We start from the raw sequence: 71863 nt of genomic DNA on the forward strand, positions 1-71863 counted from the left end.
CGGAAACCTTTCCAGTCGCGCTGATGTGGGGAGTCTGTTTGCTCTGCTACAGGGTCACAGAGCCACTGCAGTGGAACATTGTGCCTGGTCTGAAATCCCAGAGTTTACCGGCTTCTGCATCAAAACTCCTGAATGGAGTGAACGCGAAGACTGGAAGCTGCTGAGAAGTTCAGAGCTTTACCTCTTGGCACCTTAAGCCCAATTGTCATGCTAAAGGTCCTCAGAGAGGGGCTGACAGGAAGTTTTAAACCATGCACATGAATGAGCATCACCACACTTCGCCGTTATAATAAAAAGGCCTTTCCCACCCTTCCGCACTAATGGGATTAATACAATGTATTCCTGCCCTCCTTGGGCTGCTGGAGCAGACCTGCCATGCCTCAGGCCCAGCTGTGAAGGCTCCGAGACGACCACTGCCGCACTGGGATGCTAATGAAGGGCATACGCCTGCACAACAGGAGGGGAATGTATGTGGGGGCCCTTTTCTGAGGCAGGATGGGTCCCTTTTCTCTGGTGGGGTCTGGCCACAGGGTTCAGTGCGGCTGTGCTAAAGGAATGGAGTCCCTGCCTGCTGGCTCCTGCTGTGTGTCATGCACGCCGGGGGTGGGGTGAAGCCGCTGACAGGCAGAGCTGCGACCGATAATAGCCGTCTGGCTCCTATAGCCACACACGTAGGTGCCTGGGAGCTGTCTCTGCTCTCCTCTAGAGCATAGCCTTTCATGGAGCTTCCTGGGTGACGCCCCCGGGGCCCGGCCTGCGCACCACCGCACACTGCTGCTGCTTGTCCCGCGTATGGGGAGTGTGTGACTTCGGCTGGGAACGCTTTGGGCAAGGCCCAGTGAACGCTGCGTACATGACTAGTGCTCTGTGAATAGTAATCACGGCATTACAATGGCTGGGGATGGTTGGGAGCAGATGGCACCTGGGATGGGCAACAAACCGGCTCCCGAACTCAGACCAAGACTCTTCTGGAATCCGAATAAATCGGTTAGCTCTGTGTTCTCCATTCCAGTCTGTTTTCCTTCAGCTCAGCCTTGGACGTACAGAAATAATATAGGACAGGGCAGTTCTGTTGGACAGGGCCGATGCCCCCACTTCCTAACGTGCTGCAGAGGATTGAGTCAGACCTGAGGGGGCAAGATGCATTAAGCCGTGACTGGAGTGGAGATGGACAGCTGGTGAGATGAAGCAGTTCAGGAAAGCTATTTCCGAGCAGGGAGCTGCAGAGGACAGGGCTTTCGCACTGACACTGGTGAGAACAGGTGAAGGGACTAGGGAGAAGAGGCTGCTGCTGGATGAGCAGGGGAATGGGCAGAAGGATGGAGAGACACAAGGCCAGCTGGGTGCAAGTTTCATGGCGGGTTTTAAAAACAAAGAATTCCAAAATGAACAAGGAGCCATAGTTTGTGTATGGGCTGCACTGCACTTCTACCCTCCTTCTCACAGGCAATTCTGCACCTGGCAGAGGCAGAGGGCTGGGACCGGAGAGGCCATTGCAAGGAAGAGGTCTGGGTGGGCAACACTCCACAAGGGAGAGTCTCCTTTTGGGAATTAATACCATGAACTCTCTGAAGGGAAGGGCTGCGACCCCAGCCCAGGTTGCTCTGACCCCTTCCTGTTCTCAGATCCCCACCTGGATCTGCCTCTGCTAACTCCCTGCCTAAAGATTTATGAGGATCTTGCTCATCATTCCAGGCACATCTCCCCACGCACATCAAAGCAATTCCTGCTTTCCTCTCCATTTACAGCTTCATAATACATTTTAAATCAAAGTTAATTAGGGGATCAAAGGCCCCTTCTTTATATCCTCTTGAGTCTGCCTTTCCCAGCACCGACCATGCATGGCTGCCTATCACAAGAGACAGATGCCAAGCGATGGGAGCTAGTGCTCCAGCATCACTCCTCTCCTGCACTGCCAGCTCCCTGTGCGATTGCCCTAATCACTCAGCAGAGACTGCTGAGTTTGTGAAACACGGCTGTTGATGGGGGAATGTGTTAGTTGACTTTATCTCTTGGTTGCTGCCTTCCTTTGAGTCATCTTAGTTCTGAGTCACTGGTGTTAGTTAATCCCTGGTAGATAACGTCCTCATTCAGTTCCTCTCTCTGTGCAGGTATTTTTACTTTTTTACTTACTTTTCCCAAAGGGAATACATAACCCTTCAAGACCAGCACTTTGTTAGCGGCATTCCAGGCCGCCAGCCAGCGAGGGCACTTCCCACACTCACATTTACCCCTTCACGTTCCAGAAGGGCCTCGGCCTGAATCAGGGATCTCCAGCTGGAGTTTAGATCAGTGGGTGCCTCAGAACACATGCCAGGGCTGAAGAGGCGCTCTGGAAAGGTTTAGTTCAGTCCCTAAGCCCCACGTTGTTAATGCTTCAAATGCCGATGTTTTCCAGATTGCTGACTGGGAGGGCGAACTTTAGTCTCCAGTGAGTTAATCAGCCATTTACTCTGCTAGGCCCTGAGTCAGTGAAGCATGCACCTAAGTCTGAGCACATGAATAGTTCCACTGATGTCAACAGGGCGGCTCAAGTGCTTGAAGTGAGGCATGCGCTTAAGCACCATGAGCTTGCAGTGAAATTCACCCCATTTTTGCAAGTGGTGCATGTTAGAGGGCTTTCCCTTCACTCTCTCCACTGGTTCTTGTCATGCAGACAGAAAGCAGAAGACCAGAAGTCCGAAGTGCAGGCAATACGATGTTTATTGGGGTTAGTTCCAAGCAAATATGTCTAAATCTCTACATGCTGGCAGAGTCTGTTTCCCAGTGTTCCATTCCCAGCTCTGATGCCGCAGAGCCTTTACCCCACGTCCCCCTTCCCAGCTCTGATGCTGCAGAGCCGTGCCTGTGTCCCTGTTCCCTCTTCCCCATTCTCATTTCCCATTTCCTCTATTCCCACCTCCTCCTTCTTAGCAGGCCCAAATATACCTGCAGTGCACGCCCACAGACCCACCCCTTACAACTTAGGGTCATGTTCCATTTTGGGTCTCGGGTCTTCATCCCACCCTGTTTGTACCCCATGGGAGGGATAAGGAGTGAGGTTGTGTTCCTGTCAGGGACAGGCATTTCTTTGGTCTTTTAGTGTTTTATACCTTCCCCACCAAGCCCTTTGCTTCCCCCTCCACCCCCCACTGATTGCTTGACTTTGCCTCAACCTCTGTCTCAAGGCAATCTTAAAAAGTGTGCTCTCAAGTAACACTTTAACTGCTCTTATCTGGTCCCATTGCACTAACAAATCCAGCTGACTAGGCAGAAGCAACATCACAGTGTCTGTCCCTTGTTTACACATTTTAGTATAAAAGTATCAAAAAGTCAAACCCAAAATTCTATCCCAGGCTAACACACAGACCTATATACGAACAGTGCACCAGGCCTACACATTACTTCAGTCCTACTTAAGCCCTTAAAAGTGAACCTGAGTGGGGCCCAAGCGTAGACAGCCCTCGGCCCATGGATGGGTTCCACCCACAGTGGGAACCGAGCATGGAGGTGGCCCATAAACAAGGCGAACAGACGGAGAAGAACCTCAGTTACCTCACAAACATGATCCAAGGGGTGGTTTAACGAAACAGAGAGTCAGGGAAATCAGGCACATCAAAATATCATCCAAAAATCAGGGCCTCATAAAGTAGAAACCTGTTGACACTGGAGGAAAGTGGCTTCTTCAGCGAACTTCCCTGGGCAGAGCCCCATATCCCCATCAGAGCGATTGGGTGTGTCAGGTACCAGAGAGCAGAATCAGTCGTGCTCTGGACCAGACCAACATCATCCTATACAAAGTCTCTGCCCCACGGGGCACGAAGACAGAGGGAAGCGTGCTCCAGCCGGATCCCCACAGCTCTTTTTGACCGCAGATGTGGGTCCATTAACCCAGGTCAAGCCGTGGCCCTTTCAGGAAACCTCTCTCACAAGAGAATACAGAAACCAACTTGTGAGACAGGAGGCGGGACAGGGGATGAGGCAGTGCTCTTCTGGGACCTGAGGGTGGCAAAGAAGCCATTGGTTGCAGCAAAAAGCCAATTGCCCGAGGTCACATTGCACAGACAGTCAGAGAACCACTGCTGCTGGGGACTGCCCAGTGGCAACAAGGGAAGCCATCCATGTTCCCCCTCTCCACGAAGGACGACCATGGATGTGCAGGGATGTGGCAGCATCACCTTCCTCCACCACCTCATGGCCCACTATACCTCAGCGCAGCAGTGGGTCTGCCTCAGTTTCTCTCTTAGTCCCTACCACAGTCCTGTGACCTTCCTTCAGGCAGACGCTGCCAAGCAGCAGGCCGTAGTCCAAAGAAAACATGAACAGAGGATTGTCCACCCCTCCTGGGCTCCCTTCTACCCTACTCTCTCAGAGCGCTGACCCTCCAGATGTTCTCCCCAGAGACACAGATCCTGCCTAGACCACTGACCCTCAGGCTTTTCCCCTGGAGTCCTTCCCCCAGGCTGGATCCTTATCCCAATCTACCTCCAGGCCATCTGCCTGGGGCTTGACCTCTGCCTGGGCCTACTGCCCTGCCTTCAGCCGCAGTCACCAGAGACAGCCTCCCTCCTGCAGCTGTCTTCCCACCTTTTATGGAAGTCACACAGCTCTTCCCCAGCTGGGTCGGATGTTGAACTGAGCCACCCGATCCCTGGTCCGTCAGGCTCAGCTGGGGGGCGGGGGGAGGTCACTGACCCGTCACAGGCGTGGCTGAGCCCAACTGCCCTGAAAAGACCAGCGAGCCTGTGACACTGGCTTAGGTTGGTGATGGCTTAATGGATGAACTTTAATTCCAGTCTGTCAGTCGGGGTACTCACTCCTCACCGTATCACCTGAGAAGAGCTGGGGGATCAGACTCTATCTGGAATAGTCCCAGAGAGGGTGAGTATTGGCTAATGCTCATGTTCACACCCACAGGTCTCAAGCACTGGAACTCCAAAGCTGACTGTAAAGAGTCACAAAGAGAATTCACTAAACTGGACAACAAAATAGCAGATGAAACTCAGTGTTGATAAGTGCGAAGTAATGCACATTGGAAAAAACAATCCCAGCTATAGCTACAAAACGATGGGGTTTAAATTAGCTGTCTTACCACTCAAAAAAGAGATCTTGGAGTCATCATGGATAATTCTCTGAAACCATCCACTGAGTGCTGCAGCATTCAAACAAAAGCTATCAGAATGTTAAAAAACCATGAGAAAAGGGACAGATAATAACAGAAAATATCATAAAAGTCACCACTAAGGATTTTACAAATCTTTACTTTTGTACATGAGTTTATAGCCAGGCAGTTTTACTCTTATCCATGTGGCGAATGCCCTGGGGAAAGACTGGGCTGGATTGACATCTCAGGAGACCGATCTTTTCTCTTTAGCCACACGACCGCTCGGCATCAGCAGGAGCATTTCAAGATTAATAGATTTTAAGGCCACTAGGGCCCATTCCAATCATTGAGTCTGACCTCCTATGTAATACGGACCAGGGAATTTCACCCAGTGATTCTTGCATTAAACTCAATAACTTCTGCTTGAACTAGAGCATAGCGTTTAGAAAGACAGCCGGTCCCAGGTTAGAAACTTCCAATCATGGCGAATCTACCACATCCCTTGGTAAATGGTTCCAGTGGTTAGTTACCCTCCTTGTACATTTTTTAAAACTTTATTTACAGCTTGAATTTGTCTCGTTTAACCTTTCAGTCTTTGGATCTTGCCATGCCTTTGTTGGCTAGATGAAAGAGCACAGTCAGAAGTCTTAGGAAATGTGAAACGCTCTGGGAGATTAGAGAGGCTACAAAAGCAGAAACACACTAATAATGAAGAATTTCAACTATCCTCATATTGACTGGATAAATGTCACCTCAGGATGGGATGCAGAGATAAAATGTAGACATCATAAATGACTGCTTCTTGAAGCAGCTAGTCCTGGAACCCACAAAGGGAGAGGCAATTCTTGATTTAGTCCTAAGTGGAGCACGAGATCTGGTGCAAGAGGTGACTATGGATCAGTCTCTCAGTAATAGAAACCATAATGTAATGAAATTTAACATCCTTATAGGGGCAAAAATGCCAGAGAAACCCACCACAGCACAGGGTTGCCAGGTGTCCAGTTTTTGTCTGGAACGCCCAGTCGAGAAGGGACCCTGGTGGCTCCGGTCATCACCGCCCATCGGGCAGTTAAAAGTCTGGTTGGCGGTGCTGTGGGTCTAAGGCAGGCTAGTCCCTAGTTGTCCTGGTACTGCGCTGTGCTCCGGAAGCGGCCAGCAGGCCCAGTCGGGAGCCTGCCTTAGCTCCGCTGTGCTGCTGACTGGAGCTGCCCAAGGTAAGCCCATGCCCCAACCCCCTGTCTCAGAACTGAGCCCCCCCCAAACCCGGGAGCCCCCCTCCTGCACCCTGAACCCCTCATCCCTGGTCCCACCACAGAGCCCACATGCCCAGCCCAGCCCATACCCCCAACCCCCTCCCACATTCCGAATCCCTCAGCCACACCCCCCAGCCTGGGGCCCCCTCCCGCACCCTGAACCCCTCATTTCTGGCCACACACCCCAGCCTGGAGCCCCCTCCCGCACCCTGAACCCCTCATTTCTGGCCACACACCCCAGCCTGGGGCCCCCTCCCGCACCCTGAACCCCTCATTTCTGGCCCCATCCCGGAGCCCGGACCCGTAGTTAGAGCCCTCACCCCCTCCTGCACCCCAATCCCCTGCCCCAGCCCAGTGAAAGTGAGTGAGGGTGGTGGAGAGCGAGCCACCGAGGGAGAGGGAATGTATTGAGTGGGGGTGGGGCCTCAGGGAAGGGGCAGGGGTAGGGTGTTCGGTTTTGAGCGATTAGAGAGCTGGCAACCCTACCACAGTAGCATTTAATTTAAAAAAAGAGAACTACACAAAAACGAGGAAGTTAGTTAAATGGAAATTAAAAGGAACAGTCAGAAGGGTAAATGCCTATAAACTGTATGCAAATTATTTAAAAACATCATAATAGAGGCTCAAACTAAATGTATACCCCAAATAATAATAATAAAAAAACAGTACGAGGACCAAAAAAATCCCACCAGGGCTGAACAGTAGAGTAAAAGAGGCAGGGGCAAAAAAGGATCCTTCAAAAATTGGAAGTCAAAGTCTAGTGAGGAAAATAGAAAGGAGCATAAACTTTGCCAAGTCAAGTATAAAAGTAAAATATGTCAGATCAAGAAAGAATTTGAACAGCAACTAGCTAAAGATACAAAAATTAAGAGCAATTTTTTAAAAAATACATCAGAAACAGAAAGCCTGCCAAATAATTAGTGGGGCAACTGGATGACTGAGGCGCTAAAAGAGCACTCAAGGAAGACAAGGCCCTCGGAGAGAAACAAAATGAATTCTTTGTATCGGCCTTCACTGCAGAGGATGGGAGGGAGATTCTCACACCTGATATATTCGTTTAGGTGATATAATCTGAGGCATTGTCCCAGATTGAGGTGACTATAGAGTAGGTTTTGGAACAAAATGATAAATTAAACAGTAATAAGTCAACAGGATCAGATGGGATTCACCCAAGAGTTCTGTAGGAACTCAAACATGAAATTGCAGAACTAGTATCACTGAAATCAGCCTCTGTACCACATGACTGGAGGGTAGCTAATGTAAAGCTGATTTTTAAAAAGGCTCCAGAGGCAATCCTGGCAGTTAGAGGCTCGGAAACCTAACCTGAGTACCAGGCAAATTGGTTGAAACTATAGTAAAGAACAGAATTATCAAACACATAGATGAACATGATTTGTTGGGGAGGAGTCAAAAAGGCTTTTGTAAAGGGAAATCATGCTTCCCCAATCTAATCGAATTCTTTGAGGGTGTGAACGCACATGTTGGCAAGGGTGATCCAGTGGATATAGTATATGTGAACTTTCAGGAAGCCTATGAAAAAAGTCCATTGCCAAAAGCTCTTAAGCAAAGTAAGCAGTCATGGGAAGATCCTCTCACGGATCAGTAACTGGTAAAAAGATAGGAAACAAAGGGTAGGAATAAATGGTCAGTTTTCACAATGGAGAGAGGTAAATTCAAGGATCTGTACTGGGACAAGTGCTGTTCAACATATTAAATGATCTGGAAAAGGGGGTGAACAGTGAGGTAGCAAAATTTGGAGGGAGAACAAAATTACTCAGGATAGTTAAGTCCAAAACGGACTATAAAGAGTCACAAAGAGAATTCACTAAACTGGATGACTGGACAACAAAATAGCAGATGAAACTCAGTGTTGATAAGTGTGAAGTAATGCACATTGGAAAAAATAATCCCAGCTATACCTACAAAATGATGGGGTTTAAATTAGCTGTTTTACCACTCAAGAAAGAGATCTTGGCGTCATCATGGATAATTCTCTGAAACCATCCACTCAATGCTGCAGCATTCAAAAAAAATAAAAATAAAAAAGAGCTAACAGAATCTTAAAAAACCATTAGAAAAGGGATAGATAACAACAGAAAATATCATAATGCCACTATATAAATTCATGATACGCCCACACCTTGAATACTGCATGCAGTTCTGGTCACCCCATCTCAAAAAGATATATTAGAATTGGCAAAAGTACAGAGAAGGTCAACAAAATGATTAGCTTCCATGTGAGGAGAGATTTAAAAAACTGGTGCTGTTCATCGTAGAAAAGAGATGACTGAGGGGGATATGACAGAGGTTTATAAAATCATGAATAGTGTGAAGAAAGTGAATAGGGAAGTGTTACTTACCCCTTCAGACAACACAAGAACCAGGGAGTCTGGGACCACCCAATGAAATTAATAGACAGAAGGTTTAAAACAAACATAAGGAAGTATTTCCTCACACAGTGCTGTCAACCTGGGGAACTCCTTGCCATGGGATGTGTGAAGGCCAAAAGTATAAGTGGGTTAAAAAAAGAATGAGCTAAGTTCATGGAAGCTAGGTCCATCAATGGCTATTAGCCAAGATGGCCAAGGATGCAACTCCATACCCTGGGTGTCCCTAAACCTCTAATTGCCAGAAGTCGTGACTATACAACAGGGGATGGATCACTCAAAATCGCCCTGTTTATTCATTCCCTCTGAAGCATCTGCCATTGGCCACTTTCAGAAGACAGGATATTGGGCTACACGGACCATTGGTCTGACCTTCTGTGGCCATTCTTATGTTCCCCCATGTAGGTATATAAAGGCTGTGATCGAGTCAGATTTAACCTTCTCTTTGAGGAGATAAATAGACTAAAGCTGTTCACTCTCTCACTCTAAGGCAGGTTTTCCAGACCTTCAATAAATTCTTGTATTTCTTTTCTGAACCCCTTCCAATTGTTTAACATCTTATTTGAAGTGCAGACCCCAGAATTGGACACACTATTGTACTAATGGCCTTACCAATGCCAAATACAGAAGTAATATCACCTTCCGACACCTACTCAGTATTCCTGTTTATACATTCAAGATCACATTAGCCACAGCATCACACTGAGAGTTCATGTTCAGCTGGTTATCTACCATGACCCTTAAGTCCTTTAGAGATTCACTGCTTTCCAAGATACAGTACCCTTGCCTGTGAGTATGGCCCACATTCCTTTTTCCTAGATATATGATCTTGCATTTGACCATATTGAAATGCATGTTGTTCAAATGGGTCCATCTTATCAAATCCTCCAAATTGCTTGTATAACTGCCCTGTCCAATCATGATTTAAACACTCCACCATTGTTTGTGTCATCTGCAAACTTTATCAGCAATGATTTTATATTTTCTTCCAGATCACGGATAAAGTTATCAGAAGCAATGGGCCAAGAACAGATCCCTACAGGATCCTACTAGAAATCACACCCATTTGGTGATGACTTCCTGTTTATAATTCCTTTTTGAGATCAGTTAGCCAGTTTTTATCCATTTAATATGGGCAACATGATTTTGTATTGTGCTAATTTTTAAAATCAGAATGTCAGGTGGTATTACGTTACATGCCTTACAGACGTCGTACACAGGCCTCACCCTGAGGAATGCTAGAGGAGATCCTTGTGGAGCAAGAGGAGAGTTCAGGCTCCATGGCTCATTCCGTCCTTTCCTCTCTGCTGTGACTAACAACAGTGGCATCCAGTGCCAGCTAGGATAGCGGCTTCTGGGATGTGGATACCTGATCACTAGGAACTGGACGGAGACCCCAGCACCTCATTTCAGAGGCCACCATGCAGTCGTCAGCTGCCACTGACCTGGACAGGATCAGGACCAGCATCCCAGCAGGGACAAACGCTATCCCCTTCCTAATCCTGAGCCAAGTCCCCTCGGAATGAGTGGTGTACGGGTTAGAAATGCTTCTGTGAAGAAGCAGAGAGATTGCAGCTGGGCACAGCTGGGGTTAAAGAACACCTGTGGGTTCAGCTAGCCCCGTCCCGTTACACCTGCAGCCAATGCCAGGCCTGGAGTGGGAGAAAAGAAGGGAGCCCGGCTCAGTCAGGGGCTAACTGGTGAAGAGGGAGGAGCTCTCTGTGTGCCTGCCTGAAGGCACAGACCAGCAACCTGCCTGCCTGCCTGCCCAGCCACTGGAGGCTAGTAAGTCTTCCCCTGCCAAGGGGAACCTGCAGACAAGCCCCAGCTGTGGGAAAACTGGACTAGCGGGGCCATGCCCCAAACTAAAAGGACTTGCTTAGGGAGCAGCCCAGGAAAACAGGTCCTGAAGCCCTCCTCACAGCTAGGAGGAAGATGCATCTCCCCTGCTTAGGGGTGAGCGACACAGGACCCTGAGTGAAAAGGAGAGGTCAGGTCCCCCTTCAGCCCTCCCTAACCAGCAATCTAGCCACGAGGCTGCCTGGCCACTGAAGACCCTATCACACCTTCCATGTGAGAACGGGAGGGTGGGTATGGGGGACACTGAAGGGAATCACGCCCTGCCCTCTGCTACAGCAGAGAAGTGTTACTCAGAGCCACTCAGCCGTGCAGCTTCTCACACTGTTTCCTTATCCAAAGGATAAAACTGAAGCCTGACAGCCTTGCATGAGCCTAGCAACAGTTACTGCGTTCTCAGTTGCATGCAGGCAGGAGGGACGCTGCTTGTTCAGCAGTGGAAACGGGAAGGAAGGGAGAAAAGCTGTGCCCAGGAGAGCTCCTAGATGCTATGGCCATGGGCTCTGTGGAGACTCACCAGCGCCCCTAGGATAGCAGGTAGCAGCAGCCCAGAGGGCAACCCTCCGACATCATGCACATGAGCCCAGCAGGAGAGAGAGCTTCCAGGGGGCCCGTCTGAAAAACAGCCAGGAGGAAACTGAAGCAACAGAAATAGATGTCCTGAGAGAGTGCAGGTCCAGTAGCTGCGTCACCCTCATCACCCATGCTCGCAGCTGAGGCTCCATCTTCGGGGTGGGGGTTGTTTCTCATGCTGCCACCTCATTAGGGCAGCTGATGTCCTGGCAGAGCTCCCATTCCGGTGTGCATGCTGGCGGGGGAAATTGCTGGCCGAAGTGAGACCTGCACAGCTGTCAGGAAGTGTGACCCACGGGTAGGCTGGGAGTGCCTTGGCTGTGTGTGGCTCCCAGCACAATAGGGCCATGCAGTTATTGGTATGCTTTACTGAGGAGAAATAACCACAGAGAAAACAGCACTCCCTGGCACAAAGGGAGGGCAAGGACCGGCCCATCTCCTGCCATTCTTGAGCCCTACAGAGCTCCTGCCTCTCTTCGCTACCTTGGAGCCTGTGGGCTGTTTCTCTTCTGCCATTTGGGGATGGCTGGGAGATCTCTTGCCGTCACGCTATCAGGTGCCCCCTCTTTCCCTCGTGCAGGTCTGGCAGCATTTGCAGGAGGGGCCTGGCTGTCACAAGTAAAGTGCTAACCGCAGCTTGCCAGAGGTACGGCAGGTTGCATCATCCCAACTTCCTTGGGCTGCACCGACGCCCAAAGGGGGGAGCTGACAGGCCACGTCCAGAAGGCCAGCGTGTGGCTGGTGAGAGGCTTGAGAGTGTGTGAAGGCTGCTTGTGTTCCTTTATCCACACAGCTGGCTTTGTGTCTTTGGCCCCAGAGCGTCCAATGCTGGCCTGTACTGAACTGCGTCTGTCAGGGACAGGGAGGGCTGCGGATGGTGGGGCTAGCTTTCCTTGGGGCTAGCTTGCCTTTATTATATTCAGCAGTAACGCAAGGAACTTACAGGTCTGTGTCGTGTAAGACTTTGGCTTAAGCAAGTAGCATGAGGCTTGAGGCCCATGAACTCTGGCATAGATACATGGCCCAATGGTCACCCCTATGTTTTGAGGAACTGGACACAGAGTTCCAGCAGCAGGCACACCAATGCCCAAGACAGAGGTAAAATAACCTACTTGAGCTCCTTTGGCCACAGAGTTGCACTGTTCAGCTGATTATCCACCATGAGCCCCCAGATCTTTCTCAGAGTCACTGCTTCCCAGGAAAGAGTCCCCCATCCTGTAAGTATGGCCTACATTCTTTGTTCCTAGATGTATACATGTTGTTTTCTTACACACAGCTTACCAAGTGATCCAGATCGCTCTGTATTAGTGACCTGGCCACTCTGTTGTTCACCACTGCCCCCCCCCCGACCCCCAACTGGTGTCTCATCTACAAACTTCCTCAGTGATGATTTCATATTTTCTTACAGGGCATTGATAAAAATGTCAAATAGCATAGAGCCAAGAAGAGATTGCTGCAGGACCACACCTACGTGATAATGATTCCCCATTTATAATTACATTTTAAGACTTACCATTTAGTCAGTTTTTAATCCATTTAATGTGTGCCCTGTTAATTTTATATCATTCTAGTTTTTTTACCAAAAATGTCATGCAGTACCAAGTCATACACTTTACAGAAGTCTAAGTGTATTACATCAACACTATTACCTTTATCAACCTAACTTCTAACCTCATCCAAAAAAGATATCAAATTAGTTTGACAGGATCTATTTCCCCAGAAACGTGTTGATTGGTATTAATTATATGATCCTTCTTTAATTCTTTATTAATCAAGTCCCGTATCGCCTACTCCATTATCTTGTCTGAGATTGATGTCAGACTGACAGATCAGTAACTAGCTGGGTCATCCTGTTCCCCTTTCTAAACATTAGCACAACATTAGCTTTCTTTCAGTCTTCTGGAACTTCCCTAGTTTTCCAAGACTTAATGAAAATCAACATTAATGGTCCAGCCAGCTCTTTTACAACTCTTGGATGCAAGTTATCTGGACCCGTTGATTTAAAAAGGCCTAACTTTGGTAGCTGCTATTTAACATCCTTCTGAGATACTAGTGGAACAAAAAGAGTGCTGTCAGCACAGGATGAGATGACATCATCTGTTTTCTTCCCAAAAACAGAACAGAAATACTTATTGACCACTTCTGCCTTTTCTACATTTCTACTACTAACTATACAGTTTCCATCTAGCAATGGGCCAATACCATCATCAGGAGATTTTTTTCTTCCTAGTGTACTTACGAAACCTCCTCCTTCTTGTCCTTAACTCTCCTGGCCACAGATTTCTCCTTGTATCCTTTTGCCTTCCCTATCAATTTTCAACAATTCCTAGCTTTTTTTTATGGCTGCCTTCACTTCCCCTCTAGAGCAGGTCGTTTTTAACCAATACGACTTTCTTCCTCTGCTGTGGGATAGTTAACCATCTCACTGGCAAACAAACATACCATTTCTTCCTAGTGTAGACATCCCCTGAGTCTCCAGTAGCACTGGCAACGTAGCCAGGCTGGCTGAGACCCAGGAATCCTGAGCTACCACGTTCCTTCCCTGCAGCAGAGTGACTGTGTACCACCCCCAGGGTGAGGAGTGGGGCAGCCTAAAGAAGCAGAGCAAAGGCCTTTGCAGAGCTAGGCACAGACACCTCCACTGATTCTGTAGCACAGACTGTGAGCAGTTGCAGGTGAGTTTGTCCCTCGCCTTAACCCTCTACAGACTATGTGTGCGTGCGGGCCCATTTACGTACACACACACGTGCCTTAGCATTTGTCTGCCTGGCAATCAGAGAGTGCCACTGCTCTGCGTGCCCCAGCTCTCCTCCCCCACTGCCACTCCTCCGAACGTGAAATGCTCAGCACAGCACGATTTCACATTGCTCACAGTTGTTCTCTGATTAAATGAGCGGAGATTGATTTAGAGATAAAATCAGCTTCAGTTCATTTAACTCTCATTGTGTGCGCTTCTCTGCCCCTCTTTCCTGCCCCTCTGTTAGCTGGGGCTCTCCACAGCAGGGAGGGGGGAGATGGTTAGCTGAGAGTTGGACCTGCCCCATGCAGTGACACAGGCTGGCTGGAGAGTTGCTACAGTTCATGCCAGTCAGTGCTGCCATGTTTGTTACAGGGGGAAGCAGAGACTAGAAAAGAGCCCCTAGCACCCAGAATGCACCCACCGCCCTGCTTCCACCCGCAGCTTCAGGAAGAGAGACGCTCCAGAGTCTCTCTCCTGCAGACAGACTCAGACCCTGTCTACGCTAGTCACGCTGTCTGAGGATTTCCCACTGTTGCTAGCCCCGATTCAGGCTCCTATTGTCTAACCCAGCTCAGAGTGGCTGGCTTTCACCGGCCCTCATCCCAAAGCGGTTTGTATTTCCACCCAACGAACACCCGATGGTGAGAGGCCTAGTGAAGTTAGATGGACATAGGTCCTGTCTTTGTCACTGGGCTCCCCCCACACCATGTGTGGAAATGGCCCAGGAGGCTGCTTTCTGCAGGAGTATAAGAACTGGCCCTTTGCTATCTGGGGACTTGCTTTCCCTGGTCCCTGTATGGCCACCCAGCAAGTGGGAGCCGGTCCTAGCAGGAGTGGGGGGGGACGGGGGACGGGATGAATAGCTCCCCTCTGGATGACTTTGCGAATAGTGGTTCGAGCAGGCTCCCTGAGCCATACGGATTCTACTGCTCTGCCTCAGGGTGTGACGCTGGCAGACCAGGTGCCAGCTCATGCCAAGGCCCAGGGCCTCACTGAACATTGACGAAGCACAGCTGGAACCCAGGCTGGCTCACCTGGGGCTTAGTAGCGCTAAAACAGAGCAGTGTTATCAGAGTGTTTTTAGTGGTTAGACTTCACGGAAGGCTGGTAGGAGGCCACCTGTATAAACTCACTTATAACCTCTGTAGCCCATGGTATAAAGTTATACTCTTCGTATTGTAAACCTCTGTGATGGTGTAACTCAAACAGGAAAAGCAGCATTATTTAAGGTGAAGTGCTCGTCCGGCACACAGAATGGCCCATGGAAGACAACCGAGGCATTGTACAGCAGCAAAGGACAGAGACCATTCCTCACTCGCTCCAGGCAGAGCAGGCCTGCACATGATCTCACCCCATCAGCTTGGACTGAGGTGTGGGGAGGGAGAGACAGACAAATATCCCTGACAAGGAGAAACCCTGAGGGGCAAAGATTCCTAAATATAGGTAAGAGATCCCCATGCTGCTTGGCCTGGGTCAATCCTAAAGGACTTATACGGCTGCTTTTTATAGACGTTTATATCACCTTTTTAAATCTAAGACTGTAACTTATTGTGTGTGTGTGTGTATTTTCCGGTTTTAACCTTGTAAATAACTCATTTCTTTTCTTAGTCGATAAATCTTTAGTTCATTTGTTACAGGATTGGCTACAGGAGTTGTCTTTGGTTTGAGATCTGAGTACCATTGACCTGGAATATGTTACTGGTCCTTTGAGAGGTAACCTGAATCTTGTTGTGATTTTTGGTGTAAAGTGACCAGCTATCACATCGTCGAGCTTGCCTGGGTGGCAAGATAGACTAGAATGCCGCAAGGGACTGTCTGGGACTCCATGGTACAATATTATAGTGCTGTAGCAGTTCATACTTGTTACTTGGTTGGTGAATCACAGAACCATAAGAACAGCCACACGGGGTCAGACCAAAGGTCCGTCTAGCCCAGTATCCTGTCTTCCGACAGTGGCCAATGCCAGGTGCCCCAATAGGGAATGAACAGAACAAGTAACCCATCCCTTGTCACCCATTCCCAGCTTCTGGCAAACAGAGGCTAGGGACACCATCCCTGCCCATCCTGGCTAATAGCCTTTGATGAGCCTATCGTCCTTGAACTTAGCTAGTTCTTTTTTGCACCCTGTTATGGTCTTGGTCTTCATAACATCCTCTGGCAAAGAGTTCCACAGGTTGACACTGCGTTGTGTGAAGAAGTACTTCCTTTTGTTTGTTTTTAAACTTGCTGCCTATTAATTTCATTTGGGTTAGAAGAGACCGTAAGGGTCATCTGGTCTAACCCCCTGCCAAGATGCAGGATTTGTTGTGTCTAAACCATCCAGGACAGATGCTGTCCAGCCTCCTTTTGAAAACCTCCAGTGAAGGAGCTTCCACGACCTCCCGAGGCGTCTGCTCCGTTGTCCCACTGTTCTTACAGTTAGGGAGTTTTTTCTGAGTTTTGATCTAACTCTGCTGTGTTGTAGTTTAAACCCGTTGTCTCTTGTCCTGCCCGCCATGGCAAGAGAGAACAACTTTTCTCCATCTTTTTTGTGGCAGCCTTTCAAGTATCTGAAGACCGCTCTCATATCCCCCCTTAATCTCCTCTTTTCCAAGCTAAGTTCCTTCCGCCTTTGCTTATATGGCTGCATTCCATCCCTTTGATCATCTTTGTTGCTCGCCTCTGGATCCTTTCCAGTTTCTCTCCATCCTTTCTATACATCGGTGACCCAAACTGGACACAGTCCTCCAGCTGAGGCCTAACCAGTGCCGAGTAGAGCGGTACCATCACCTCCCATGACTTGTATGCTATGCCTCTGTTAATGCAACCTAAAAATGCATTTGCTTTTTTGGCAACAGCATCGCATTGCTGACTCATGTTGAGGCTGTGATCCACCACAGCTCCCAGATCCTTCTCAGCAGTGCTGCTGCCAAGCCAGTTATTGAAGTATAGACCATACCACCAGTTTGGGGTCTCTGCCCTGCTTCTTGACAGTCTGCCCTGAGGTTGGCACTCACAGCTGTGAGCCACTCCAAACAGCGTGACACGGGGAAATGGCCCCAGCTTTACCAATGCAACCAGAACCCACTGCATCCCTGAGCAGGCAGAGAGGGGCTTAGGTCCTTCTCCTGGTCTGGGGATCTGTTCCTCCCCCAGACTGGCAATCCTGCCCGCTGACGGCTGCTGGAGAGACTGCCACAGAAAAAGGGGCCAGTCAGCCAGAGAGCTGCCTGGACGGGCTGCAAGCAGGGCAGCCATGTTTCACGAGCATGGCTGCTGTCCTGTCTCCACCTGCTGGCCAGCGGGTTGACAGAGATGGCCCGGGCTGTCACATGGCAGTTTCCAAACCATTGCACGGTTTATCACAGTGGCAGGGGTCACCGTTACACAGAACCTCCAAGGGCCTTTTGGGACAGCTTGGTCTTGGTGTTTCTCCTCTGAGACCTTGCCAGAGAATAGGACCCCTGTGGCACAGACACCATCCTCCTCAGCTTCTCTACCTTGGCTGTGTATGATATCCCAGGCCATGGTCTGACCACCCCTCACCCCGGCACAGCAAGGTGGGGCTAAGAGGAGTCACACTGCCTCCTTTCAGAGAGTTATTGTCTCACTTCCTGGCAGATGAGTGTTCCAAGGGGAACCTGCCCAGCTTTGATGGAGGCCCCATCCCAGCTCAACCTCCCTGGTGCCTGCTTGGCTGCAGGACAGGATTGTCAGAGCAGCCCACCCGAGAAGCAGCGGGTCAGAGCCTCGCTGTCTTAGCGTTCTGCAAGAATCACACAGAGGTGCTGCCACAATTAGATTCTTTGCAGCTGCTGGCAAGCTTCCTGCTGGCTCACTGACATAGCACAGGGGAAAGCAAGTGCATTTGGAAATGGAGGTAAAGACCCCCAGTGTTGGGGTGGGGGGGGGGGAGAAGGGGAGAGACCCTGTTGCAAAGGGCCCTTCAGAGACAGGGATGGGTAGCTTCCCCAGGCAGGGCTTTAATCTGCCTGCAACGGTTTGTTATTTATGTCACTCTTTCTCTCGGTACGTGCAATTATATTGGAAGCATTTTATCATTGTCTGGGGAAGCATCTCTCTTTCTAATCTCATTCCAGACCTGGGCAAGGGAGATAAGACTGTGTCCGCGAATGCAATAAGCGACCATGTGGCGGAGAAGGATGCCATTCAGCTCTGCCTGCTCATGTCCCGGGAAGGAGGCGGCTCAGGGGCCGTACCAGCTGTGCAGAGGGCTGGATGGATTTGATCGGGCCCCACTGGTTCCAGGGTTCTTTTGTCATCACCCTCCAGCCCCTCATAGTGTCTAGCCCTAGGGAACACTGCTCCTCTGCTAAGCACTTCACAGAGCTGCGGGCGCTCTGGCCCTACACCTGATGATGGGGAGGGGAATCGCCCTAGCGTCAGGATGGTCCTGGAGTGGCGGAGAGCTGGCCTAGGGACTCAGAATGACTGGCTCCTTCCATGTCTTGCACTCAGCCGGTGCCATTAAACTGTGCAAGACCGAGGCGGGCTCCTGCAGAGCATTAAAGACCCGGGCTGAAGTGGCTCAAATAGAACCATGCAACCTCCTGAATTACTCCATCCTCTGGGCCAGGGGCATCATTTCCAAGTGGAATATCGGACACTGACGGGCACACAGTTGTCTTGAGATTAACACATTCCTCAGGTGTTTCCGTAACTTGACCTGAGGTTTACATCCCTTGAATGTATCTGATTACCACAACGTTAGGGTCACCTAAACCTTGTCCAGCACAGGTCTATGCTGGGGACCCGCCTGGAGCTCAAGAGCTGCGGGAACTTACATGAATTGTCACATATTGCAGCTTCCTTCTGCTTGAATACAGACGTGTGTCCTGTGGAACCTAAATTTCCCAGGATGCCATGCAATATGGAATCCCAGCTCCAGAGTTCCCAGCATGCATGACACCAGCATGCACTCCACTCCTATCCACGCTGCTCCAATGGATCACACTGGTGCGCTGCCTGTTGATACTTGTAGTCTCCACAGTCCACACCTGCATATTGCAAGATGAAGGTGACGACAGGCCATATTGTACATTTCAGTGCGCTGCTCACCCACTCCCATTCACATGGCTCTCTCTCAGATTAGTGCATCTCAGCTTATTATATGTTTCTGAACATGGCCAGTGAGTCACAGGTGAGAGGAAGAAGTCAAGCCACGCTAGATAGATTCTACAGCACAGTACAGATGGCTGTCAAAAGCCTTTAAGCCGCAAAGTACCCAGGAAATTATTCTGATTTGAAGAGAAAGCTTCTAATTTGTACCTGCCAGAGACTCGGTCATTTAAGTTCTTTCAGGCCCACGCATGTGGATGCAGAGGCACCGCTGGGGTGGGCGACTCGGCATGAATGTTCCTTACACCTCCAGAGGGGCTCCAGTCCGGCCCCACCTCCTGGGCATTGCTCAGCCAGGGAAGGTTCGGCTCACCTCCTATTAATACGTCACTTTCTATAATCAGTCACAAAGCTTCATTTGTGCACAGCGTTCACGAGCCATTGCATAATTAAACTGAATTCTAATGACAGTACATCTACACTGCGAGAAGGATGCGGAAAATTTGGAGAGAGTTCAGCAGAGGGCAACAAAAATGATTAGGGGTCTGGAACACATGACTTCTGAGGAGAGGCTGAGGGAACTGGGATTGTTTAGTCTACAGAAGAGAAGAATGAGGGGGGATTTGATAGCTGCTTTCAACTACCTGAAAGGGGGTTCCAAAGAGGGTGGATCTAGACTATTCTCAGTGGTAGCGGATGACAGAACGAGGAGTAATGGTCTCAAGTTGCAGTGGGGGAGATTTAGGTTGGATATCAGGAAAAACTTTTTCACTAGGAGGGTGGTGAAACACTGGAATGCGTTACCTAGGGAGGTGGTGGAATCTCCTTCCTTAGAAGTTTTTAAGGTCAGGCTTGACAAAGCCCTGGCTGGGATGATTTAATTGGGGATCGGTCCTGCTTTGAGCAGGGGGTCGGACTAGATGACCTCCTGAGGTCCCTTCCAACCCTGATATTCTATGATATCACATATTAGCAATTTCCACCATGCTAATATTAATTGTTAACAAGCCGATAAGCCTGCCATATCAAACAGTCATGATGTAGCATGCATTCGCTTGTTTGGAAGAGATGGGAAATGGGACGAGTGGACTCTGACTTACAGCGATCGCTGCACAGACAGCCTGTAGCTGGGAGACACCATATAAGCCACGAGCACAGGTTTTATATATAAATGAGCATGTTCAGATCGGACTTTCCTGGAACAGGGATCCAAAACAGATTGAATTTTGCACCTCTCAGTCCCTGGTTCCATTCCTGAATGGGAAGGACCTTGGCCAAGTTTCCACCTTGTCTAACTCCAGTTCAGTTTCTTGGGATGTATATTTGACCCCTCATCTCTCTCTGAAATGAGCTTGGTGGGTCAGAGTCCATTTCCTATTGGAGAAATGTCCACATTTCTAAAGCCACCATCACGTGTCTGGCTCTTTAAGCAGAGAAGTCAAAGGCTGGTTCGGTCATTAAGACTGAGCTACCCTCCTCCTGCTGTCAGCAGCCCCTTCAGATCAGCAGCGAGGTACAATAGAATAGAACAGTGCAGACCTGCGGTAGCCCTCTTTGTCCCAGCTGTGCCTAGCCAGCCTTTGGGACTGGAAATTTAGCACCATTGGCTTGACTAAACTCACATACAAATTAAAAAAGAAAAAAAAACCCATCCCCCTCCCACTCCGGTGTCTGAAAGGCCATTCTCTGTCAGTAGCACAGGAGAGCCGTGACTTCACCTGCAGAGGTTCCTGCTAGAATCCAAATTCCTCCACTCTCTCTTTGGATTCGCATCACCTCTAATATCCAACAAATTAAACAAAGCAAAGCAAAGCCTTCCATCATGTTGCAAAAATCAAACAGATCAAAGCCAAAGCAGCTGGAAAAGGCTCGTGTGGTTAAGAAAATCCCTTTTGAGAGATACTCAGAGACGAAACAAGCTAAAACATCAGCTGTGAAATTAACTAGAACTGAAGTCCTGAAAGGACCCCTGGGATCAGAAGACTGTCAGATATGCCAAGAGATGTTTCCAGAGAAGACAGGCTCAACCCAGCTACTGCCAGCTCAGGTCCTTTTTGCTCACCTGGAAAAGTGGCAACATATGGGCCTGAAGGTCCCAGCTCAAGTCTTCGCTGTGGTAACATACAGAGATCCTGGCCAGCAGATGGCGGATTGCCACTAACGGCTTTAATTCACTCTTGCATCTGGTGACAGGCAGGACAGAATCTGCACCAGAATCCTGTGGTCACCTGAAATGGAATCGGAGTACATCCTTGCTGCAAGCTTGCCAAGTCACTGTGCAAAGGGAGGACGCCCATCTGTAAGCGGGACAACCCTTTGCAAGCAAGCAGCTACGGCCAAGTCATTGTGCAGGAGGCTCCAGGAGATTTCTCCACACTTGCACAGGGTTAGAATAATTCCATATCAGTGTTTTCCTTCAATAAGTAATTTGGTCCTAAGAGTTTTTTTATCCTGCCACTGAAAATCTGTACGAGTCAGAGAATCTGTACTATAACCTGATGATAAATTACATCTGGACAAATGCTAAGTGACATTTACCAATAAATGTATGCAGCTTTTCCTTGTAATCCTTCTCCTCCATCAAAAGTAGCAATACTCTCCCTCATGCAAATGTGCTGCCAGAGTCTTGCTAAACCAAACAGAAGCTGAACTGAATTGTTAAGGACTCTAAATGATAATCCTCTTTGTGCTCATGAATAATCATTTAGTCTGGACATTACTTAACAATGCATTGGAAGAGACTCAGTGCTCCGGGCAAAGCTTCATTCAAGGGGCCGTAGGGCTGCTTTTGGCTGCTGATGTCCATCATCTCTGACGAACCTTGCAATCAGATTTTATGCTTGTTTTCCATCTTAGCGCATGCATCCATTGCATAGCACAAGAGTGAATGGGCTCTGCTAATCACCCCAACTACAGCGAGGCAGAATGTCCCACTCAGACCACAAAGGGATGCAGAGTCAGCCTTGGTTCCAGTCTGATCCAGATTCCTGAGCCACCAGTGGTCTGTTAGAGTGTGTGCGCACGTCCGTGTCCGTGGACTGTCCAAAACTTTTGACTCTTTCTGAAGATCTGCAAAAATTTGGAGGCTGTTGCTTGTTGGTCAATTTCTAATTGAAATTTGTGTTGGTTGAGAGAGTCACATGGTTTTTTCCCAGTACAGTCACTAGTCCCATAGCCATTCCTGACAAAGCAATGAACCCCCTGCCAATGCATGGGGAAAGGCTGGAGCCTGTCAAACCTTCACCTTCCCTCAGGACTCGCAACAAGATTCAACCATAAATAAAAAGCCACAACAACAAAAACACCCCAAATTTATTACAATCCAAAGGTTTGCGCTTCAGGGCCTGCAAAGGCACCTGTGAATAGATTGACTCTGAAATGCTGTCACCTAGTTTCTCTACTTTGAAGGGCTCCCAACCCTGTCAAGAATATTTCTCTGTGTGAGCCACATGGGCACACTGGGATATTGGCCATCGCTCCTGTTATAACATGGATTTTGGACACGCATTGGCCAAACCTCAGTTCTACCTGGATGCTTTTGGGGATGCAGCAGCCTGGAAGAGCCCTGGATTTGACTCCTCAGCTAGGTTGCTCTCTTGTGGTCTTTTCTCTCCAGCTCTCCTGAAGATATGAAGAGATGCATCCTTTCTTCTGAAATGTGTCAGCCATCCTTACTCCCCAACTTCCATTGTGCTCCAAGAGGTCCAAGCAGCCCCTCACTGAATTTCAGTGTGTGTCTATAGGGTGCCCAGAGGTCAGGGACCTGTTGAAAAATTATCAGAGGGGAATACACATGAGAGTGTGTTGTGCGGTATGCCTAAAAGGGGCAAAAGGTAACAGGAATCCAGCTCAGCCTGTTACATACAATTGTTTATGAAACAAGCAAAAGGGGGAGACAGGCAGACAGGCAGGCAGAAACCAGGTGTATTTAAGCTAAAGATAACAAGGAACCAAAGGACTCCAGAAATAGAAGAAAATGTGTTTTGCTTGGGGAATGTTAATGGGATGAGGTTGCCACCCTTTATGGGCATCGCTTTTCTGGGGGACACTTGTGAGAAAGCTAGGCACGCAGGCTGGTGGATTGGACAGCAAAGTCCAAGGATTGATCAGCGCGAGTGGTGGGTTCCCAGGGCTCCAGCCTTATGCACTGTGAAATGTGAGAGGCCATTGGATGCCCAGAGCACTACGAAAGGTGTGGGGGCAAACAAGGGTGCTTGGCAAGCCAGAAGTAGGAAGTCTCTTCTCAGTTGTGCCTTTCAGACTTACAAACTCAGGTTCAGATCTTCTAATACGGTTTCAGAGTAGCAACCGTGTTAGTCTGTATTCACAAAAAGAAAAGGAGGACTTGTGGCACCTTAGAGACTAACCAATTTATTTGAGCATAAGCTTTCGTGAGCTACAGCTCACTTCATTGGATGCATTCAGTGGGTTTTTTTTCCACTGAATGCATCCAATGAAGTGAGCTGTAGCTCATGAAAGCTTATGCTCAAATAAATTGGTTAGTCTCTAAGGTGCCACAAGTCCTCCTTTTCTTTTTTCTTATACGGTTGTTTTAAACAGGTTATTGATTGTTGTACAAAAATTAATCAAAGGGCTAAGCTAATGAGTTGGCTTGTCACTGCCGAAGCTTTGCAGATAATGGCACGTTGCTGGGCTTTTTTTCTAAACCTAAAACGTTGACATTATGGAAATAAGTTATTTTCACATTTGTTTAATAGGATTTGCTCTGTGCTGAGTTTTACTGGAGACTGCAACTCGTTAAAATAACGATCAGGTACAGGAGCAGGGCTCCTGTAGGGACCCCACATGTCATGTAAATCTTACAGAAGGAGGTTTTGCATCTTCCTGGGGTTGGTGCATTTATGCTGGGGGAGCACCTAGGCTTTGCACCTACATACCCTGGCAATTGGAACCCTCAAAACACATCGACGACAGACTCTGTAGCTTCCCAGTCTCTCTCTGCCTTGCGGCAGGATCACAGCTGGCTCCACGTACAGAGATACGATGAAGTGAGCTGTAGCTCACGAAAGCTTATGCTCAAATAAATTGGTTAGTCTCTAAGGTGCCACTAGTCCTCCTTTTCTTTTTTGCGAATACAGACTAACACAGCTGCTACTCTGAAACCTACAGAGATACTGTTACCCCACCCTGGTTTACAACTAACGGCTGAGTTTGTGCTACTGATGGAAGGGCTGCTGGGGATGGACAGGGGCTGTGGGAGGCCAGGGAGCAGCGCTGAACCCTGGCCTCCTGCTGACACTCTCCCCGTCGACATTTCTGTCTCCGCAGTGGAGTGAAAGTGTCTGGCGCACCAAGGAGAAATATTTTACATATTGAAGAGCTGTAAACTCCCAAGGACGTGGAGATGGGGAAATCTGGGTCTTCCTTCTCCAGCATGTCCTGTGGGACAGCCCTTTGCCTCAGAAAGCAGGGAGTTCTGAGACTTTCAGCCACCCCATCCTGCCTCTCCCCACTCCCTTTCACTTGGTCACCATCCCAAGCCTTCTCCATGGGCAGCTGCTGCTCCTGGGGTTGCAGGCTTCCCTCTGCCACAGCACGGCCGATAGCAATGTCACAACGATTCTCAGTCACCGCAGCTTGCCAGGACGGCGAGCGACTGGTCCCGTTATACCATGAGTGAAGAAGCATCTACCCTGCCACCGATCACAGCGCTGCCTCCTGACAGGGCACCCATAGCCACCTGTGCCTTTCCTTGGAACGAGCAAGCTACTCCGGCCAAGGGAAGGAAGCACTCTCACCCGCCTGGACAGAGCCTAACCCAGCAAGAGGTTCTCCTTGCCCTCAGCAGAAATTAACTTCAGGGATGAAGGCAGCATTCTAGCCAGCCTAGCACTGGTCCCTGCCCTGCAGGTCCCAGGGTCTCTCCAACACGACTCCTCCTATACCCAACTCGGGAGACTTGTCCAGCCTTCCCCATGAGAGACATCCCCTTCCAGCAGTTCTGCACTGTGTTGACCTCCTAAGTCACTGACTTAGGCCACAATCCCCTCTCCCCTTTCCCCTAAATGGTGTCTGGGTATCTCTGAGCTGGGGGCCAGTGCGAAAGTCCCATCTCTGATGCTAAGGCTCAAACAGGAGGCCAAGGCCCAGAGGAGACCTGGGGGTGGGGGGGAGAGGGGGGAGATACTGGGAATCTTCTCTCCCTGGCCAGTCCATGGTCCCTACACAATCAGACCTAAAAATACAAAAAAGTGTCACAGCCCACTCTTACGGAAACATTGCTGACTTTCTCATTTTTACCATATAATTATACAATAAATCAACTGGAATATAAACATTGTACTTACATTTCAGTGCATAAGATATAGAGCCGTATAAACAAGTCATTGTCTGTGTGAAATTTTAGTTTGTACTGACTTCACTAGTGTTTTTTATGTAGTCTGTTGTAAAACTAGGCAAATATCTACATAAGGCGATGTACCTCCTGGAAGACCTCTGTGTGCCCCCAGGGGTACACGTATCCTGGTTGAGAACCACTGCACTAGAGTCCCCAGCTAATTTCCCCCTAGTTTTGGTGTGAGTAGGCTGTCGCTGTCTGGCAGATGTGTTTGCTGTGCACCACGCGAGGTTGGGTGGGCTCCCTTGTCAGCCCATGCCCAGGGAAGACTCCTGCTGAAATTCATGTTTGGTCTCAGCTCAGGGGTGCCAGTTTGATACTAAGACGTAGCTACTGACATGAGCCCATGAAAGGAGTGAACCTGCTACACGCAGATGGCAACAGCTGTTGTCTGGAGCCCCAGCTGGGCTGCATGGATGGCGTTTGTCACTGAACCGAGTCCCGAGAGCTCGCACGTCAGAGACCAAGGGGGTCCCAAGGAAAAGCACAGTTACAGAGGGGAAACTTAGCTCACAGTCAGCTCGGGGCCAGTAGGTTTGAGGGGTAGTGGTGATGGACATTTGAAGATGCTCTGTGGATGCCAGCTATTCTCAAGGGGCCTCTTGCTGAGAACATGGATCCTACAGGGTTATTAAACTCTCTCTCTTTGGGTTGGGATCCAGTTAAACGCTAAAAAGGAGGTCAAAGGATCTGACTGGTCTATTAAAATGGGCCTGTTTGAAGGGATGCGCTCCCAGTGGCAGGCCCCAAATCCAAAACTTGCCTGCCTCGAGGGCTTATAGCACTGCCCATCACCAGAGCACCCAAGTGCCGTCCACACCAAATGGATCAACAATAGAAAAGCTTCAGAGTATCTGTCTCTTCTCCCTTTGCTCTGCTTGGGGTAGGCTTATCTTTTTGTTTGATAGTTTCAGGGGCCTTTGAGTGGTTGGTTTAGTGTCCCCCTCCACTTTTTTTTGCGGGGGGGGGGGGGGGGGGGGGAAAGAGAGAAGAAAAAAAATCCCAGCTCCCAAAATGGAGGTTGCAACACAGTGTGATCGTTGCAGCAGGTGAGCTGGGGGACTGGCATGGAGCAAGCCCAGGGGGCGCAGTGCAGTCTGTTCTATACAGGTCCTTCTACCGCATGAGTCACCACAGTGTCGGAGCGCCTGGCTTACCGGGAAGGAGACCGAGCTGAGCTCCTTGTTCCTGAGTGGCAGGAGCAGCAGCATTGTGAATCAGCAGCACTTGTGGCATCTGAATTGGTGCTACCTGGGGAACCAGAGACACCCTCCGGTCAGATCTGGACTCGTGTTTTCAGAGGTAACTCGGCTTACACGCTTGTAAACACAACGCTTCATCCCCGAGGCCTTGTAAGAGGTTTTTAATAAATGAGCAGACAAGTCCCCCAAGACAGCCAGCGATCGGCGCCCGGAAGCTCAGAGAGGCTCCGGAGACGGCTCCCTGGGATAACTCTGCGTGCGCCGCACACTGCGGAGTTGGTGGGTGAGGGCTCCCCTGCCAGGTGCTGGTGCACGTGGCCGAGTTCACTCCGAACACAACTGGGATATTAGCAAGCTGCCATCCGTGTGAAGCTTCTCTCTCATCAATGATTCATCTGGTTTCAGGCACAGCTAGAGGCCAGCCCAGCACACTGCATGGGCTCCAGGTCAGCAAAATGGGGCTGCCAGTGACTTGCATTATTCATGAAAATGGCCGGTTTCCATTAGGTTTCCAGGTCCCACCTTTAATTGATTTCGGGATGGAGGAAGGTGATTTCCAGAGACGATCGTGCACTGGGTTTAGTTGTGCAACCAACTCTGCGCTCTCCAGGGACCATCAGTCCTGCTCAAGGCAGAGGGAATGTAGGTTGCAGGGAAGCCAAGTGCTGAGTGGCGCAGATGCTGGCTGCCAGGTTCTGAAGTGTTGTGGTTGTAAAGGAAAATAGAGTCACGCTGTGCTATAGAGAGTCAGGGGGGCACCGAGCGCGGCTGGGACACGACTGTCTCTGCATTTAGGATTTCAAGGGCCCTTGTGTCCCCAGGGTAACTCAGTAAATATGGCACATGCTGCGGCTCACATCATCTCCCTGTGTGTTTTCCATCTCACGGGTGCAGGGTTTACGGACAAACACACATTTCCTCCAAGTCAGCATTTCAGAGCCAACCAAGCGGCAGGTGCCCCCCTGACTCTCCATCGCATAGCGTGACTCAGTTTCCCTTTACGACCACAATGCTTCAGAACCTGGCAGCCAGCATGTGCGTGGACAAGCAGCGTCCTGCTCTGCCTCAGCAACCAGGGGTTTAGTGTTGGTGAGGAGTCAAGGGGAAAAATACCCCACAGCTTGATTTCCAGATGCCACATTGAACCCACAGGAGCTGGAAGAACCTCAGCCTTTATTCCACAGCCAAAGCTAGAGAGAACCCAAAATACAGGGCAAGGGATCTATTCAAAGGCAGCAATTCAAGCAGAGCATGGCCTGGAACAGGTTTACACTGGTATTAAGTCCATTTTATACTCTCTGCATTCACCAGCTCCCACAGAACTTGTTCCAGGCCTTAGCCAGCACCGCGGTCTGTCTCACACAACAGCCAGAAGTGGTAAGAGCTCAGCATTAGCTAGGAGAAGCTTCTCCCTCCACCTGCCCAAGCTGAGCTCAGGAAAACACACGCGGCTTGGCTGGGCTCCTTCCTCCATTTGTTTTCACAGTCAATCCATCCTACTCTTGCTAAACCTCCCTCTGGAGAACCACAGGCCCTTTTAAGAGCAGACATTTCCCAGACTGCCTTGTCATAGGGGGACTGCACGTCTATTACTGGCAACGCGGTAGCGCCCAGAGCCCACAGCAGGATGGGGCACTGGATAGCCGATTGTTTCATACAGCTCTGTGTTCCATCACGAGCACGTGACATTCCTCATGTCATGGGACCTCCAGCTTGCCTGGAAATCCTTTGGAAAGTTGGCATATTACTCCTGCACTAAGTGCAGCCAGCAGGACGGGGCAAACCAGGGTTCTTTATGCCAGCAAACTCCCCAGCTGCAACAGCGCCACCAGCTTTTCATGCTTCATCCCTCCCCTCCCGCTGCCTGCGGTAAGTTCTTTCAAGCATGGTCAAGTCCATATTGCATCTACTCACCCTTACCGTATTTGATTAGCATTAGCTACAAGGACAGTGCTGCTGCCCAAGCTCTCGCCATGGTGTCATGAGGCGGATGCTGGGGAAGCGGTGACGACTGCATTGGGCACAGCACCTTTCACCTGTCCAGAATCAAAGAATCAAGCAGGGCGACCCTAGTGTCCCAGACAGAGACTCTCACATTCCCTGCTGGCCACTTTCACCAGGCAGGGGCTCAAACACCATGGTGATGGGCGCAGTACGAGAACTTAGATGAGACAGATACCCATGAAGGGACGAGGTGACCACTGCATCAAAATCTGATGTTAAACCACGGATTCACTAGCTGTTTATTTGTATTTTTGGTCTCTCCTGGAGCCAATTGTCATTTTGAGCAAGAAGAGAACAAGGCCCATCATGTTGGTTAGGTCACTTTCGTGCCTGGTGTTCCTGGGAAGATTAAGCCTTGGTGAAAGCTTCAGGGGAGCCAAGTATGAACAGCATCCTGGCCAGGGCTTTTCCAGCCTGTGAGCAAATCCTCGGGCAGAGCAATTAGAATGAAACATTCTGGAGATGTGCAGGCAGTAAAGCAGCAGGCAGAGGGGGCCCATTTGCAGGTAATAATAAATAACTGCTGCTCATAAAAGGTCCAGGTCATTATTATCGGCAAAAGTTTGGGCTCCGACATCTGCTCCCCACGTGGTTTTAATAGCCGTGGCTCAGCCAGTGCTTCTGGGACACAGCCAGCAGGAGCACAGGCAAAGCCAGCACACGCTCCCTGAGCTACTTCAGCCGGGCCCGTTTGTAACTGACTCACGTACATGGCGGCTGCTGGGTCAGGAGGTGTGCAGGGGCGCAGGGAGAGGGGGGCATAGGGATGAACAACACGGGAGCTCCCCAACCAATAACCACAGCTTAACCAGAGACTGGTTCCAGCCGCTAATGCAACCACCTGAACAGCTAATATGCAGACGTAATCTGCAAGCAAAGTGCAGCCCCCTCCCACTCGCCGGTCCTTAACCACACAGGGAGGGCTCACACCGTCTAGGAAGCTCAGCCACACTGCTGGGATGGAGATGGAGCATTGCAAACAGAGATCAATAGTCTGAAGCGAGATGAAGGCATCCATAGGTCTCACTGGAGAACACCGTGGGTCAGATGTGGCCTACAGGCTGTGTTGTGGTCACCCCTGAATCGGTACAAATAGGATTTTAAGGAAGGCTGGATGATTTTACAGCCATTAATGAATGGATGATTTATAAAAAGTGCATCAAACTCTAGGCACCATTTACAGTCATTACAGAAAACACTATCTCTCTGGTAGATCCATATCCCCTCCTAGAACAAAGAACTCCCACTGGAAATCCTCCAAACCATATCAAATGAAAACCATCCCTCTCAATTCATCACCTGTGGCATCCAGCAGCCGGCCCTCTCCCCAGGGAAAACACAGGCCTCAAATGTATGAATTGAAAGTCAAAATCCAGGCTCAGCCATGGGAAGAAGCAACACAGTTGCAAGGAAGATACAGAGGAGTTAAGCAACTGGCACTGCACCTGCTGCCGATCAGACTGTTCACAACAGGCTCCTGGCTTTTCTACAGGTGCTGGAGTCTACAGCCGAGGGGTACACATCTTAGTCTGCACTAGTGTGTCCTGCACAATCTGGCCTGTGTGGATCCTGCTGCCACGCACAGAAGATTCCCGAGCATGTGATTATTGTAGCATTATTTGAAATGTGATTACATTACTGCACGCCAGGGAACTTCTCGTGCATGCCAGCAGGGCCTGCACGGGACAGTGAATGTGCGACATGTTAGTGCAGTCTAAAATTTACACCCCCCCGGTGCAGACAGGCCTTCACTGTTACCTTGTGCTGCCTGCCACTTTGTGGCCACCGGATGTCTCTTGTCTGATATGATGTGTGTGACTGTCGGCCCTAGGAGCATGTGGAGTGGGACTGTCTCTTTGGTAGGTGTTTGTACAGTGGGACCCTGCTCCTTGAATTGGGGTCCCCCGTGTGCTACCCCAGTACAAATAATACACCAAGGCTGGAGACTGATGGGCAAAGGCCATCAGTGGATGACTCTGCCCCAAGGGTAAATCACAGTTCATGCTACAAGGCATCACTTGATCCCCCTCCTGAAGCAGGAAGAAATTCCAACCCCCCATGTCATGGCCACATGTATTATTGGGGAATGGCACGGGGTTCACATACGTCTGCTGAAGGCAAAATAGCAGGCGTGGTTGGTGAATGCTGCGATTCGACAACAGAAAGGCCTATGTTCCTGGGATTGCGCCACATCCTGGAGACCGGCTGGAACAAGTGGCTCAGAGACTGGCAGGCTTGTAGGAGTCACTGCAATTCCATCGCTTCTCCTGGGTTTGGGAGAGTTGTTTGTAGTCTTGTAGTTTCTGCCAATTTGCCTCTACACATTAAAACAAAATTGTTCTAGCTGCAGAGGTTGTAACCATGATCAATATGGGGGCTTTTCCAGCCTGTGATGTAGCTTTTAATTGTTTTGAACCTAAGCATCTCAGCAAAATCCCTCAGTACATTTCCTTTGTGTGCTCAGGAAAGCTGCTGTCACACACTTCAGATGCCTGCACTTTGCTGCCTCAGATGAAGCAGTGATAAGAGTCAAAGAAGAAACACAAGCATGAAAGTTGGATGCACAGCAATTCTGGGGAAATGTTGCCATTTCCAGCAAGCCAATTTTCTCACCAACCCAGCAGAGTTGTGAGTCTTCCTGATTTGTCCTTTGTCACTGGATAAACAGCACAGATGCTCCCTGTCTGTGGAATCTACCTTCTGGCTTTACAAGAATTCAAGACAATATTAAAATGTGATTTGTTTTTTCACAGACACCTAAAAAAAGATTCCCCTCCTTCACTTTCAATGGCAGTGAAATTTTGTTCTGCACAGCTCACCTTACAACACAGCTACAGTGGTGCCCTTTCATGTCCTTAGAAGTTGCTGGCCCAATAGCCATTTAGTATTATTTATTATTTGCATGACAGTAACCCAGAGGCCCCAACTGAGACCAGCACCCCAGTGAGCTAGAAACTGGATAGTCCCTAGCACCAAAGAGAGAGACAAATAATTGGAGAAAGGAAGAAGAATGATTATCCCCATGTTATCGATGGGGAACTGAGACACTGGACCATTAAGGGACTTGCCCAAGGTTACACAGGAAGTCTGTGGCAATGCCTTCTCCCAAGTCCGAGTCCAGTGTCTCAACCTCACGACCATCCATGCTCTCAGCAGTAGAGGATGCTCCCAATCTCTTCCTCCTAGAGTAAATATAATGGGGTTGCAGAACTGATACACAAGCAACCCTGGGCAATCCAGGGAGACGTCATTTTAAGAGAAGGCTGGGAGACAAAGTGCCTCGGGAGGTCGTGGAATCTCTGTCACTGGAGATTTTTAAAAGCAAGTTAGACAAACACCTGTCAGGGACGGTCTAATACTTAGTTCTGCTGTGAGTGCTGGGGACTGGACTAGACGACCTCTCAAGGTCCCTTCCAGCCCTAAGATTCTATAATCTTCGTCAGCACTACCTACAGTCTGTTCGTCGACATCTAAGGAAGTCTGGCTGGAAGGGGTTCGGGAGCTGGGTCTGACGTGTGGCAGTTCCTCTCCATTTGGAGAATAAAGTTGTGTGAGACACACTTATAAGGGTTGCTTCTAGTGTCCTACCAGCACACTAGCCCCAGGAGCTCTTGCACCAACGCACTAACATTTCAGACCTATTTGATTTGTGCAGAGAAAGGTACACCGTCCTCCCCTCCGGAGGGGAGAGCAGCAGCCCTGCGGCCAACTGCTGCATGGTGAAGTCAAAAGAAAGTTTGACTAAGGAGACCAGGCAAAACCTGCATATGCGATAAACGATTTAGGGTTCATATGGAGCAGGGAGGACATGGTTTTTGAAGGACTCATCTGAAAGAACGTCTTCTCCCCCCAGACAGTACTGAACTCATTTTATCTGCCTTGGAAGGGCTGAGGCAACCTGACTGGGTTGGAACCTGCGCTCCCAGGGAGTCCAGGTATTGCAAACCTCAGCTTAAATCCACTACTCCAGGCCCTCGAGCTAACATAAAAGAGAAAGTCTGCTGTCAGATTTACTCTATTAGCTCAGCCAGCAGCACCATGTGCCTGAGATGGCAAAGGACTTGGGTACTGATCCCACCGCTAATTTGCCTCAGTAAATGCATTTGCTAATTGGTGCCCAGATCCAGTGATTCAGCCTGGTGAGTGGCAGGCTCTTCCGGGGCAGTTGGGCATGGAAAGTGTCACAGTCTGTACAATTAGCCACTAGCCCTGTGAGGAGAGAAACTTCACACAACTAAATTTCCTCACTAGCTTAATGAACAGGGAGAGAGAGAGAGAGAGAGAGAGAGTGTGACAGAGGAGAGAGTTCCCTGAGCTCATTTTCTAGCTATCAGCCACTGCAGCCTTGCTGCTAGAGAAGATTAAGGAAGGCAAAAAGAAAGAGAAATGTATAAATTGCCTTTGTAGGCTGGGGAAAGCAGTCACTCTGCTAAACCGCAGGTCAGATTTCCTAAGGAAGCGGGGAGAAACAACACCCAGAATTGCCTTTTTAATGGGATATGCAATTAAAAGAAAGAGGCAGGAGAATTCAAGCCCCATGGTATCGCTCTTGATGACCACCTGAGTAAAGCCCCGAAGCATCCTGACCCAGCGCTGTGTACACGTGATTGGGGGTGGGCAGGGTTAACCTGCCTAGCAGGGAGTATATAAACCCCTCCCCATGCACCAGCATTGCACATGGCCAATGCAGGTCGGACAGGGTTTTGGGAGAGGGCTGGGGGTGTGCTTCCAGAACAACACAGGAGTGGAAAGGAGCTTTTGTAGTGGGGCAGGCTCGGTTGGAATGATTACTTTGATGCTGCTGGGATTTTGTTGAATTATTAATGATGTATTAAACCACCTAGAGGCTTGGAGACATCTTTGTGGTTATTACTGAAATCTAAATAAAACAAAACTTCAGGGTTTTTATGACACCGCATCCGCTTAAGAGCTGTAAGGCCTAAGGGTAAAGTCCCCTGTGCAACAGCTACGCACCCCTAAAATCCGACAAGCCTAGGGCCTTGGGCTAGCCCTGTGCACAGGGTTGATTTTCACTCCAGACACCCCATGTGTCTGCCACAGGACAACCAAAGTGGCGTTAACCTTCACTTGAGACATTCCAGCACATTCTCTGGCTGGTCTCTAAGAGCCGATATAGACCAGTTTCACTTATTCTTGCCGCGGTGCCTACTGTACATTTCTTTCACGCTCCACAACTTGTCTGAGGAGTCCTGCCCCCTGTCTAACTCCCAGAGCGTCTGGAGTAGGTGCCTACTGGCCGGCCAATGGGACAAAAAGGCTGGATCAGGGAGCTGATGCCACATTGAAAGCCATGGTTTTGTGCTAGGCTGGACAGGGCACAGGTCTATGAAGAACTGAAAGCTGGCTGACACGAACCAGCTCCTTCCACACACTCACTTACTGCACTTATTTACGTTGCACAGATGGGATTTGCTTGGGTAGCTCAGGTTTGGTGCCAGAGAGAACGTAAATCTTACCACTGTGCACGGCCTGAAGCCACCTGAAAATATGGACCAGGATGTTCAATGAGGAAATTTCCATCTGAGACCAGGTGCTCAGATACAGTGCGATGAGGCCACGTAAGTTCCTAGACAGACCTTGGGTTGCCAAGCGCAGCCAGAGTCAGGAAGGGAAGAGGTGACCCTGACATTCAGTCAGTTCAACACTAGACTCCACTGCCTGCAAGAAGGGGGTGAATGGGAAGCAGCTCATCCGTCGGTGCTCTGCACTAAGTAGCCATTGCAGGGACCGTCACAGGAGCAGAACAGCACAACGTAGTTTTGCTCACAAGAGAATATTTTGGCTCGTGGTTTTCATGCTTAAGAGCAAATTTGTCTCCTTCATATTCTTTTTCAGGCTATAAATAACTAAATGCATAGAGGCCTCCTTTCCATCTCCAAGAACACAAAAGTGATATCTGTATAAAGCCTGTTCACTGTTTGGAATACTTGTGGCACCCTAGAGACTAACAAATTTATCTGAGCATACGCTTTCGTGAGCTACAGCTCACTTCATCCGATGCATCTGATGAAGTGAGCTGTATCTCACAAAAGCTTATGCTCAAATAAATTGGTTAGTCTCTAAGGTGCCACAAGTCCTCCTTTTCTTTTTGCGAATACAGACTAACACGGCTGCTACTCTGAAACCTATTCACTGTTTGTAATTGAGCTGGGACTCCCGATTTCCTTTAGTGTCTAAAAAGATTACACTGAAAAAATATTCCTCATCTCCTCCATTAGAAACTTTTAACCATTGCTAACGAATTGTCTTTCTTGCATCCCCAGCTGGCTCGGATTTAGGATTTGCAGCTTTTCTTTGGGCTACAAGACTCTTGTTACAAACTCAAGACTTAGAGCTCCTACAGGGAACTCAACAGTCTGATGGGTTAAAAGGCACTTGAACCTCAAGGTAAAAGCGCAGGGGATTGACAGGGATAGTGATTTATTAACTTCTCCACTAGCTCAGAGCCAGCTTGCTGCAGCTGCTCTCAGGCTCTTTTTTACTTAATTCTATGTAATAAGACCATGGACTAAAACTCAGCTTTCCCGTACAGGCGGCATCCCTGTAACGGCTCCTAGCCGCATCCTAGTGCAAATGGCTTGTGATTTGCAGTGTTGTCAATCTCATGATTTTATTGTGGGTCTTGCACTAGTTGGTGTTTTTCTTGAAGTGCCAATTCCTGGAGTCACGTGATTCCATGAGACTCTCCTCTCTTGTTTTTCAAAAATAATGTTTCTAGCCTTGATAGTTGCAGAGAAAAACTTGAAAATGTGGCACAAGTTCACCCTAAAGGCTCAAAAACCAGAAGGGAAACAAAAAGAGCCCAAATTTTATTTCATTTTTAAAATCTCATTGAATGCTGGGAGCTGGCAATAGTGGGTTTGCATCTCAGTTTAGACTGAAGTTCATAGGGCAAGGTGGAGTTTGGAGTTTTTTCTTCTCTCCTTCTGTGATAATTTCTTTGGAGGTGTTGGAACCCATGCAATCCAGCACTCAGGAGCCATCATGAGAAGAAGATGCAGAGTCCTGGACGACAGGAGAAAGGAGACCCAGATTCAGGTGTCCCTTTCTTGAGGTAAATGAGTCATAGCTCAGATACTCTGGAAGGGGTATGCATTGGTCAGCTCAGGCTACTGCTGAAAGTCCTCACAGTACATGAGCTGAGGTTTCAACAACAGCATCCTTGCTCTCCCTGGCCTGCATCTTCTGGACTAATTGTCACAAAGTGCACATGGTCCTTTGATCCTGGAAATTCCATCTGGGCACTGAGCAGAGGGAGACCGTGCTCCTGTGAGACACAAGAAGAGACAGGGAATCTCTACTAGGAAAGTCAGACAGGCTCACTGACTGGAGAGTGAACTGGGCTAGAGAGAGCACAAGGCACCCCCACAGCTACAAGATGGTCAGAGGAGACTCTGATCAGCAAGTGACAACTCCTGATCTCAACACCCAGCCCACTTTCTGGGGAGTTCCATGGAGACCACTGGAGAGGGAGCAACCGGGTGGGGTGCTGGGCCTCCCTGACTAGGAGAAATGGCCGGTGGAGAGAGAGAGAGTTGCAGATCCGCTGGTCACCCCCACTTCCCCTTCTCCACACCATGTATCTCAGTGGATAAGCTGGTATTCAGTAAGTTACTGGTCCCGCTCTGTGTCCGAATCTCAGGGGATATGTGTCTCCTGCAGCTCACAGCTTGACAGCCTGGCTCTTTGGCTCAAGATGTAGAGACTCCTAAGACCATAAGAACGGCCACACTGGGTCAGACCAAAGGTCCATCTAGCCCAGTATCCTGTCTTCTGACAGCAGCCAATGCCAGTGTGACACCCTGGCACCCCAACATTCACCACTGTCAAGTAATTAGGATATGTTTTGTACAAAGTATGCCTTGTGAAGTAGCATTTTAAAAATCTTTATCTGCTAAACATTAATATCTCGTTGGATTGTATGTGCTCGTCGTATGTGAAGTTAAACGCACAGTGAAACTCTGTGTTACTGAAACACGTGGTGAGGTTGAAAACACCCACAAGCAGCCTTTCCGGTACAACAGTAAAAAGGCCAAAACAACGTTCATGGCTTATTGAGGAAATGTACACAGGCACAAGGGTTACCCCAGGAACTGTGTACAATAGAAACCTCTCTGAGATAGCACTACACAATGGAAACTGTTTGACCCAGGTCACAGCAAAAGAGCTTTCCGGAAGAAGATGTAAAAGGGGGAAAATGACATCATGTGGGTACCTCATGCTCCCTACAACGCCACACCTGGAAACACCTGAGGAATAAAGACTGAACTGGGGGAAGTGATGGTCCCAGGCTAAAGGGATTTCTAGCCTGTGTATGAAAACCTGGAAAACCCAAGCTGCGAAGCAAAGGCAGCTTGTGCCTTAAGAATCTGCCAGCCTGTTAATCATTCAGGGTGAGAATTTGCTATTTATATCCTACCTCTCTAGTATGTTAAGCTCAGTTTGCGGTTTTGTTTATTTACTAGGTAATCTACTTTGATCTGTTTGCTATCACTTAAAATCTATCCTTTTATAGTTAATAAAACTTATTTTATGTTTTAATCCACACCAGTTTGCATTTGACTGAGGTGTTTGGGGAAAATCTCAGCTTGGTTACTACAAGCTGGCCCTCTTCACACTGAGGGAGAGGCGGACTGGGTGTTAAACCCATATACTGGCCACATTTGACAAAGGCAGGACGGTACTGCTCTGGGGTCCTAGGTTGGGAAGCTGGTGGTTAGAGAGCCTGCATGTGACTGCAGCTGGGTGTGTCCCTACCTGCGTGAATGCTGGTAAAGTGTAAGCTTGGAGGGCTTTGCAACTTGTCACAGCAGCACAGTGTGAGAGGGAGCCCAGGCTGGTGGGTCAGAGGGCTCAATGGTACCACCCCAGGGGAATCCATCAGAGCCAGGTGCCTGAGAGGGAATGAACAGAACAGGTAATCATCAAGCAATCCATCCCTGGTTGCCCATTCCCAGCTTCGGGCAAACAGAGGCTAGGGACACCCTTCCTGCCAATCCTGGCTAATAGCCATTGATGGACCTATCCTTTATGAACTTATCTAGTTCTTTTTTGAACCCTGTTATAGTCTTGGCTTTCACAGCATCCTCTGGCAAGCAGTTCCACAGATTGACTGTGCATTGTGTGAAACTAACACTTCCTTATTTACTTTTGTCACACCAGTCATGATTTTATAGTCCTCTATCATATCCCCGCCTTAGTCGTCTCTTTTCCAAGCTGAAAAGTCAGTCTTATGAATCTCTCCCCATATGGAAGCCGTTTCATACCCTTAATTTTTGTTACCCTTTTCTGAACCTTTTCCCATTCTAATATATCTTTTTTGAGAAGGGGCAAGCACATCTGCACATAATATTCAAGATGTGGGCGTACCATGGATTTATATAGAGACAATATGATATTTTCTGTCTTATTATCTGTCCCTTTCTTAATGATTCCCAACATTCTGTTCACTTTTTTTGACTGCTGCTGCACATTGAGTGGATGTTTTCAGAGAACTGTCCAAAGTGACTCTAAGATCTCTTTCTTGAGTAGTAACAGCTAATTTAGACCCCATCATTTTATATGTATAGTTGGGATTATGTTTTCCAATGTGCATTACTTGGCAGATGAAATTCAATTTTGATGGATGCAATTTTGTTGCCCAGTCACCAAGAGATCCTTCTGTAGCTCTTCGCAGTCTGCCTGGGACTTAACTATCTTGAGAAGTTTTGTATCATTGGCAAAATTTGTCACTTCACTGTTTACCCCTTTTTCCAGATCCTCTATGAATATACTGACTAGAACTGGTCCCAAAACAGAGCCCTGGGGGACACCACTATTTACCTCTCTCCATTCTGAAAATTGACTATTTATTCCTACCCTGTGTTTCCTATCTTTTAACCAGTTACCAATCCATGAGAGGACCTTCCCTCTTATCCCAAGACAGCTTACTTTGCTTAAGAGCCTTTGGTGAGGGACCTTGTCAAAGGCTTTCTGAAAATACACTGGATCCACTCAATCCCCCTTGTCCACGCGCTTGTTGACCCCCTCAAAGAATTCTAGTAGATTGGTGAGGCATAAATTTCCCTTTACAAAAACCATCCGATGAAGTGAGCTGAAGCTCACGAAAGCTCATGCTCAAATAAATGTTAGTCTCTAAGGTGCCACAAGTCCTCCTTTTCTTTTTGTGAATACAGACTAACACGGCTGCTACTCAAAAACCATGTTGACTCTTCCCCCAACAAATTATGTTCATCTAGATGTCTGACAATTTTGTTCTTTACTATAGGTTAAACCAGTTTGCCTGGTACTGAAGTCAGGCTTACTGCCCTCTAATTGCTAGGATCGCCTCTGGAGCCCTTTTTAAAAATTGGGCTCACATTAGCTACCCTCCAGTCATTTGGTAAAGAAGCTGATTTAAATGATAGGTTACAGACGACAGTTAGTAGTTCTGCAATTTCACATGTGAGTTCCTTCAGAACTCTTGGGTGAATCCCATCAGGTCCTGGAGATTTATTACTGTTTAGTTTATCAGTTGGTTCCAAAACCTCCTCTAGCGACACCTCAATCTGGGACAGTTCCTCAGATCTGTCACCTAAAAAGACTGGCTCAGGTTTGGGAATCTTCCTCACATCCTCAGTTGTGAAGACCGAAGCAAAGAATTCCTGCTTCAGCTCTGAGGGCCCCAGTTTCTTCTCTAATGGCAGGCAAGATGACAGCCAACAAACTCATTCTTCCCCCTCTGATGACAAGGCCCCACTGTGGCCAGAGTGGGGGAGCAGGCCTCACTTTGCCTCAAGCGAAGATTCAGCAGCAGAGGAGGTGTGTATTGGATCACATCTGCTATCCCGTGTCTGGCAATGGTCGGTGCCGGACACTTCAGAGTTGGTGAAAATCCCCCATAATGCACCTGGACAATTGCATATTGCTGTAGATGGGGAACAAATCCTCCCCAAGCCCCACAGCCAGTGAGTTTATGCCCTGCCACTTGGGATTCAATTCCCTTGGTCACTTGCAAGCAAAATCTAGGTACCTGAGCAGAGTTGCTGTTTTAGTTGACAGGTAAAAGGAGACCAGAGTTCTTCTCCCAGTGCTGCCACATGCATCCCGTATGACCATGGCCAAGTCACTTAGCCTCTCAGCACCCACATTCCCTCTTCCCTACCTACGTTGTTCTTATGGGCTGTAAAGAACTAAAGCTCAACGAGTGCCCTGAGCTCGGTAGGCAAGGGGCCAAGAGGAGGAGTGAGTTTGATGTTATTTTGGAGCAGCCCTCACAAGCTGCCTCCCTACCCTCCATTAAAGCCCAGAAGCGGGACAAAGACACAAAATGAGGTGCAACAAAAATATCCTGCAGAAAGAGGATGTGGGATTCGCCTTTAGTGTAAATCACGTCTCTGTAATCGAAGGCTTCTGGCAATATTCCTTATGTAAAGAACCACCACCACAAATCACACCACATTTGTGTGAGGTGGAGGTAAAAAGCTGACTGCCCAGGGGCAGGTGAGCTGTGTGATCCGGAGTCAATCTCCTTCACCAGCACTAAGTGACCCACTGCACGTAGAAAGAGCTCACACAAGCCTCCACCTGAAAGTCTGAAAGGGGGAAACTAAAGTTTATGAAGTTCTGGGCCAAATTTTGAAGCATCGAGCAGTTTGGCTGGTTCTGCTGAGAAAGCAGCTCAACATTTCTCTGGTCCTGATTTGGATTACTTGGTTGTAGCTGCTTCAGATTATCCCCAGAAGCAGCCGTGAAGACCAGAGCAAAATAACCAGAAAAAAATCAACACTACAGAAACAATCAAACACATGGCAAATCAGTAGTGCAGGTGGGGAAGGGTGGAGAGCACCGAGACGTATTTGCACAGAAACACAGCTCGTCTGAATCAAAGCAGTTTTCTAAGTCTAAGCACTTTGAATGGACCAAGCTTTTGGAATTGCCCAGCTGGAGATGGAGCTTGGCACGCTAGAAAGGAGTGCTGTTCCTAATCAGATTAGACAAGAAGATCTCCCACGGCAAGTTGTTGCTACTTATGTGAGCAATGGAATCCAGTGGACAGAGAGCTCTCAAGAGCAGCAGTGGGACTAATTAACCTTTCGTGGTTTTGACCTGCAAGCATTCAGAGTGGAAAGAGGGGAGTTCTCTTGGCTAAGGCGGTGTGCTGTAGCAAAGCAGTGCCCGACTGGCAGATGGCTAGAAGATAGGGGATGCCCAAAGTTCAGCCTCAAGACCAGGAAATTAAATGTTGCCCTTGTTTTTGTTACAGACCAAACTGCAGTGGCCATCATGTTCAACCACATGTCCCTGCATCCCACACTCCCTCCTAAGTGGAGTGGTTTGTCTGCTTTGGATGATTAGTCTGGCAGAGCTCCTCAGGCTTCATCTCCCAGGTCAAGGCAGGTTCAACTGGGTCATCTACTGCCAACTTGGTGAGAGGGGAATCAAACCTGACACCGAGGTGGGAAGTGTGCATTGTTATTATTGAGCACCCAAGTGTGCACTGGTGCCCTGCTGCACAGATAAGGGGCCCTGCCCCAAAGAACTTACAATCTTGTTTCAGACATGATGCAACAATGGTGTGTGTGGAGGGGCAGATAGCGAGGAGGAGGAGAAGCAGGGGTTACAGCCCTGGGACAAGGCAGTTACTTGTCAAAAGGTCATAGAATCATAGAATCATAGAATCATAGAATATCAGGGTTGGAAGGGACCCCAGAAGGTCATCTAGTCCAACCCCCTGCTCAAAGCAGGACCAAGTCCCAGTTAAATCATCCCAGCCAGGGCTTTGTCAAGCCTGACCTTAAAAACCTGTAAGGAAGGAGATTCTACCACCTCCCTAGGTAACGCATTCCAGTGTTTCACCACCCTCTTAGTGAAAAAGTTTTTCCTAATATCCAATCTAAACCTCCCCCATTGCAACTTGAGACCATTACTCCTCGTTCTGTCATCTGCTACCATTGAGAACAGTCTAGAGCCATCCTCTTTGGAACCCCCTTTCAGGTAGTTGAAAGCAGCTATCAAATCCCCCCTCATTCTTCTCTTCTGCAGACTAAACAATCCCAGCTCCCTCAGCCTCTCCTCATAACTCATGTGCTCTAGACCCCTAATCATTTTTGTTGCCCTTCGCTGGACTCTTTCCAATTTATCCACATCCTTCTTGTAGTGTGGGGCCCAAAACTGGACACAGTACTCCAGATGAGGCCTCACCAGTGTCGAATAGAGGGGAACGATCACGTCCCTCGATCTGCTCGCTATGCCCCTACTTATACATCCCAAAATGCCATTGGCCTTCTTGGCAACAAGGGCACACTGCTGACTCATATCCAGCTTCTCGTCCACTGTCACCCCTAGGTCCTTTTCCGCAGAACTGCTGCCTAGCCATTCGGTCCCTAGTCTGTAGCGGTGCATTGGATTCTTCCATCCTAAGTGCAGGACCCTGCACTTATCCTTATTGAACCTCATCAGATTTCTTTTGGCCCAATCCTCCAATTTGTCTAGGTCCTTCTGTATCCTATCCCTCCCCTCCAGCGTATCTACCACTCCTCCCAGTTTAGTATCATCCGCAAATTTGCTGAGAGTGCAATCCACACCATCCTCCAGATCATTTATGAAGATATTGAACAAAACGGGCCCCAGGACCGACCCCTGGGGCACTCCACTTGACACCGGCTGCCAACTAGACATGGAGCCATTGATCACTACCCGTTGAGCCCGACAATCTAGCCAGCTTTCTACCCACCTTATAGTGCATTCATCCAGCCCATACTTCCTTAACTTGCTGACAAGAATGCTGTGGGAGACCGTGTCAAAAGCTTTGCTAAAGTCAAGAAACAATACATCCACTGCTTTCCCTTCATCCACAGAACCAGTAATCTCATCATAAAAGGCGATTAGATTAGTCAGGCATGACCTTCCCTTGGTGAATCCATGCTGACTGTTCCTGATCACTTTCCTCTCCTCTAAGTGCTTCAGGATTGATTCTTTGAGGACCTGCTCCATGATTTTTCCAGGGACTGAGGTGAGGCTGACTGGCCTGTAGTTCCCAGGATCCTCCTTCTTCCCTTTTTTAAAGATGGGCACTACATTAGCCTTTTTCCAGTCATCCGGGACTTCCCCCGTTCGCCACGAGTTTTCAAAGATAATGGCCAAGGGCTCTGCAATCACAGCCGCCAATTCCTTCAGCACTCTCGGATGCAATTCGTCCGGCCCCATGGACTTGTGCACGTCCAGCTTTTCTAAATAGTCCCTAACCACCTCTATCTCTACAGAGGGCTGGCCATCTCTTCCCCATTTTGTGATGCCCAGCACAGCAGTCTGGGAGCTGACCTTGTTAGTGAAAACAGAGGCAAAAAAAGCATTGAGTACATTAGCTTTTTCCACATCCTCTGTCACTAGGTTGCCTCCCTCATTCAGTAAGGGGCCCACACTTTCCTTGGCTTTCTTCTTGTTGCCAACATACCTGAAGAAACCCTTCTTGTTACTCTTGACATCTCTTGCTAGCTGCAGCTCCAGGTGCGATTTGGCCCTCCTGATATCTTTCCTACATGCCCGAGCAATATTTTTATACTCTTCCCTGGTCATACGTCCAACCTTCCACTTCTTGTAAGCTTCTTTTTTATGTTTAAGATCCGCTAGGATTTCACCATTAAGCCAAGCTGGTCGCCTGCCATATTTACTATTCTTTCGACTCATCGGGATGGTTTGTCCCTGTAACCTCAACAGGGATTCCTTGAAATACAGCCAGCTCTCCTGGACTCCCTTCCCCTTCATGTTAGTCCCCCAGGGGATCCTGGCCATCTGTTCCCTGAGGGAGTCAAAGTCTGCTTTCCTGAAGTCCAGGGTCCGTATCCTGCTGCTTACCTTTCTTCCCTGCGTCAGGATCCTGAACTCAACCAACTCATGGTCACTGCCTCCCAGATTCCCATCCACTTTTGCTTCCCCCACTAATTCTACCCGGTTTGTGAGCAGCAGGTCAAGAAAAGCGCCCCCCCTAGTTGGCTCCCCTAGCACTTGCACCAGGAAATTGTCCCCTACGCTTTCCAAAAACTTCCTGGATTGTCTATGCACCGCTGTATTGCTCTCCCAGCAGATATCAGGAAAATTAAAGTCACCCATGAGAATCAGGGCATGCGATCTAGTAGTATCTAGTAGGTGGTTGTTTTGGTTTTTTAGAAAAAAATCTCCGAAATATATAAAGTGCCTTTGACTCATTTCTTGTGGGCACTCAAGAGATGTTGTCTAGGGGCAGGACATGACCGAGGAGGGGGTGTTAGCTCAGGGAAGGCATTCCCACGCTGAACAGAGGGGGCATTGGGAAGGGAAGAGGTAAGTTTGGGCTCATTGGTAGGTCAGGAAGGTGACAGATTAATTCTGTCTTGCAAGAGACCATATGTAGGAATAATTGTCTGAATCATTTTATTAATGTTTACCACAACTCAGTTCCCACTCAAGCATTTCTGTATTAGTCCAAAGGCCACTAGTGTTGGTTACAACCAAATCACAAATGTAAGCCTTTACACACACCTACATTCTCTATCCCAGCAACAAAACCCCAATAAGCATTGGCTGAATACTCACACTGCATCAGGCCTGGGAGACTCCTTCCCATCATGGTGTGGCTCCAGAGGGGTAAGGAAAAGCTTTGGAAATCCCCCCCAAAAAACTTATTTTTCTATACACCATAACAAACAAGTGATGTCATTGCTGGTTATTGGACCTTAGCTATCGTCAGCTGAAGCAGATAGGGCTGAATCCTGTTCTCTTGCCCAGTTAAGACAAGATTAATGGATGGGCCCCTTTCTCAAGGTCGTCTTCTCTTATTTTGCCATATGTCTTCCCAATTACTTGACTAAGCATTTCTAACCAATTGTTTACTGCACCTAATGCCCAGTTAGCCTTGTTTTCTTCATTTCTATTACCTCATTCAAAAACCTTACACAAGAGAACACTGGTATTTTGAAGGGTCACTACAAACTTCACACACACAACCCTTCTTTCTCATGATCGCAGTCTTTTTGGTCAGGTGCTTTGGGCCCATCACTTGTGCTAAGATCCAAACTCAATTTACAACCATAGTTTACCCTCCTATAATGTGGGCCTCTATTCCTACCCCAAACGAAGGGCCAAGCAGAGACAGAGTGAAGCGGAAGCCTAGCCGAGTGGGCAAGGCTGCTGGTAGTTGCATAAAGGGCTAATTTGACCTGGACAGCTGAATTGACCAATACAGGCCCTTATCCCGAGGGATGCTGTAGTGGGGCAAGTCCCTGTATATTCCCCCCCCCCCCAGCATTCCTGCCAGGATGACGACACATTCCATGGAGACAGGACCACGCCAGCACATGGCAGGTACATACATGTTGGCAAGTCCCCTCGGGTACTCCTGGCACACAGAATAATGCAACGGCACTGATTTATCCAGCAGCAAGTTAACCTGAGCTACTGGTTTTCTAATGGGGAAGGCAATGGCGTCTCTCAGCTGCAGACCATGAAATCTTCGCCTTGGTACTAACATTGTAATTACAAGTTTGTGGGGCTTTTTCTAAGATAAACACATTTTAATTGCAAACTGCTTCTGCTGTCTTTACCCAGCCCCTAATTCTGGGAGCAGCTGCTGTTTTTAATGTTTAATGAAACGGTCTTTAAGAAGGGCTCTGATAGCACGGCAGTGCTGAACTGCCACCTTCTCAGGCTGCTGCACCAGGACTCAATAACCCTTTGGGTACGGGCACCATTTTTATGTTTCAATAGAGCCGAGTCACCCACCAGCCCGGTCTCGGAGAAGGTCAACAGAAGGACCTTAGCAATGAAGGGTAACCAAACCCAAAAATGTAGTAGGACCTAGAAGTGCTAGGAATCACCTTTTCCATGCCGTGTCGCAGCATCAGCCCTTTCCAAAGGAACTAGGAGGTCACTGCATGTGTCTTCCGGCCAAGAGCGCGCTATGGTAGAGAGTGGGTCTCGGCTGGAAATGTGCAGGAGTGAGTCTGAACAGGCTGCAGTCCCAGCAGCAGAGCGGTGAGAAACACTCACATCAAACTTCACGCCTCTTGAAACAAGCCCTTGGCTTGAGATGTGATGAATTTACAGACCTCAGGCTCACTTAGAAAAGTTTGGTTGAAGACATTAACCCGACCAGGAAAATGGAGAACATCCCTTCCGCCAGTTACATTGCAGGAGTCGCCTGCAGGGCATCCAAGGTCAGACAACCACGGAGAGAAGGTGAGAGGCAGCTGGGGAGATTACCAGTACAGGTTTGTCAAGCTCCAGCCTCTGAGCCAACCTGTTGGGGCTCAGTTTGTGGGCACTTTGTCACGTGAACTCTGCAGAGTCAGCCATGTCTGGCTGCAACTCATAACTATCCCTGGGCTTGAGAGCACAATGCAGTCACAGTTTCCATCCTTTACTTTGCATGACTTAGTAACTGCACTGGGTGCTGGATGAAGGGCTTAAAGCAACCAGCTTTGTCCCGGAGAAACAGCTCAAGGCAGCAGAGAGGCAGAGGTGGACGCAGAACGATCACAGCATCACGCAATTATGATAGTAATTCACATTGCCAATACAGATTGAGTACAGTGGGTCTACTCAAGAGGCTCTGCAGATGGGGAATACAGGGATTGGGCTCAGAGTGGCTTCTCTGCTTCCCAAACGCAGAAGAAATAAAGCGTTATCCTGGGCCTCCCCAAGGGACAGCTAACCTGCCCTCAATCTCCGTGTTCATTCTGCACGTGCAGCTCTAGATTGTTTCGGGGGATTCTCCCTACAAAGCAGCCCAGCCGCTCGTTACCAGCCCAGCGCACAGTTTAATGAGAGACGCTGGTGGGCTCTGAGGGCAGGAGAGGCAGGCCCAGCGAGACTTGTGCTAAGAGGGCTCCTTCCAGGGGTAACGGATTCAGTTTCTTGACTCCGCACAGCGCACAGGCTGCCTCCCAGCTGATCAGCCTTTAAGTGACATCACGATGGCAATGACACAGCCACACAGCAGCGCGCCACAATCCCAGCCCTACACTTGGGGAGAGGGTACGATGTTCCCTCCCTAATCTCTGCTGGGCCCCCCCCCGCCCACTGGCTTGGAGGACAGGCCGCTCACCCCACCCCTGGCAGCAGGCTGGAGGTGCAGAGACTTGATTAGCTTTTCACATGCTCTGATGCATTTGCTGCCTATTGTAGGTCAGGTCTGGGCGGTGCCAGAGGAGGGCTTAATCCCTGCTTTTCCTAGAGATCCAATTAGCACCCAGAATTGCTCCTGCTGCCTTTGCTCTGGGGGAAGAGGAATGCCACCGAGGCTGCAGGGCTGTCAAATATTAGCTTGTATCTTACAATAGTAAACCCACCAGGCTGGGGAGCAAAGTTCCCTCTAATTTTTGACAGGCCGTGTGCACAAAACATTTCTTCTGTGCAAATTGTTGTGCGCGCGGTGTTTCGCGTGTGCGCAGGGTTTAGGATCTCTGTGTGCGCGCACACGCACAGCTGAGAGGGAACAGTGCCGGGGAGGTAAGAGACGCCTCAGCGAGAGGCAGAGAGAGAGAGAGAGCGAGCAAGCGAGCACGCGCACGCTCCTCCCAGCATCTGCTACAACTGACCCAAGGGAACCTCTCTGGAGCCAGCCTGGAAAAGGGCTCAGAGGCCTGAGTAACAGGGCCCAGTTTAGGGCTTTTTTGCTGCTTGAAAATCTGGGAGTTAATGTGGTGCTTCTGAAAGCAAGAGACCGAAGGATGGCACAGGCTCCCCGCGTGCAGCTCTGCACAGACACCCCGGGCGGGCACCCCCTGGCCTCCTCTCCCCCCGCGGCTCTGCACAGACACCCCGAGCGGGCACCCCCTGGCCTCCTCTCCCCCAATGGCTCTGCACAGACACCCCGGGCAGGCACCCCCTGGCCTCCTCTCCCCCCGCGGCTCTGCACAGACACCCCGAGCGGGCACCCCCTGGCCTCCTCTCCCCCAATGGCTCTGCACAGACACCCTGGGCAGGCACCCCCTGGCCTCCTCTCCCCCCGCGGCTCTGCACAGACACCCCGAACGGGCACCCCCTGGCCTCCTCTCCCCCCGCGACTCTGCACAGACACCCCGAACGGGCACCCCCTGGCCTCCTCTCCCCCCGCGACTCTGCACAGACACCCCGGGCGGGCACCCCCTGGCCTCCTCTCCCCCGGCGGCTCTGCACAGACACCCCGGGCGGGCACCCCCTGGCCTCCTCTCCCACCACGACTCTGCACAGACCCCCCGGGCGGGCACCCCCTGGCGGGCACCCCCTGGCCTCCTCTCCCCCACGGCTCTGCACAGACCCCCCGGGCGGGCACCCCCTGGCCTCCTCTCCCCCACGGCTCTGCACAGACACCCCGGGCGGGCACCCCCTGGCCTCCTCTCCCCCACGGCTCTGCACAGACACCCCGGGCGGGCACCCCCTGGCCTCCTCTCCCCCCGCGGCTCTGCACAGACACCCCGGGCGGGCACCCCCTGGCCTCCTTTCCCCCCACGGCTCTGCACAGACACCCCGGGCAGGCACCCCCTGGCCTCCTCTCCCACCACGACTCTGCACAGACCCCCCGGGCAGGCACCCCCTGGCCTCCTCTCCCCCCGCGGCTCTGCACAGACCCCCCGGGCGGGCACCCCCTGGCCTCCTCTCCCCCCGCGGCTCTGCACAGACCCCCCGGGCGGGCACCCCCTGGCCTCCTCTCCCCCCGCGGCTCTGCACAGACACCCCGGGCGGGCACCCCCTGGCCTCCTCTCCCCCCGCGGCTCTGCACAGACACCCCGGGCGGGCACCCCCTGGCCTCCTCTCCCCCCGCGGCTCTGCACCGACCCCCCGAACGGGCACCCCCTGGCCTCCTCTCCCCCCGCGGCTCTGCACAGACACCCCGGGCGGGCACCCCCTGGCCTCCTCTCCCCCCGCGGCTCTGCACAGACACCCCGGGCGGGCACCCCCTGGCCTCCTCTCCCCCCACGGCTCTGCACAGACACCCCGGGCGGGCACCCCCGGGCCTCCTCGCCCCCCGCGGCTCTGCACAGACACCCCGGGCGGGCACCCCCTGGCCTCCTCTCCCCCCGCGGCTCTGCACAGACACCCCGGGCGGGCACCCCCTGGCCTCCTCTCCCCCCGCGGCTCTGCACAGACACCCCGGGCGGGCACCCCCTGGCCTCCTCTCCCCCCGCGGCTCTGCACAGACACCCCGGGCGGGCACCCCCTGGCCTCCTCTCCCCCCGCGGCTCTGCACAGACACCCCGGGCGGGCACCCCCTGGCCTCCTCTCCCCCCGCGGCTCTGCACAGACACCCCGGGCGGGCACCCCCTGGCCTCCTCTCCCCCCGCGGCTCTGCACAGACACCCCGGGCGGGCACCCCCTGGCCTCCTCTCCCCCCGCGGCTCTGCACAGACACCCCGAACGGGCACCCCCTGGCCTCCTCTCCCCCCGCGGCTCTGCACAGACACCCCGGGCGGGCACCCCCTGGCCTCCTCTCCCCCCACGGCTCTGCACAGACACCCCGGGCGGGCACCCCCTGGCCTCCTCTCCCCCCACGGCTCTGCACAGACACCCCGGGCGGGCACCCCCTGGCCTCCTCTCCCCCCACGGCTCTGCACAGACACCCCGGGCGGGCACCCCCTGGCCTCCTCTCCCCCCGCGGCTCTGCACAGACACCCCGGGCGGGCACCCCCTGGCCTCCTTTCCCCCCGCGGCTCTGCACAGACACCCCGGGCGGGCACCCCCTGGCCTCCTCTCCCCCCGCGGCTCTGCACCGACCCCCCGACCGGGCACCCCCTGGCCTCCTCTCCCCCCGCGGCTCTGCACAGACACCCCGGGCGGGCACCCCCTGGCCTCCTCTCCCCCCGCGGCTCTGCACAGACACCCCGGGCGGGCACCCCCTGGCCTCCTCTCCCCCCGCGGCTCTGCACAGACACCCCGCCCGGGCACCCCCTGGCCTCCTCTCCCCCCGCGGCTCTGCACAGACACCCCGGGCGGGCACCCCCTGGCCTCCTCTCCCCCCGCGGCTCTGCACAGACACCCCGGGCGGGCACCCCCTGGCCTCCTCTCCCCCCGCGGCTCTGCACAGACACCCCAGGCGGGCACCCCCTGGCCTCCTCTCCCCCCGCGGCTCTGCACAGACACCCCGAACGGGCACCCCCTGGCCTCCTCTCCCCCCGCGGCTCTGCACAGACACCCCGGGCGGGCACCCCCTGGCCTCCTCTCCCCCCACGGCTCTGCACAGACACCCCGGGCGGGCACCCCCTGGCCTCCTCTCCCCCCACGGCTCTGCACAGACACCCCGGGCGGGCACCCCCTGGCCTCCTCTCCCCCCACGGCTCTGCACAGACACCCCGGGCAGACGGACTGCCAGGAGCCCTGTGGCACGAGGAGCAGGCTTCTCAATTGCAGGCTCCCAACAGCGCCAAGCAGACAAACAAGAGCAAGGTTACACCCACCAGAGTCATTTCACTTGTGAGCCAAGGGAGGATGCAAACTAGGGTTGCCAACTTTCTACTTGCACTAAACCAAACACCCTTGCCCTGCCCCTGCCCCTGCCCCTGCCCCTGCCCCGCCCCTTCTCTGAGGCCCTGCCCCCGCTCACTTGCTCATTTTCACTGGGCTGGCTCAGGGGGTTGGGGTAAGGGGAGGGGGGTGAGGGCTCCAGCAGGGGGTGCAGACTCCAGGGTGGGGCCAGAAATGAGGAGTTCAGGGTGCGGGAGGGGGCTGGGATGTGAGAGAGGGTGAGGGCTCTGGCTGAGGGTGCAGACCCCGGGGTGGGGCTGGGGATGAGGGGCTTGGGGTGCAGGCGGGGGCTCCAGGCTGGAACCGAGGGATTCAGAGGGTGGGAGGGGGAATCAGGGCTGGGGCAGGGGGTTGTGGCATGGGAGTGGGGCAGGGGTGCAGGCTCCGCTTACATCAAGCGGATCCTGGAAGCAGGGACATGTCCCCCCTCTGGCTCCTACGCAGAGGAGCTGCCCTGTCCACAGGCACTGCCCCCCCAGCTCCCATTCGCCGTGGTTCCTGGCCAATGGGAGCTGCAGAGCTAGCGCTTGGGGCGGGGGCAGCGTGTGGAACCCCCGGCTGCCCCTCTGCATAGGAGCCAGAGGGGGCACATGCCCTGCTTCCGGGACCCACAACAGGCAAGAGCCTGCCTTAGCCTTGCTGTGCTGCTGACCGGACTTTTAACGGGGTTAAATGTTATTTGTTGACTCTGCTGGGCTCCCACTGTTGAGATCTTCCTGATCAAACTCCTGTTGCTCTCAGCTCTAGGACAGGCCTTCTGGTGCCCCTGCACACGTGGATGCGAGATGGACCTGCTACAAATGCCACCAGACGCATCTTCCAGATGTTTCCTTCAGACCAAACATCACACCAGTACTGAAGCTGCCTTTGCCGCGCTTGGCTGCCCGTCTAGAGCCAGGCACAAGCAGCATGTTACCTCTATTGCACGCAGCACGTAAGAGTTCAGCTCCAGGCCCTTTACTCCCGTCACAGAGTGCCCAGTACTGCAGGAGTCACTCTGGCAAAGCTACCATGGACTTCAGTGGAGCTGGATCTGAGTAAGGGCTGCAGGATTGGGCTCAGAGGCCCAGATCCCTCAGCTGCTGCTGAGATATGCTTGATGCAGCTGGGGGGAAATGGGACAAATGTGGCTTTTACAGCTCCCTAATCCTGGGGCCATCCCAGATCAGTCTCAGGCATGTTATCAGTTACATGTCTCTCTACGGTCCCCAGGGGTCATTCCAGCAGCTGGGGATCACTGACAGAGGGATGTCTCCTTTCCTCTGGGCACAGCCCCGGGAATCCTGCTGGGCAGATCCACTGGGATCCCAGCTGCTTTGCACCTGGTGCAAAGTGTGCAGAATAGGGCCCAGGACCTGGCCCAGAATGTTGAACGGCAGCTTCTCTCCATCATTACCCTGTTCACCCAGGGTCCAGAGCGCTCGTTAGAATAGCAAAGGCATCTGCATTTCTGACCACTGTGGGATTCGCTCTGTATCCTGGCCCAAGGTGCCAGCATCCTTGGAGTGATGAATGCAGAGGTCACTCTGTGAGTCAAGATTCCATTCTCCTACCAGAGCCCCGTCTTGCTCCGTTACTGATTTGCATGTGCCATTACCAGTGCATAGCCACTGCCCGGAGCAACGCTGGAAAGGCAATAGAAGTCTACCAGTTCAGCTGTGTAGGGGTTACTTGTACTTCCTTGCTACTGCAGCCCCTTTCTGATCTGTCTTAGCACTGATGCAGCCAGTTTGAACTCCAGCTATACTGTCCCAATCACCATAGTATCTAGTTTGGACAACTCTGAGCTTTGGGCATCTTCAGTGATGGACCCTGGATTCATAACTTAAATTAGCTTCAGTACCGTGCACTTACAGTGGGCTGAACCAGAGCCCTGGATCCAAACACTACCAGTCTTCCCAGGGGTTGACATGCAGGGCCAAGTTTTGCAGCTTGAGTCCAGTGAATCAGGATTGTCCCCCAACATGGAGATGGAGCTAGTGGGGGCAAGGTGCTTTCTATTTCCAGCTTCCAGGGAATATGAGGAGCACCAGATAGTGACAAAAAGGAAATTAGCTGGCCATATCACTGACAATGGGTATGAAATGGGCTAATTAAGACTTGGAAGCGAGATTAAATAATCTCCATTAAGCCCCAGGGCCTTGCCAAGAAAAATTTAAAACCACTGGCTCATATTTGGTTTAAGGTTATAGAACATCCTTTAGCCTTTTCAATTATTTTTGCCAGTTTGCCTGCTAAGTTAACTGGCTTGAAATTCACAGTGGAGATATATGGTGCATTTAAAGACTCTCTGCAAAGCTTTCATCCATTCCCCGGGGAGCTGGGGATATTGCGCCATTCATTCATCTGGATTTATAATGGAACTATTCATTCTGTGCTCTCTCCCCCCCGTTTTATAGATTCAAGTGACAGCAATTTACCTGCTGCCGATTTCTCGCTTTTCAGTTTTGCCTAGGTCTGAATGAGTTAAAGAGGCATTTTCTGTCCAAACAGATTTCTAGTAATTACACTGTTTTCCTACAATTCCCATCGGGGCTGGGAGAGAAATCACAGCTACCCTGCGGGAGCTGCATTGAGAGGACTGACCCTCAACATCCACAGTTCCATTTTGCAGACTAGAGGCTGGATTCACACTGGTGCCATGATGCGTCATCTTTCCATCCTGCCGCCCTAAACCCAGGAGAGCCAGGCACCTCGGGAGCGTAGCCCCATGGAAGCCAGGAGAGAATCGACACTGCGCCCTGCTGTTTGAGGGCCTGACTCTCCTTTGACTTACATGGGGTCAATCAGGAGCAGGCAGAGGGGTTATACTGGGCTAGAAGAAAGGAGACTCAGCCACCTAGACTCTTCGTGCTGTGTAAATTTAGGGGATCAGCTCAGTGGAGACGGCAACTTTCCTGGCTCTCTCTAATTCCCGTATCACGCCGAGTCACTGGCGACGGTCAAGGGGAGTCTAAGCGAGTGACTGCTGGTCTTAGTCAGCCAGAGTTGGCCTTAAGAGCAGGAGGCCAGATGCGGAGGCCTTTCCTCAGGCAGATGCCCATGGATGTGGCTGTCGCTGTGTAAAGCCTGAGCAAGGAATGGAGGGTTTGCTCCAAGGGTTGCAAAGCTGCCCTGGTGCCCTGTGCGGATCTGTAACCTAGAGGCAGGGGATTTGCAGAGACAGGGCTGATCAGACCTCGGTGGCCCCTGGAGGAGGTAATGCACTGGCCAAACCAACCTCCTTCTCTGGCAATGGGATCGCAGTGGGAAAGCCTGGCCCTGCCTCCCGACTCCAACCTCTGCTCGTGCTTGGGGGGGGGGCCCCTGCAAATTGCTGAGCTGGCCCTGTACGATCCAACCCATTTCGCGTGGCTGCCTCAGCCCTTCTGTGCAGCTGGAGCAAATGTTTCCCACAGAATTATTCATGCTGCAGCTTTCGACTCTTCCCGACAGCTGCTGCGGCTTTGATCCTAGCTGCTGGAACGTGGAGTGCTCCATCCTGCTTCCCCCATGCACAGGGGCTCCGTGGTGAGCCCCTTGTACAGGCAGCGGGTGGGGGACGCATGCACAGGCTCGGCAGACTGATGAGTGCCAAGCAAGCATGTGCCGTGGACATTGCTGCAGAACCGTAAGCAGCCTGGCGTTGGGAAAACCACAGCCCTCCTCCCTGGACCAGGAGGATTTTCCCACCTGCTCAGACCCCGGCGGTGGGCTGCTGTGTTATCTAGTCTAGGCCAGGGGCGGCAGGTTTGTATAATTTTTGGTGGTGCCCAGAACCCCACCCCTGCCCAAACACCTCCCCCCAGACTCCGCCCCCCACCTGTCCAAGGCTCTGGGAGGGAGTTTGGGTGGGGGAGGAGGTCTGGGGTGCAGGCCCTAGGCTGGGGCAGGGGATTGGGGTGCAGGCTCTGGGAAGGAGTTTGGGGATGGGAGGGGTGCAGAGGGAGGGGGTGCAGGGGTGAGGGCTGTGGGGTGAGGGGTTTGGGGTGTTTCGGCCCCAAATATTGGTGGAGCTGGGCCCCTGGGCTCTGAATATTGCTGGTCCAAGGCACCACATGGAGATATAATTCGCTGCCCCTGTCTGTGGCTACTAACTTGGCATGAGCTGCCAGGGCTCCTCCTCTTTCCTCCCTGTCTCCTGCTCCGTTCAGGCCACATCTGCTCTCCTATTCCAGCGGAGTGACAGCTGCAGAACCCGTCTAGTTAACCGGCTGCGTGATGGGCATCCAGCCTGCGGCTACTGGAGTAGATCTGGCAGGCAGGCAGCCCACGCCCTGCCCTGCCCAGCGACGCCTGACTCGCCACACCGAGAGGGCCCCCAGGGTGCCGCGCACGCACAGAGCGGGTCATCGTTGTTACTGAGGGAGACAGTCGCTAATTCAGCCCTGGTCTCTCAAAACGTTCCTTGTCAGAAAGAGTCTCTGCTGGAGTCAGCCAGTTCCTCCTGCGCGGTGATCTGCAGCCTCTCTCCCTCGGCCTCCAGAGGCGGCTGGATTCTCCTGTGTGGCTTGGTCCTCTCCTCTGGAGGCCGTTAACCCCCTGGGGCCCTGCCCTGGCTACTGTTCAAACGGCAGGAAGCAGATGCTCTAGCGGCACGTGGTCACAGCTCTGTGCATGGAGCACGGGGGCTGGGCTGGGTAGGCCAAGGCCCCAGTCGCTCAGCACCCAGACAAGAATACAAGGGGCCACTTGCCTTCCTCCTTTGCAAAACTTCCAGGGCCTTATTCCCAGAGGTGCTGGGCACTCAGCAGTTCTGCAAAGCCAGCCCTAGCCCTCCATCCTGCTCACTGGCCTCCTCGTTCCTGGCTCGGAAATTGTCCCTCAGGTCCGGGCCCCTCCTCCCTCTCGTCAGCTGCCTCGCTCCTTTGAAGAAGGGCTGCCCAAGGACAAGCTGCCTGCGCATCCAACGCCTCCCCGCTCCACCTTTTAGCCCCTCGGCCAATCGCGCTCTCTGGCCTCTCACGTCCTGGGCGCGCCCGGGTGGCTCCTGCTCTCAGCACCCAGTGAGGCTGCTGGGAGGCGTAATAGTTTGGTCTCAGTTCGGTGGTTGGGTTTAGCGGGCGGGTGCTGCTGGTAGCCGATACTACACCGGACATCAGCCTGGATAATCTAGTGAGCCTCTGTGCCATTAACAGAGCTGAACACACAAGCACCCGGAAACCACAGGCCCGCGCCAGAGCCTCGTGCCAACAGGACTCTCTCCCGCCCCATCTGTGTGTCAATTCTCGGGAGTTACCCCTCTAAACTAGATGGCAGGGACCTCGCCTTTGTACCTGTCTGGGAAGTGCCATGAACACCAATAGCACTGGGTCACTAACAAGCGATACCAAAACGAGTGGGGCACTTCTAGACCGGGGTGCGGTATTCCTGCACCCTTGCCGCATGCTCAGCCAGCCCACCAGGGAGGACAGCTTGACCAACCAGCCCCAGTCCCAGAGCTCCACTCAAACAGGGCAGCCTCACAACTCCGTGCAGGGCGGGAGGGAGCTTTGGGGGTCTTTTCAGCCATTGCTTTGCAAGTGGGCTGCCCCCGGCCTTAAGTGGGCCCCACAAATCCTGCCCCCGGTATAGCAGGAGTACAATATTCAGGAAAGTTACTCAGCAGCAGTGGCTGCAAACGCTCCCCAAGCTCTGTATTTCTGGAAGTCAGCCCTGCAGCCTTTTGACATTTTCAGTCTGTAGCACTGGACAGTTTTCTTACCTTCAATATCACAGGCTGAAGTGCTAGGAGATCCTTGCAGGCCGGTCCTGGCCTGGATCAAGTCGCTGATGCAATAGCTCAGTCTATAGTGGCCTCAGCTGGCTACCAGTTTCCCAGCTGAACTCACAGTTTGGCCTGCTCTTACTAGATGCCATTGACCTTTCCCTGCCCTCAGCATGGCTCTTTCATTACATGGTCCTGCTGTAGGGAACAGTCCTGGCCTGGCCAAGCCTGGACCCAGGTGCCCCCATAGGACTCTTCCATCTCTAGCTTCTACCACTTCTTCCCTTTACTGCCCCTGCTAAGCTCACTCCAGCTCGCTGGCTGCTTTATCACCTGCTCCACATCTGCCTCTCTGAGCGTTCGCTATCCTGCAGTGCTCAGTCAGAAAATAGAGACTCCTCCCTCAATTCAGACACTTCCCTTTCCTCTCTCTGCACTTGAGCTGTGGCCACAGATGGGCCACCTCTAGCTGCTAAGAGACCACCCCGGGCCAGACCCCACCCTGCTTTATAGCAGCATAAGGTTGTGTCCCAGGCTCTCAGGAGCCCTGACTCTCAGTTTGACCTTCCCAACTGAGCCTCATCATTGGGTAGACCAGCGAGACTCAGCCTGACGCTCATGAGCCACAAGTGGCTCTTTCGTATGTCTCCGGCAGCTCTTTGCAGCACCGGATGTCAAAACACTCTGGGATTGAATTATTAACCAATCTAAGCTATTAATCCATCAGGATGCTTCTACTATGTTATTAGCCAATTAAGTTATCAACTTGTACTAAGTTATTAACTTATTTGCTGGGAGAATAATATTAGCTATATAGAAATGAAACTCTGGATCACACTCCTGTGGCTCTTTTGGGTAATGCTGATGGCTAATTTGGCTCCTGATCCACTGAGGTCTGAGCATTGCTAAATTCTCCAAGCCCTGCCCCTGCAGACAGTGGGCTCAGTGCAAGCTCTGGGATGGATTCACTGCACTTCTGGAATTGTTCCAAAGGCCTGGGCAGGGAACTGGAAGGGATCTCCCTAGACGTGGCCTTGCTCCTGCTGGTGTGAAATGCCTGGTGTGAGCTAAAGCTTTCGTCCCCTGCCCCTGGCAACACCTGCTATTAATCTCCATACTCCAGACTCTGAACCCAGGCATTGCTTTTGGCTCTGTCTCCTCCCTTGGGCCCAGCCATCTGGGGAACAAAGTCTGCCATCCTAAAATAGCTCGGTCCAGCCCCTGCTGGCCAGCAGAGTTTGGAGGCACCTCTATTCAGAATTCATACACTGTTTCTCAGTCCATTCCATACCAATAAGAAAACCCCCCTGTGATTCCATAAAAGGGGAAATGAACCCTCTTCCTAAGGTTCCTGGGGGTGGAACAAGACACAGCTCCATTTCTTTGGGCCCGGTTTACCATTGACCTGCACTTTGTGCAGTCATTTACTCCAGTGCGACTCAGAATAGGAGCATTTTACACCGGGATACATGAGTGCACAAGGGCAGGGCACTGGAGAATATAGTGTAGTCTGGTTCATCAGGCTCAGAACTGGGAATCAAGAGACCTGGGCTCTAATCCTGGCTCTCCCACTGACTTGTTGGGTAATCTTAGGCAAGTCACTTAAATGCTGCGTTCCTCAGTTTCCCCCTCTGTACAGTGAGAGTAACAGCACTCCTTGTTTGTAAAGAACTTTGAGCTCTATAAATGAAGAGTGTCATTAACAGCCCCAGGCTCACGAGCCAGTATTTTGGGTGTACAGAACAGTTTTCAGTAATGAAAGTAAAGCAACACTCGGCTTGGGTGGGATGGAGATAAATTTGGGTCCAAAACCAGGGACTCCCTGAGAAGGGTGCGCTCTCCTGGGTTTCCTCAGTAAATCAACCCCCCTCATCACTGCAGGCACGACAAACCATCCATATTTCCTCTTGCCTTCCTTCCTCTCACCCCACTGCTGTCTCTTCCTCACATCGCTGTGGCTTTCAGTGTCTTTAATGGGCTCCCCTAGCATGGGGCAGGGCTGAGCCAGGACAGAAACCTGACAGTTTAATGGAGAGCCGGCTACTCAGAGGCCGAACTCCCTTGTACTATAATGCAAATGGCTGCACTTTGCCTGGCAGCAGATCTTGACTAGGCAGATGCCCAGCCTCTCCTATCAGGGCTTAGGTGTGGACATTTGCGCCCAGAGTCTCTGGCCTTCTGCATGAGGGCACTGGCCTTGTGTGGTCACCAGGGGGTACTGCTTTAGGTTGCCTCTGCCCCAGTCTGCCTGTGTTACATCCCATTGCTGTACGCAGGGGCCCAGACTACAAGGTGGCAGACGTAATATCTTTACTGGACCAACTGCTGCTGGTGAGAGAGACAAACTCCATGTCACTGGAAAGCTCATCTCCCTCTCCCCAGCAGAAGCTGGGCCAATAAAAGATTTTCCCTCCCCCACCGTGTCTCTGTATTACATCCCATACGCCATGGGAGCAGGCCCGCCGACAGCAATTCCGGGCCCCGGGGCAGAACAGTCAATGGGCGGGTGACATTTGGGCAGTACCGCGCCTGCGTTGGCTGGTGCCCAGCGAGCTGCTGCCGGCTACACTACTGATGTGTTCTTCCGGCACGGCCAGTGCTTCCACCTGCTGGTACCACCCCACACGCGCCTAGGAGCCCTGCAGCCTACCTGGCAGTGGCGGTGGCTGGAAGCCCCTGGGCAATTGCCCCCTCCCCGTCCCCGTCGGTGGGCCTGCCTGGGAGGCGGTGCTATTGATGGGAGGGTCACACAGGGGAGGACATGGGGGTATACGGACCCCTCTCTTCTCTGCTAGTGACACTCAGAAACCTCCCACCAACACCCAGAGGTGTCCCAGTGTATGGGCAGAAGGAAGACTTGTTGTCTCTGGGGACCCTGGGGCAGCACGGCTGGGTGGGGGCGTGGGGGAGAGGAAAGAGACAGTGGCGGGAGGCCATTAAAGAGGGTTTAGAACAGCAGACATGGAGAGGGAGCCACACCCTAGGACCCGAAGAGGAAGAGATGAGCCATGTGCCAAGTGCCTAGCGCTCCGGAATACACCAGGGAAAGGGGACTGTGCTTTCCCATGTAGCAGCCCACGGCCCGGGGCTAGCCATTGAGCAGCATACGCCCTTTAGAGGTCTTGGCAATGAATGACAAGGCCGGAGGAATAAGCACCAACCCCAGCTCTGCCCCTGCCTTGCTATAGGAGCTGGGCAAGTCACACCCCTCCTCTGGACCATGGGAATAGTAGCATGGCGGGAGGGGGAAGATTAGGGCTAGCTGTCAGAAACAGATTACCTAGATCCTGCAAGGAGGGGCTCACTGGAAGCAGACAGGCCTGTCCTAGCGAAAGAATTGAGGCAAGAGTGGGGTTGGGGTAGCAGCAGGTCTGAGATTAGAGAATAAAGGACGCCCTGAAGAGGAGCTCTTTCTGTGTGGCTCGAAAGCCTGTTTCGGTCACCAACAGCAGTTCCCGCCCCTATGGTGTCTCAGGAAAAGGGGAAAGAAATAAGACAGAGAACAGTGAGCACCCAGGCCAGCGAGCGCTGGCGCCAGGCAGAAGCTGAATTGCATGGCTTCCCCCTGCTGCATTTCCCGCCTCCCCTGCCGCTGTCCTACCGAAGGCCGGGCCACTCTCCAGGTGCTCTGGGTGGCAGCTCTGCCTGTGGACGCCATCCAGTGCCAGGGGATGGCTGCGACCTGGGGAGGTTAAAAGTCAGCACGGTGCTGTCTGCAACCCGAGGAGCTCCTCGCCCGGGTTCCGCAACGGCACCGTCACACCCCTGGCGCTGCGGCCTGCCAGGAAGCGGTGCAAGCGAACACCTGGGACGAGAGCGGCTGGGTGACCCGGGGAGCCGGGATGTGCTTTGCGCTCTCACGATGAGAGAGGAATCGCTCTTGCTCTCTCACTAAGGCCAGGAGGTTTGCTCAGAGTCAGGAGACCTCTGCCTCCCTAGGTCATCTTGCAGCCGGCCCGTTCTCCCCTTTCCCGAAGTTACTCAGTGGGATGCTGGATCCCCACTCAGCTGCAAAATTCATGGGTGAGCTTTAAAGCCCGCTGTCAGCTTTTATGGCCATATACACTAGTTTTTAAGACTGATATTACAATACGGTGATCACCGTTCTTACTGATGCTAAGAGGAAATAGAAGCCTAGAATCATAGAATATCAGGGTTGGAAGGGACCTCAGGAGGTCATCTAGTCGAACCCCCTGCTCAAAGCAGGACCAACCCCAATATCCTTAGAAACCAGACTGGGATTCCTGAGGAGGCTTCTTCAGTTCCTTTTCTCCTCATTTTGTAAATGAAAAACGACACTGTCACTGAACAGTTCTTGCTGGAGCTGCACGCCGCTGCTGGCCAAAGGGATCACGTTAGCCAGCTCAGTCCAGGTTGGGAACATGCACACAGCCGAGGGAGGCTCATTTCGAAGGGATGTGCTGCACTGACTACACACAGGGGAAATGCGTGGCCAAGGGCTGACCTGGCAAGAAGCACGGCTGGAGTGCAGAGCGTCTCCTCGCTCTGACCCTGATCCTACGTCCGCATATTTTGGACGTCTCTTTCATGAACAAAGACCCTCAAACTCAGTCTGTGTGTGAAGGCTCCAGCTGACACTTCACAAGCTTCTGCTTGAGAAAGCCGATCTTACCCACATGGAGTTCACTTAACTTAGGTCTCCACTGAATTTGGGGCTGGGAATGGAAGGAGCAAGAAACATGCTCAGGGGAAATTTTTGCTGGCCAGGTGAAGGGGCACTCTGAGCATCAGTCTAGGAATCTTATCATGAGTTCTTATCATGGCCCCGCCACTGACTGGCTAAGCAGCCTTGGGCAAGTCACTGAACATTGCTGCCTCAGTTTCCCCATGTGTATCATAGGGGTGATCATACTTACCTGCCTCCCAGTGGGTGTAGTGAGGGTTAGTTAATGTTTTCAAAATGCTATAGACGAGCTTAGTATTATTCTTAACTGGAGCAAGTGGGCGAAACTAAAAATACAACTGAAATGACATTTATTTTGTGCTTGTTAACAACACAGAGGTTGCTAAGAGTTGCTAGGACAAAGGCAGTGATTAAAAGTTATTATGTCCTTGATACTGAAGAAGAATATTTTTAGGTTAGAACATGGTGCTGGAGCTATTGTTTTTGTGAAGTGAACGTCCTACGATAATTACCCACTTGCCCAAATATAGCAGTAGAGTGCGGCTTGTCTTGGAGGCCAGTCACAGGAGCCTCCGGGAGCTAGCACTGCTGAGTTTGACACCTTGGGGTTCACACAAAATTCAGCTGGGTTTGGAGCCTGAGCACAGGCGCCAACTTCTCCTGGCGCTGGTGGGTGCTTGACCGCCCCCCCAGCCCCGCCCCGCCTCCACCCCTGCCCCCTCCCAGCTTGTTACGCCGCAAAACAGCTGTTTTGCGGCGGCAAGCACTGGGAGGAGAAGCGGGGATGGCACGCTCAGGGGAGGAGGCAGAAGCAGAGGTGAGCTGAGCTGAGCTGAGGCGGGGAGCTTGGCTGCTGGTGCGTGCAGAGCACCCACCAATTTTTCCCTGTGGGTGCTCCAGCCCCAGAGCACCCATGGAGTCGGCGCCTATGAGCCTGAGATGTCCTCAACATTTAAAGGTTCTAGTTCTGCTCAGCCAGGACCTGCATTGCCCCTGTGCTGTAAGGCCTTGCCAGTATTAAATCAACTGAAATGACAGAATTACTCTGCACCGTTTCCACGCCAGGACCTCATTGCTTTTCAGACATGAATAAATTCAGCGTCCCAACAGCCCAGTGAGGTAGGAGAGTAATTGTTATTATTCACCCTATTTTTACAGGTGGAGAAACTCAGGCCGAGCAAGGTTAAGGCCAACACTCTCAAAGGGGCCTCCGTTTTTGGCTGGCCAGCCAGGGACACCTAGACCCTGGCTCAGCAAAGCACTTAAATGGGTGCTTAACTTTAAGCACATGCATAAGTCACATAGAAGTCACTGAGACTTAAGCATGTTCTTAAAGTCAGTTACATACTTGAGTGGCCTCCTGAACAGGGATGTATTTAATTATGTGCTTCAAATTAAACGTTGGCTTAAACTCTTTGCTGAATTGGGGCCCCAAGACCAAATTTCCAGAGGTGCTGAGCACCCACAATTCCAAATGAAATCAATCTGCGCAGCGGGTGCTCAGCACCTCACAAAAACCAGACCCAAGGATCTCCAGCTGATCACCTGAAAACGAAGGCCCTGAACATTTTGTCTTGTGCAAGGATGACTCCTAGCTTTGGGCATTTGCCTTAAGGCCCTCCCACTTCTTGGCATGCACAATGGAGCTGCCCACTGTCTGTGACCTGCCCGGTATTACTTGTGTTATGCTGAAGTGTGTCAGGATGAGATTGAACGAGTGCTGAAGCACTCAAGAAAACTAGCCGTGCAGCTCAAGATAGCTATTTGTGGTGAAACAGTGAGAGTATCCAGAGAAAAGGTCTAGTCCTGCCTAGTCTTCTGAGAGGTGGCACCAGCTGTGTGTCAGGGCAGGGTCTGGCTCAGATACCGTATATTCCACCTGGGGAAGAATTCCATAGAAAAATTCCTGCACCCCATTGCAATTTATTTCTCCAGCTTATTTACTGTTAAACCCAAAATGCTTCAAGCTCTGGGATTTGCTTTAGGAAACATACTGAACATTTGCAGCAGATTGTGTTTGAAGAGGGAGGTGGTGTGTGGGTTTGGCTTTTATTTTGCACATTCATAGTTTGGTCTCCCCCCAAATCTTCCTTTGAAACTGAAACTTCCTGTAGTTTGAAATGGACAATCAGTCTGTACTAGCAGCTGCAGCCCGAGAACTCCAGCGCTTGGCAGCCGGATCAAAACTAAAAAACTATTTCTTTGAGGCAAATTATGCATTCATCTAGCTCATTTGAAACAAAATATGATTTGCAATTTAACTTTCTGTAATGAGCTCCTGCTATTATACGGTTTTCCTAATGGCTGGTTTCGTTGGAACAGATTGTTGGTGCACATGGTTTACAAAACATTTTCAATGCAAGCCCCGTTTTTTCTTATTTTAAATAGCAGCAGCTGCTAAGCACGATAATTATTGTATTTCATCAAAATAAACGTACCAAGTTGCTTCTTAATGCTTCTCATTGCAGTTTTCCAATGGCCCTGAGTGTTAGTAAAGAACACGGAAACTTTAGTTCTGTAAAGAGGGCTTTAAAGAAACAAAAACAAAAATGAACTGTGTGTCGGTAGGTTCGGGAGGGGAAACGCTGGGGTCCTGTCATGTTCATGGAGGGGATGTCTGAGGGAAGAGCTGACTTGAAGCTAACCCACTCCTAGAAATCTTCCCCTGCCACACACTTTCAGCTACATTCTGCATCCGATTCAATTGTCAAGGGCCAAATTCTGCATGCAACAGACACTCTGTGAAGCCAAGGGGATTGCATGAGTATCTCTGAGCCAAGGGAAGGTTTAGGCCTTTGAGGTCTGATCTCATTGACTTCCAGGGGAGCTGCAGCGGCTCCTCATCTCTCAAGAGCAGCCCCTTACTGTTGACACAGAAAGGCTAAGGGTGCGATTGCCAGCTGGTGTCAGTTGGCAGAGCTACGCTGAAGTCAATGGAACCTCACTGACTGATACCAGCTGAGGAGCTGGCCACAGATTTTGAAACACTGAAACTGTACCCACAAATCAGAGGTGGTAGCTAGCTCGACATCTATGTGATGTAATTTACTCCCACAGTTAATTGTGCCCACAAGATATGGGTACAGCTTGGGAAAGTGGGTGACAGGCCCTGCATGGTCTGCTTTGTAACATACCAGACGCCTCCATTCTCTCCTCCCCTATGAGCATGTTTGGGAAGAGAACAGGACAGATGGGCTGGTTTAGCTTCAACATGAAATCTTGGTGTTTGCTAAGGGGTGATCTATCCTTTTAAATTCTGGCCAGTTTGTTGTACTGTGCTGTTTTAAAGCCAAGTTATTTACATACAACCCCTTCACACGCTGGCTTGCCAATGTGGGCCTACCTCATCGGTGATCCAAGGAAAGATGTGTAGTCTTCTTAATTCTAAGGTCCTTTGTAAATTGCACCTTCTTTCTTGCCAGTACTGTCCAAGCAGGGGAGCTGTTTTGATCTCTTCTGTTACCGGGCTCGCCTCTCTCCCATGTTTTCAAACATCTCCAGGCACGTCAGTCTCAACATGCAAACAGACATTGTGCAACCCTGATTTCTCTCAGGTAAACAGGTATTTGATTACTGTATCCCACAAACTGACTTTCGGGACTGACAGAAATAAGCTATGGTACCAGAACTGCTGGTGAGATCCCCAATTAGTCTACATGGACTGTGCCAGCCAAAGAGGCCTCCGTCCTGTTGGTGAATTATGGAAACTCAAACAAAATTGTGTCATAGCTTAGCTAGCATAAAAGGACATGCAGAGGACACACAAACACATATACACACAGACATGCACATGGGGTCACACTCATATTGAGGTGCAATGCATGTGCACACAAATTACATGCATACATATAGTCAGTTGCTCACATACAATACATATCTGAGACTGTATTAAAGGACTGCTTTCTAGGTAGGCTCCCAGCCATATAGAGTATGCCTCTTGGGCCAGAGTTGTGATCAGCTCTTTAGAAATTGAGGAATTATGGGACATGATCTTCAAAAGATCAGTAAGAATGTGATCAAGGGCCCACTGAGCAAAAGGAGGGCACAGAGTCTCTGTGAAGCAGCCCTACAGGAAGGTAACAGCCCTTGGTTGGGTGAAATATGGGAGAAAAGGGCAATGTGGATGTTTACCTAACAAGACAAGGAGAATCAATTGCTCTACTTGTAATGGTTTGCAGCAAAGTAAAAAAAGAAAACCCGGTAGCTCTGCTTTTCTGGTCAGGGCTGCAGCCAGGAACAGAGTTCCAGGGGCAGGGAATTTTCGTAAGTCTTCTTATGGGATGATAGTCCTTCCTTCTGAAAGAACAGGGAACAAACAACCGAGCTCCCTGAACCCACCACCTTCTGTCACTAATTTTCTATCAGACCCTGAAAGGAGCTCCCGGTACTGTGGGCAGCTTTCACCAACCAAGAGTTAGTCAGCTAGTAAATGACTCAGAATGTGAGCTAATTTATTTATTTTAGATGCCATTCAAAACACTTCTAGGCTATAAAAATGCATTTGCACAATGGATTGACCCATAAACATTGGGGTCTGAGTTAAGGAGGTTGGCTGGGAATGTGGCCTTCCGTGCTTCCATATCAAATGTGCCCATTTTACAAGTCAAAGCACAAATTTCAGCCACACAACTGGCCAGCAGTGGGGTAAATGTCGAACCTGAAATTCAAAGCACCACCTCCAGGGTGTGAACCTTCCTGAATCACAAGCCAAAGGGAAGGTTCACACACATCTTTTGAACTCAGCATGCTGAATTTCACCCACGTGTGAATGTTCACATAGGTGACAGATCAGAATATGGGAGATTATGGTCAGGGGCTGACTAGGACACTCTCCTGGGTCTCTCCTCCTCTCAGTGCAGGAGCCAGACTCCATTTAGCATTGAGGGCGGGCCGGGCTGTGTGTACCACATCAAAACTCCCCAAACCAAAACAAACCCAAACACCTTCCATGCTCCCGTTAATTTATTCTCCGCTAACAGAAATATTGCCACAAGCTCAGACATCTTTCTCCCAAAACAGCTGAAGTGCTAGCATAAGCATCTGACTGAAGTTACTTGAGATACCACCTTGTCAAACCCGCAGCACTCGAAGCCAATAGGCGGCTGTGCGGTTAACCCTTTCTGACTACAGAATGAATTGCACCCCTTCCTCTCCTCACTCACCCCAGCGAGAACTGACACAAGCGCTCACACTGGGAGGCTACTCCTGGGCACGCTCACCCGTGTAAGGGTTGCACAGTCTGGCCCTGAGGAACATAAAAGCCAGTTTCTAAACCTTAGACTTGCTTTGTCCTAATTGTTGTCATTTTGACCATCTGCTGTTGTGATTCTCACAAGTATCCTTAATATGCTCATTACTGAGGCTTAAGGCTCTAGAAGTAGCTTGGTTTCCCAGGGCAGCCGTTGTCCTCTCTGCTGTCATCGGTGGCAGCTTTATTAGCAACAGAGAACTGAAATTCCCCTTTCAACCTCAGCTTCTGAGGCCAGATTGCTTCTGGGCTCTGAGGAGAATGGCCCCCTTTTACGCGATGCTGTCATAGGACAGATCCAGAAACTCGTTAATTAATTTCCTAGTGGCAGTCTGGATGCTTGAGCTCCTGGTGGAACGTAAGGTCAATGCAATTATGAAATTTACAGGAGTTGTCACCTTTTGTCTTCTTAAATGTTCCTCCTTAGATCACTCAGCATGAGCCTGGGCGGCGTGTGTGTGTGTCCAGATGGCACGGCTTCTTTCCTTTTTGCTTCCAGTAGGTACCACAAAATTTATTTTGCTGCACGTTAAAAAAAAACCCACTGGAACCATTTGCTGCATCTCTAGTCAAAACAATACAGTTTGCATGCTTGAAAAGTATTTAAAAAAAAAAGACAGGAAACTGTGGTGTGTGAATGCACTGTCTGCTGCCAGGCATGGCTAATCTCTGCCGATCTCAGCTGCAAAGCAGGAGGAAGGATCCGGCGGTCTTCCCCGGTTATTTGGTATCAGCTGGAGTTGGTCGCCCTGGGCTGTTTTTGCAGATGCAACAAGATGCGCACAAATGGAGTGTGATGTAAGGTGCACTGGAAGCATCGAACAGCTGCTGATTATGAATTGATGCCAAGGGCATGAAGCAAAAGCAACATGGCACGGAAGTCACCTGATCCAGGCCTGATGTTCAGCCACTTTCGTGTCCTGCTGAACAAGGCAGGAAAAATGCAGGAAAAATAGAAACATTCACTGTGCTGAATGAGTGACATTTTAGGGAAGTACCATTAATCCCTCATTTTTCAGGTCAGCCTCTTATTATTAATAAACAGCATTAATTCTTAGGACATATTCAGATCTGATGTAAGCAGGTGTCTTTCCACTCACTTCCATACAGTGGCATCCATTTACACGAGGTCTGGACTGGCCCTTTAGATTTTAATCTAAGAAGTAGGGTGGATTGGAATCTCACTGGCTCATCCATTGCTAAACAGAGGACACAGCATCCTGAGTCAGACAAGACAGACCTCAAGTTGGAAAAATCATTATTTCACCCCTTGAATTGATTACTTATAGAATTATTGACCACCTGTTGGGAACCTTTCCCGATCCGGGGCCAGGGACTCGCCTGTCTCCGGGCTGGTTGAGCAGTGAAGATTAAGCCTTTTGTAGTACCCAGGTGAAAGTCTGAGTCTGGTCTGAGAGCTGGTTGACTAGTCTCCCCCTATAAGCTTTGCTCTCTTCACTCCTGATTCACCTTCCACTGAAGCCAACAGAAAGATGCCCAATGACGCCAGTGGGAGATAACTCAGGCTCTGGGGGAGGCAGAAGAATCATTCGTGTCTCTGCTTTTCAGGGGTAATTCTCAAGTGTCAGCCAGAGAATGATGCTCCAGTCATGGTGGTAGGTTAATGTCCAATAATCAGCAAAGAGAGCTGCCTCTGAGCTCCAGGGTCCCTGCTCGATGAGGTATTTGGATGTCTGTGTACATATGTCACAGTAACAGCAGCGGGACTTGAAGTTCATTCAGCAGAGCCCAAGCGGTGAGAAGAGAACTGTTTGGGCCCCAATTCTTGGGTTAGGCTGGGCAGCCTTTGATGCGCAGCTGGAGCAGAAGGAGGTTGTACAAAGGTTGCTTTATGTCATCTTTGCAGTCCCCCGACTCTGGGGCTGGATGGGGACCAGTCTGGTCCCCGGCACTAGCCAGAACATCCAGAAGGCTGCTCTAAATTAAACTCAGATGCCTACAGCCCCAAGGGCCCAACACAATAACTGGGGATTGCCAGTGTCAGCGGTCACATGCCCCTTTTCCTCTGGCCAAGTGACAGCAATAGCGGCCAGGGGATCAAGGCCTCCGGGCAATTCCATGTACGCTGGGGAAATCCCACGTGCCCAGAGATGCCACTTCTATGTTCCTTCTGTGCCAGCAGAGCGGAGCACAGGGCGGTGTAGGAGACCAGCACAGGGCGGTGTAGGAGACCAGCAATTTTTTCTTGAACCTCTTTTTTTTTTTTTCTTCCATAAAATGAATTCAGTTCAGGTGACTGATCCCAAAGCAACAACCCTGGAGCCTAGAGTCCACCATTAACAGAACAGCTACGTTCTGAAGAACAGCATTGCCAGCACCACTGCATTCTGCTCAGGAGCCTCCGCCCTCGGCCGGAGGGGCCCTCTCCACAGAGACAGCAGAGTTTGGTCTCCAGGCTGACTCATTCCTTGGCCTCTCTGAGCCTGCAAATGAGCTCTTGTTCCAAACGTGGACACTTGACCTGTAGGAACAAGACAGAGACGAAGGGACTCATTTCACAACGGCCACCAAATATATGACAGAGTGTTGGGTCACACTCTCTGCTCCCTGGACCTGGACTTGTTTCTGCAGACGCTGAAGCATGCATGAGTCCTAGTCCATATTCCTTTGTTTAAGCCTTTTCCATGTGTCTTTACAAACCTGGACACTAGCTCCTCATGTGCATTCACACCAAATAAAGGTAACGATGAAAAGGGGCTTCCTGTGTGGGTCTCTGATTAGCTCAGTGAGAGCAGCCAAATCTTTTGCATTGCCTATTGCTTAGCCTGTTCAGTGCAGTATGGTCCAGCTTCAGGGCTGAGCTGGGCTTGTGGGGAATGGAAACACGAGTCCTCTTGGAAAAAGAATATTTGAAAAGCTTGTTTCCCCTGGTCCAATCCTATGGATGGCCATGGTGTAACCAAAAGCAGAATCAGGCCCATTCTTTTTGCATGTTTTTTAGTGCATTTGCTAATATGTAGAACATGCCCCGCATAGTTCAGTGCTCTACACAACTGGCTCCCTAGTTTAAATCCATTGTTTTGTAACCCATTGTTGAGCTACTTTTTGTTTAGGCAGCTTCTATGTCACCGTGGATGCACCCAATGTGCACACAAATTGCTTAGCAGTCAGGTGTATGTGCAATAGTGAGCCAGCAGGATGCAGTTATGGGCGCATGTGCCTACAAGCACTGAAGTGGGCAGAAAGGCCCCTTTCGTCTCCCCCATCCCTATGAGGAGTCACTGCATTTGAACTGCAATTGGGTAGCACAGCCTTATAATCAACACACCTAAAAATATTTCTAACAGGCAGCATTAAAGCACCTCCAGCTTGTTAGGTTCTTTTTAAAGATATTATGTCTACTGGCTAAATTTTGCAGCAAAAAAGACCTGAATACACACACAAATACCCTTGAGAGGACACAGAATATGGGCAAACTAGCCTCCTAGTGCCAGGAAATTCCAGGCTAACTAAAGGCCGTATCATTTGGGTCCAGCTCTATACTGACAAAAATGTTGTCATTGCTTGTATCTATAATACCAAGGAAGACAGCCAGTGTCGTGACAAGTCTTTGCATACTGATGAGGCTAGAAGGAGCAAGAGTAACTAAGGAAACAGTAGAGGATGAAATAAAGTTGCCTAGCAAAAGAGGCAACAGAGCAGGTAAAGGGGTAGACACAAGAAGCAGAGATGGGAACACATCCAAGCTTAGATTTGGGATGCCTTTAAGAAGACAAGAGTTCTCCACTTAATTCAATCACTAATTAATTTGGTCCTCCATTAGCTTTGATCCAGACTATGAGAATTACATAATCTGTATGAAATATAACACAAATCCCCATCCTTCCAGCATCCCCACCCCAATCAATAACTGCAATTGCTTAGGCAGGTATCACTAGATAATTGGGTAGCAGAAAGTTGCCATTTCATTGACAAAGAAGGTTGAAGAATTTCTTAATGTGGAGGAAGGAAAGAAAAAAAGCCCCTGGGAGTCACGACAATGGATGGCGATTTGTATAATCTAGGCAGTATCCTTGGCATTGCAAACACTGTCCTGTGCTAGGCGTGAGTCATGCACCGGCGTGTTCAGCTGCATGGCAAGATCAGTTGCTCATTTTGATCCCAGTGGTCCCTTCTGGCCTTGGAATCTATGAATCAGTGGTAGGAATGGGCTCCACTGAAAGAAGAGGAAGGTCCCCTGACTTTCTGCCTCCAGAGACCCTGCACATTTGGTGATGTCACCAGAGTGGCATAACCCAGCGCTGAACCAAACCCAACATCCTGACTGTGGAACTCTGACCTGGCACAGACCAGTGTGTGCTAGGGGAAGTGGTCCCAGTGCTTCATGCGTCACGCCTTCCCTTCATGTTCACTCCATCCCCATCTCCTCCAGCCAGGCTCCCTCTTTCCCTTTTCTATTGCAGCCAGACACTGGGCTTGTGGCGTCAAGGATTTCTCTGCAATAATGCCAGAATCCCTCTCCTGGGCAGGAGGCAACATGCTATTAAATCAGAGCTCACTGCTGCGGTTGGCTGGCTCCAGATTTATTATTTTAATTTGTCTGTATTAAGGTGAGAAGTTTTCATTTCAGGCCCTCTGTCTCCTGAAAAATTTAAATGCTATGGAAACCCATTGCACTGTTAGACACAGAGGCAAAGGCAATGAAATGTACAAAACAGGTTTTCCTCTAGAAGCCCTCGACGCTTTGCTGGGAAGGTGGGTGTCATCTGCCCCGGCTTAGGTTTAACTGGGGACCATAGGCGCCAACTCCGTGGGTGTTCCAGGAGCACCCCCAGGAAAAAACAGCTCATGGATCAGCTCCTTCCCCTCATCCCCCAGGCCTCCCGCCTACCGCAATCAGCTGTTCAGCAGTGTTCAGGAGGTGCTGGGGGAGAGGCGGAGGAGCGGGGGCAGGAAGAGGTGGGGGGAGGGGGCGGACCAGGGCAGGAAAAGGTGGGGCAGACGTGGGGGCAGAGCAGGGGTCAAGCACCCCCTGGGAACTGAGAAGTTGGTGTCTCTGCTGGGGACTTTCTGGCTGGAGTGTAAATGCTGACATTGGACAACAGCTGAGGATCTTCCAGGTGATCACTGAACCAGGGATGATTTATTTCTCTTTTCTGGTGCCCAGATACTATGGGGATAAGGAAACAGAGCAGAGCAATAATTAATATTTAAATTGCCCATCCTTATTTCCTTGTCGTTCCTGCCTCTTCCCATTGGGAAACATTAAATGCCCAGTACCAACTTCTCAAAACTCCTAAATGGCACCAATCAAATATGCATGCACCGCTGACCACATGGCACATGTTCTTGCACATAAAAATGCCCCTTTGCATGACAGCTATGCATTCTGCTTGTGCAAAAGGTGCTTGCCCAAATTTTGTGGGTACAATTTAGTTGCAGAACTGGTCCTAGGAATCTCCCAATGTTCAAACAATCTTTCATACTAACATCATAATGCACATAGATGGTGTTTTTTAACTGCTTTCAGTTACCAAAGGAGTGTGGTTATTGAAGACAACCACAATGGTTTGTTTAAGAAAGAAATTTTGCTTTGCAAGCAGATGAAAATCTTCCCCAATGAGATTTTTGAATGAACTTTAACAAGTGGATTTAGTGGCCATGACAATCCAGGGATTTAAGGATCCTTAAGAGCTCACAATGGAACAGCTCCTTTGGAGTCATTACTATCCAATCTACTGAGTGAAAAGCTGCCCTTTAAAACCTCACAGACAGATTTAGATGATATATGGCAATGCTCCAGAGAAGCCATTACGATCCATCAGGTAAAAATACACATGCTTGTAAATTGCTCGCATTCGCCTCGTCTTTCATGAATGATATCTAACATAAAAACCCCAAACAATTACAACAACAAAACCCAACAGGTGTTCACATGGGGAAAAAATACATCAAAACAAGTGACTTCCTTGACAGGCTACTGAGAGCTCGGGGGGGAATTTCTGTTCTAGAAACATGTGGTTTGAGTGTCTATAGTTTGTGCGTTTACCGTTGCTATTGCTACACTTCTAGATTTGAGTCTGGAAAATAAAGCCTGTGAAGGCAAAAGGAAAGCTGCTCCTTTCTGGCCCAGACGTGTTGCTGTATCTGACATTTTCTCCGCGTCTCTTCCCCTCTGCTTTTTAGGCGTTCAAACTTTCGCAGGATGAGAGTCAATTCTTTGTCGCTTAGGCTTGTATTGGCTACCCCATGAAATAGAAGATATGTAAGAAGCCCGCAAAGGAGAGCTATTAGCACTTCCAAGTCAGGGTGAGTACCTGTCCATGGTGGG

At 50.6% G+C, this 71863-nt stretch overlaps 1 long non-coding RNA gene across 1 annotated transcript; it reads right to left on the reverse strand.

The window, feature by feature from the left end:
* Positions 1-35324: 35324 nt before the first annotated feature.
* LOC122462026 lies at positions 35325-56497 on the reverse strand. The gene is made up of 2 exons (XR_006284350.1): positions 55676-56497; positions 35325-35803 (listed from the first exon to the last, which is right to left on the reverse strand). It is a non-coding gene; the product is annotated as an uncharacterized LOC122462026 (long non-coding RNA).
* Positions 56498-71863: the final 15366 nt, after the last annotated feature.

The sequence above is a fragment of the Chelonia mydas genome, chromosome 10 (assembly GCF_015237465.2).
Source record: "Chelonia mydas isolate rCheMyd1 chromosome 10, rCheMyd1.pri.v2, whole genome shotgun sequence".
NCBI classification, from domain to species: Eukaryota; Metazoa; Chordata; order Testudines; family Cheloniidae; genus Chelonia; species Chelonia mydas.